General features: G+C 42.3%; 2 protein-coding genes across 3 annotated transcripts; both read right to left on the bottom strand.

Moving 5' to 3' along the window:
• Positions 1-3,674: 3,674 nt before the first annotated feature.
• Positions 3,675-7,668, bottom strand: LOC114267660 (uncharacterized). Of its 2 annotated transcripts, XM_082868006.1 has the most exons (7): positions 7,408-7,668; positions 6,389-6,680; positions 5,351-5,519; positions 5,216-5,261; positions 4,795-4,823; positions 4,097-4,295; positions 3,675-3,950 (listed from the first exon to the last, which is right to left on the bottom strand). In XM_082868006.1, the coding sequence occupies exons 2-6, from the start codon at positions 6,464-6,466 to the stop codon at positions 4,258-4,260; spliced, it is 360 nt and encodes a 119-aa protein (XP_082724132.1). In that variant the 5' UTR covers positions 6,467-6,680; positions 7,408-7,668; the 3' UTR covers positions 3,675-3,950; positions 4,097-4,257. The 2 variants fall into 2 exon arrangements, with proteins under 2 accessions (XP_082724132.1, XP_082724131.1); XM_082868005.1 differs by lacking the exons at positions 3,675-3,950; positions 4,097-4,295 and having other exon boundaries at positions 4,346-4,823.
• A 40,394-nt stretch (positions 7,669-48,062) lies between these two features.
• LOC145791640 (protein MAINTENANCE OF MERISTEMS-like) lies at positions 48,063-54,373 on the bottom strand. The gene is made up of 5 exons (XM_082872027.1): positions 54,112-54,373; positions 53,716-53,877; positions 53,066-53,629; positions 52,881-52,979; positions 48,063-48,068 (listed from the first exon to the last, which is right to left on the bottom strand). Exons 1-5 carry the CDS (start codon positions 54,349-54,351, stop codon positions 48,063-48,065), a joined length of 1,071 nt encoding a protein of 356 aa, XP_082728153.1. The 5' UTR covers positions 54,352-54,373.
• Between the last annotated feature and the right edge of the window lie 11,498 nt (positions 54,374-65,871).

Here is a 65,871-nt window from a genome sequence, read left to right as displayed (position 1 = left end):
ACCAGAGCTTTCCGATGGACTTATGCAATGGTCGGTCGAGCTCAACCAATTTGACATCTCCTACCGGTCTCGAACGGCGATTAAAGGGCAGGCTGTTGCCGATTTCATCCTGGAATTCACTAATCCCACTCCAACCACAGCTCCTCCGCCCCCGCCACCCCTTACCGAGCTAGAAGACCCCCACTCTTGGACCCTCAACGTCGACAGATCATCTCGCAAAGAAGACAATGAAGCTGGTCTCATCCTCACTGCTCCTGAGGGTGGTTATTTCAAATGTGCTCTCTGCTTCTTGTTCAACGCAAGCAATAATGAGGCTGAATATGAAGCATTGATCGCAGGTTTTCGCCTCGCCAGAGACATTGGTGTCAGCCACATCCAAGTGTTCAATGATTCCCAGCTCATTGTCGGACAAATCACGGTAGAATTTGATGCCAAGGAAGACACAATGCGGGCTTATAGGGCTATCGCACTCCCTCTCGCTCGCCTTTTCAATAATTTCCACATCAAACACATCCCTCGGACGGAAAACTCCAAAGCAGATGAAATGGCTCAGTTAGCTTCGGCAGACCAGTCAGACCTTAGCCACGGTGTCCGCCTCGAGTACCTGGCCCACCCTGCCATTTCCCCAACTCAGCAGCAAGTCTACTTCCTCCAAAATGAACCTATACAATGGGCGGCCGACATCTTTTTATTTCTGACAATGGGGGAACTGCCAGCCGACAAACAGCAGGCCGCCAAAGTCAGGGGCCGGTCGTCCAACAACATTCTTGTCAGCGACCTCTTATACAAACGCGATTTTTCACGTCCGTACCTGCAATGCCTCAATCCTGCTCAAGCAATCTACGTGATAAGGGAAGTCCATGAGGGTATCTATGGCAATCATTCGAGCGCCCGGGCCCTAGCCCACAAAATACTTCGCACTGGTTATTTCTGGCCTACTCTCAATCAAGATGCGATAGACTTCGTGCTTAAATATGATAAGTGTCAGTGTTTTGCCAATATCCCCCATGCTCCTCCTACATAATTGATCACACTTTGCAGGCCCTACCCATTCGCCAAATGGGAGATCGACCTAGTTGGCCCATTACCCACTGGCCGAGGCTAAACCAAATTCGCTATTGTCGCCATTGATTACTTCACTAAATGGATGGAGACAGAACCCCTTGCCATAATTACGGAGCGGAACACAACCAGATTCATCTGGCAGTCGATCGTATGCAGATTTAGCATCCCTCAAGCCATCATCTTCGACAACGGCAAATAATTCGACAATGTCAAGTTCAGGAAATTATGTGTAGAACTTCAAATCCAGCCATGTTTCTCTTCCCCAGGTCATCCCCAAGCCAATGGCCAAGTTGAGGTTACCAACCATTCTCTTCTCAAGATCATCAAAACTAAGTTAGAAGCTGCTAAGGGACTCTGAGCTGAGGAATTGCTGAATGTACTCTGGGCCTACCGCACTACCGCTCGAACCCCTACTGAGGAGACCCCCTTTCGCTTAACATACGGCGCTGAGGTGGTCATCCTAGCGGAAATCGGTCTACCAACCCCAAGAATTCTACATCCGAATCCAGAACTAACTGAGGAGCTGCGTTGGGCAGACCTAGACCTAATTGAAGAGCTCCGAGAGACCACTGCTGTCAAGCGGGCTTCATACCAACAGAGAATGAGAACACACTACAAACGTAAAGTCCGACCGAGGGAGTTCGCTGTGGGGGACCTTGTTCTGCGCGAAGCAACCCTTGCCACAAAAAATCCGACTGAGGGCAAACTGGCATCCAAGTGGGGAGGACCTTACATTTTTAAAGCCAAACATCGTCTGGGCATTTACCGACTTCAGGACATGGAAGGCTAAGACCTCCCACATCCGTGGAACGCCGAACACTTGAAGTGTTATTTTCAATAAATCCCCATTCTTGTATTGACCAGTTATTGTATTTTCTTTTTTGGCAATCTATACACTTGAATGTTCTTCTTCTTCTCTCATATGATGTAAATTTATGATCAAATGGGCTACACTTTACGCGACAACAATCTTATATCTCAATTATCTGTGTGGTACCTGAATAACGTCTTGATTGCAGCACTCAGTTACAAGCCTCAGCCAGACTGAGCATGAAGAGCTCAGCCAGACTGAGTCTCTTAAAGCCTTAGTCAGACTGAGCATGACAAGCCTCAGTCAAACTGAGCATGAAGAGCTCAGCCAGACTAAGTCACTTAAAGCCTCAGCCAGACTGAGCATGAAGAGCTCAGCCAGATTGAGTCTTTTAAAGCCTCACCCAGACTGAGCGTAAACAGCCTCAGCCAGACTGAGCATGAAAAGCTCAGCCAGACTGAGTTACTTGAAGAGACAGCCCGACCGAGTTAATCGTGGCTCAACCCGAACTGAGCACGAATGAAGCACTCGGCCAAGGCCATTCTTGCAACTTCATGATTGTGGCATAGTTGCCATACTTAGTCAAATTCCAAGTCCATGTTTTTACGCCTCTTAACACTCTTTACATTTTTTAACTTTCATTTCCCAACCCAACCTTTCATTTGTCAACACCCTTACAACGTGATTTAAAACTTCACTTTTTGGGACCCTTACAAGCCAGACTGACTCCCTTTTGGGTCGTGATTTGAAACTTCAAATTTTTTGACATTCTCACATTTTAAACTCCACTCTACATTGTGGTTTTCTTACAAGTCAGACTGTTTCCCTACTTCTCAATTTTCACTGCAATTTATACAAAAACCTTATTTGAATAACCATTCTCATTCTTCTCAAATTTGCAAAAATAAAGGCCACAGTGTGACAAACACAGCTCAGAATTTTATTTATTCACAAATTTATACATAAGTTTGCTGTTGAAATTACACTCTCAAAAAAAAAAAAAAAAAAAAAAAAAAAAAAACAACAACAACACTCAAAACACCAAGAAAAATTCCATTTATAAGCCAAGTGCCAAAATTTACATTTCATCAATCTTCCTCGCTCGAAGCAAGGTCTTCTTCGTTCACACCTTCGTCTAAGGGGGTCTGGGCCACATCGTCTTCCTCTATTCTAACATTGTTGAAGTCCAAGTCTGGGAATAGCTCTTCTGCTTTCACTACAAGAATTAACACTTTTGCCAACAAAAAAATTGGTCGCTAAAAGTCAATTTTTGGTCGGCAAAAGTTATCCGTGACCAATTTTTTTGGTCGCTACTTTGGTCGCCAATTGAGGGTCGGCAAAAGTAATTCGCGACCAAAATTGTGGTTGGTCGGCAAAAGTTGGATTTCGCGACTAAATTTTTTGTCGCTAAATATTTAATTACCGCGACTAATTTATTTTGTCGCCAAAATACTTTGGTCGCGAAAAGTGATATTTTCCCGACCAAAAGGTTTGGTTGCCAATTGTCACATTCAACGACCAAATTTTTTGGTCGCCAATTATCACATTTCGCGACCAAAAAATTTGGTCGCCATTTGTTACTTTTCGTGACCAAAACTTTTGGTCGGCAAAAGTGAGATTCCACGACCAAGAGCTGTTTTGGTCGGCAATAGATGTATTTTTTGCGACCAAAACTCTTGGTCGGCAGTTGTCATTTTTTGCGAAAAAAAATTATTTATTTGTCGCGACTAATAAATTGGTCGTCAAAGCAAGAAAACAATACACCTGTAATTCCTAATAATTCATTAAATCCATAATAAACCTATAATTTTAAAGTATCATTCAAATTAATTGAATCATTAACATTCGACACAATACATAATTCATTAACATTCGACACAATATTACTATTCTAAGTTTTCATTCACAAGTCACATCCATCTCGCATAACAATTTGAAACAATACATAATTCAGATTTACAGCATCAGGAAAATTGCTTAATCCACTAAGTTGCCTTGATAGCCAATCAAAAAGATCCTTGCGGCCTTCCGTGCCAAGCTTCGCATACATCAAAGCAGTAGTGATGTAAGGCACCTAATAAAGAAAAAGAATTGGAAAATTTATCAGAGAAGCATGATAAATATATAAAATTAATTAAAAAATAAACGAAATAGAGAAATTGGAACCCAATAGTCGAGGCAATGCTCTTTACGTATGTGAATGTATTATAAATTTCTCACCTTTATTGGTTTTTCAAAACAATAGTCGAGGCAAGTTTTCTGGTACAGTACAGAACTCTCTGTGTCCATTTGGACTACCAGATGAGGTTCTACTAGTTCTGATCGATTCCCCTCTCCACCTTGATCAACAAAAGAGAGATAATGCCGGGAGCTGTTTGGTCTCACACAACCTTTTTTAACTTCTCTGCAGAAATGATTCCTGTTAATGACAAAATCTATCAACAAAAGAGAGATAATGCAAGGAAAAATTGTAGAAAAAAGATAATGATAAAATCTATTATGTCCAATTTATTCCTGTTATTCATGGGAAAATTGAGGGAATAATCAATGATTCACCAAAAATAAAAACTAAAAAATAAAACTTAGCAGAAATGTCTAGGACAATAAACTTGGGTCTGGCCAATTCACAATCAATTTATATTCACCTCATCTATTTAACTTATGCTGCTATAGAATAGTTCTGAATTGAGGTTCTAATTTGAATGATCATAGAGATAACTTTCCATCATCATGTATAAAGCTATTTTATATATTTGAAACTTGAACCAAATTCCTATACAGCAAAAGGATTATAAGTATCAATTCAAAAAAAAAGTCATATATTGGTAAAAGATTTCCTTTCTCGTGTTATGCAGTTGCAGGAAACCCATAATTATATTTAATCTGAATTGGGTTCAAGGAGGCAAAAGCATCGTTACCTCTACTAACAGTGTCAACTTTTTGTGGTCTGCAATGAACAAAATTGAGGTTCAGGATTGATTCTTTTGGATGCAAATATCATATCATATTTAGATTCATATGAGAGAGAGAGAGAGAGAGAGAGAGAGAGAGAGAAAACAACCGAAAACAGAAGTGACACAATGTGTACATGCATAAAACTCCCTACCCACACATCAAAATTTGTACATTATTATCTTCATTTTGAGTTCATGAAGTGTAAATAAATATTTTGAAAGCACATTGGTAAGGGCATTCAATTTCAAAATAAAGGCCAAATTGATTAAATGGTGAGTTCCTTAATAATTGTAGTCACATAGCAGCATAGACAATTTTTTCAAAAATATCCTCCTTGTGTAATATTCTAGAAAGGAAGGTTTTTCAATTGACAGCCAACAATACCTGGGAAATGGCATATTATTGGGAAATTGTTGCCCCATGAATGCCCCTGAAACCATAGAATTGGACATGACAAAAATATAGAAGAAAATTTCAAGTGAATGGAAACAAAAACAGAAGCTGATGGTGTGATTTTACCAGGAGATGGAGACATTCCCAAAGAAGGTATCTGTGAAGGTGGTATAGATCCATAAGATGAAGCCTGAGGCTGCATCAAATGGGAGGAGTGGGTATCTGCAGTTTGCAATAAGGCTGTAGGAGCTGACAAATTTGGCAGTGCTCCTTGCACAAGCAACATAGAAGGCAACTACATCACAGGAAAACACATTTTTTTGAGATTAAAAAATGATAATAATAAATAAATAAATAAATAAATTTGGCAATTTATTGTCTAACTCTGCATGTCTCTCACGCTTTTCTAAAGGTTTGTGCATGTCTAGTTTTCATCATCCACCTAATTGTGCTTGTTCAACATATTGAGGAGTTTAGAAAGCAACTGGAACAAATATACAACCTGTTCTGGATAAAATCAACTGGAACAAAAATACAACCTGTTCTGGATAAATTAAGACATGCACACTATAGGCTTTTAATATAAGTTAGTATTCTACAAACACTGAAATTATCAATAGAAATATTTCAGCTCAGCCACATGCTTGCAACTGTGCACCTAATTACTATGTAAGCCCGAATTTATCAGGACTTCCATTGATATCATGCAAAATTTCAGCAGGCATCACACACAGCTTAATATGACTGAGAAAAGTGTAGGAAAGGAGTAAATGTAAGGGCACAGATCAACACTTACTGCACTCCACTACAGTTGGTTTAAACAAAGGTCCAGAAAGTAGTGCACACATATTGTGGCCCCTGATTGAAGAACACGTCAGCCATAATATTGAACCAAACAAAGGACTTTCAGAATTATGAATAGCCTTCGATGTGGAACTATAATTTCATTTGTTGAACCACAGGAACCAAAAATGAACTTATAGAATTAGAGCTGTAGCTGTTCATATGCAAATGGCACAGAAAGGTGAGGTGACAATTCAAGTATAGAAACAGAGAATGAGGTCTAGTATTGACTTTTGTATTAAATATTATGGAATCTCACAAAAATGAAAAGTTGTTGCACAGTATAAGACTAGAAGGTTTAGAGTTCAGATTGTATACTACCTGGAACCAATTGGGGTTCTCCGGGCTTTGCTGAGCAGCAAGAACTTCAACAAAACCTTCATTCTTGTAGCCACCCATGTTACTTGTGTATGCCCGTGAAAGGTGACGATTTAGAGATGCAGAATTGAATTGTGTAAGAACATAGATCTTTGATATGTTGCTGTTCAGGCAATTGCTGACTGGAATGTCAATCAGGTGATAATTTGCTCCTAAAGGAACAGCTGGTTTTCTCTTCTTTGTAAGAGGGTAAAGACGAGTCCCAACTCCACCTCCAAGTATAATTCCCAGAACACTGTGAAGAATACAAAACCACTTAATCATTCCCTTCCTCAAATCAACTCATTATAAAAATTAAAGTTTCTAAATACCCATAAGCATAAAATTCCACCATACAAGTTTAAAAAAGAAAGAGCAGAGCAACAAAACCCACATTGTCCAAGCATTTTTTACTAGGACATGAGGAACCCAAAGTCATGGATCCAATGCTACACATATTTCAACTAATTTTACATAAACATCCAACAATGTAGTCCTCTGCATCACAATGATTGACCATGAAATTTGAAGATTTTAAGGTCCATAGTGAGGTTACCTTATTTTATTTTGAGCAAATGTGCCAAATTAGTGCAAAATTCCCAGAAATAAATGCATTCAGTAACCAATGAAAAGCAAAACACATTTAATGGTCCTTAAGAGCAACTCCAACCATACTCTTCATTTTTTACTAGTTAAAATACAAAAAAAGTAATCTTTATTTTGTCTAATCCTTTTTTTTATCTACATACTTTATTTTACTAATTTACACCCACAAACTATTTAAAGAAACCTCCCAAAGCTTTTAAAATGTAGCTAGCCTTAAAAGGATTATGTTAAAATAGCTAGCCTTGATGCACAACCTATAACAGTCTAATCCAAAATTCATATATCCTTTCGTGCCATCTGTATATACTCAAATCAGTTAAAAACTCTAAAAAAAAAACAAACTCAACTGAAACTACTTAAATAGCTAGACAACTTACCGCAAGTGCCTTCGCTGAAACACCTTCTGTCAAAATCAAGGTACATTTATCAGAGCTCTTCCCTCCGACATCATTAGCATCTTCTAGTTTGGTAATCCCAGTTATCCTCTGCCTCTTTGTCCCATCAGTTTTCTTAAGATCCTTGCTCTGCTTAAAATTTGCCCATGACAAGAGACTTTCCACTATTCCAGACATGGTCACTGCAGGAGAATTGACCACAAAAGCATCAAAATTACGCTCACAAAAGGAGTAAACAGCTTTTCTTTTTTAAAATTTATAATAATAATAATAATAATAATAAAGATTCCAAAATAATAGAACAAACCTTTCTTCAGGAACTCCTGTGAAAGTTCACATTTTGACCCAAAACTGCTTTGGCAAATTGTCAAAGTCTATTTGGTTTGAGAATCAAAAGCTGGGTTGTCAATAAGAGCATTGACAAAAACCCATAGATGGTTCTTCACTGCGTGGGCTTTGAGATTAGCATTCTTATTCTTTTTATTAACAATACTCATTACATAGTTTGTAATCTGGTTGGTAACATAATCAACATGAGTCCCACCCTTAATTATCTTTCTGCTTATGACCAAATCAACATTTCTGCTTATGACCATAGGAAAACTCGTTCAATATTAGCTCTTCATATGAACAAGTCAAGCTAAGTTTAAAAAAATTATTAATCGCCTCAATAAACTTATACCATAGTGTTAAATTGGTAGGTGTAGACGCTTCATATTCAAATGGTAACCATAGTGTTAAATTGATGCCAATTTGGTAATGCTATAGCTTCATTGGACAAATCATGATTATATTAACATGAAAAGTCATGTCGTAACCTTTAAAAAAAGTGGTGGCCAAGGCATCGTAATGATCAACTACTTTGCCACCAAGTTATGCTATGTAGATAACACCACCAAAAAAACACCTTCAGATTATAGGAAACATTGGCAATTCTAGCCATGAGGTGGACACAAAAATGATTGATGTCTGTAATAACTGCACATCAAAAAAGCTGGTCACAAAAATCTTGACTAATAATTAGTAGGTACACACTTCCATCATAATTCACTGCATTCACAGAACCTTGTTGTTTAATAAGTAAGAAATTAGGGCTCTTCATCATACATGTTCATACCTTATGTTGGGGACATCTCACCTGATCAGTGATCATAGAGGTTTACATAAAATCACATGCAATATACCTAAAATTAGAATTAGTAAGCATCCCAGTACTTCAAATCTTGCTTCTAGAAAAATTAGAGAAACATCTTCATTTGACAGAAAAATGATAGATATTGAACTGCAACCAGTAATACATGTTGTACATATAATGAAACCACTCAAGTATATGAATATTTTAATTTAAATGTCAATGAATGGATCAAATATTGAAATACCCATTTAATGGTATCAAGTATCAACATTACATTTAATCTTCTAGAGCATGCAAGGGTTTCTCTACATTGAAAAAACTATTAACATACTATAATAAATTTCTAATGAACAGTGGGAAAGGAAGATAATGTCCAACTTTGCCTTCAATAATATATCATGATGACAATTGTTTGCTTTCACTCCAAACCAGCCTTGGAAAAAAATTCCAAGAGCACTTAACTTCATAACCTAGATGACATTTCATATAAAATACATTCCAAATTTCAACCATATAAACTCATCTCGGACATTAGTAAACCTATACATAGACCAAATGTAAAGCTTCTACTTCATACTATTCTCAGATGAAGATCAATACCATGGAGCTTCCCAGTGGGAAGAGCACAGCTCTCAACAGCTCCAAAAAGGCTATCCTCCCAATGCTAATCCTAATTCTTCTCACCACAATCCCTCTCTATCTATATAACAACTCACCCTTCATTACACAGTCAGTAGAGATTAAGATCAATAGCTCAGTCCCTCTCTTTCAGGAAAACAATTTGTCCCTGGCTTTGCATTCTCCCCAGAATCCAACCAATGATTCAACAAATGTTAAGTTGGATCAGAAGTGTCACATATTTAATGGAAACTGGGTTCCATATCCCAAGGAACCTTACTACACAAATGAGACTAAATATGTGATTGATGATTTACAAAACTGCATGAAGTTTGGGAAACCAGACACAGAATTTATGAAATGGAGGTGGAAACCAGATGAATGTGAGTTACCTCTCTTCAACAAAGTTCAGTTCTTGGAGCTTGTTAGAGGTAAGACTTTGGCCTTTGTTGGGGACTCAGTGCGAAGAAACCAAATGCAATCATTGACATGCCTCTTGGCTAGTGTAAGTGCTCAGTAACTCATTATAGCATTATGTATAGATAGATATACCAAGTAATATTTCAACTTCAAGTCTAACAACCACCCTGAGGGCATATTAATAAAATTGGAATAAGGTATGAAACAGATGAGTCATATTCAGTAAGTTCACATTATTATCAAAAATCACAGCAAGTATAACCCAAGCTTTATATTATATTAGTTATGCCCTAGAGCCCTACAACTAGCATAGTATGAGCAGCCAAAAGTTTAATGAAGAAATTACATGGCACACATGCATGCTAAACTTCAAAAAGTTTGATGTCTACCAATAACAGTAATTGAGACACCCTGCTGCTATTATGAATTACAAACAACCAACCATCGTTAAAGAGTTCAACCTACAAGAGAAGCATAATGACAGAAGAGCATTTGCCAGTAGAACTTGGTTAAAAAAGCATCATCAGCTCAAGGCACAATACCAGATGCAAAGACCTTACAGGCCATGGTTCGTGAAATACAGGCCCTATTTGGGATGTTGCTTTTTTGGCTTTTTTGACTAAAATGGACACACACACACACACACAAAATACAAACTAAAATAACCAATAAGACAAAATGTTACATCTTACCTATCAACCAATCATTTTTTTCTCTCACAACCATCTATTCAACTACAACTAAAATAGCCAAATCATCCCAAACACGACTTTTTTCCATCTCACAAAATAGCCAAAAAGCCAACTAAAATAACAAAATTCCCAAATGGGCCAACAGTGTATATTATGAACTAGAAATTCAATTAACAGAAACTCCATTGCTTTTGTTATAGTGGAAGCTGGATAATGCAAGTTACTGATAACGATCTAACATTAATTCGATAACTTGTGGCCTAATATTGGTGTTTAAAAAAAATACCATAATTACCACATGAGAAAGTGTAAAAACAAATATGCAGAAATTTTGGGCTCAACTCAAATAAATCACATTTGATGGACAAAGATCAAAGCAACTTGAAATTAGCACATGTTCTATCACTATGAAGCCAAAAAAACTACCACGGACTAGTCAAGAGCAAAGCAACTTCCCTCGCTCCCACCCTGCCCCCCACTGCTCCCAGTTCGTGCAACTAAGCAACAAACAAAGGATCTATAAGAGATGTAAAGCTCTTGCCACTCTCCCCATACTTCACCTCTATATAATTTTTATGCACAACATCAATAAAAACGCTTTTATAGGGGTGAAAGGATTAAAAACCGATATAATTAATCAAAGACTGATGCAGTTTGTCAAGGAAAATTTACAATTAGGAAAAAAACAATACTGCCTCACTTTTTGGTTCACACCAAGCAAGTTCTATAACTATTTACTAGTATAAATATTTAATATATAAAAGGCTTTATAGCGGGCCACTGATGATCCTTTTCACCATTCTGCCAGTTCAACCAGGCAATCCATATCAACAAGGATTGGTTCACAAAAAACAGTTCAGCAACAACAGCATGAGTTTCCAGAACACCGTTCCTCGCAAGCAATTGAATAACTAGTTAATTTATAAAGGTAAAATTCTCTATAGTTTAATAAGTTCCCAATTTGCACAAGAACGAAAATAAGGGTTTCTTGCAAAAAATTATAAACCAGTGTAAAAAAATAAGGATTTCAGTACACTAGTACGGAAAAACCTCAAAATAACCTTAAAAAGGGTTCGTTTCACATAAAAGGCATGAGAAGTCCCCTAACCTCATAACTATACAAGTTTTGCTCAATAATAACACCAGCAAACATAACTCGAAATCCTGAACAAGACCATCGATGAATTAAAGAAACCCTTATTTTCGTTCTTGTGCAAATTGGTTTTTCCTTGCACAGGTCCTGAACTGTAGAAATTAGTTTTTCCTTGTTGCTTTCGCTTTTGATTGCGAATCAATAAGTCCACATTACATCCATCACAACACTGGTTTGCTTTATGACCTCAATCCTCTCTTCTTCCATAGCCCCCAAATTATATATATAGAGAGAGAGAAACCGAGGGCAAAGGCTAGAGAGGGAGAGAGCAAGAAACAGAGAGAGAGAGACAGATAGACCGAGAGTGAGAGAGAACCTGTGAGGATGTGGCAGCGGCGGTGGCGGTGGCGGTCAGCGATGAGAGTGAGATTGGGTGAGGATCCCACAGAAATGAGGAGTCCATTAGATAGAGAGCGATGGCGATGTGCGACGGACGTGAGCAATGGTGGTGAGGGACTTCGGTGAGCTAGAGAGAGTGGGCACCGATTGAGAGAGAGAATGCAGAGAGAGGGAGAGGGCGGATCAACATATAGAGAGACATAGAGAGCGAGCTGGAGACAGAGGAGAGACGGGATTAGAAATGGCGACCAAATTTTTTAGAGAGAGTGGGAACAAAACGACGTCGTTTTATAAATGGCGACCAAATTTTTTATTTGTCGCAAAAAATTTTCATTTCCCCCTCCATGTTTCAAATTTCCCTCCCAAACTTTTCGCGACCAAATGACCAGATTGGTCGCAGAAAAGGTATCTTCGCCGACAAATTTTTTTAGTCGCCAAATCTCAATCAACGGCGACTAAAATATTAGTTGCTAAAAGTACTAATTTGGCGACTAAATTTTTTTGGTCGCCAAAATGTAACCTTCCGCGACCAAATTTGAAGTTGGTCGCCAAAAGCATACCAATTTCTGCGACTAACTCATTTTTGGTCGCCAAAATGTGACCTTTTGCGACCAACTCATTTTGGTCGCCAAAAATAATTATCATTCGCGACTAATTAATATTTTGGTCGGCAAAAGTGGTCGCAAAATGTGTAAATTCTTGTAGTGTTTGCGTTTGAACATCTTCCAGCCGCTGTCCCAGAACTCGGCCATCTCATGTTTGTAGAAGTCTGACCGTTGGAAGCTCTGGATCACTTCTTCTTCACTCCTGCTCCCAGCGGTCGCTCCCGACGGGCCAGCCCCCCCAGACCCCTCTCTTGCCAAGTTGCGGGAGATCGCGGCATCGATAGCCATCTGAAAGTCAGCAGACCCCTTGAACTGCTCTACTGCTGCGACGCATAAGTTGGGGTATGCTGCCCTTTCAGAGGCTGACTTGGTCTTTTCTTCCTCCAACTCCTTCTCCAGCCCCGCCTTCTCTACTGCTGCCTTGGCACGCTCGTCTGCCAGGTCCCGCTCCAACTTAGCGATCTTCAGGTCAGCTTCTTCTTTTTCTTTGACCTACTGAGTGCGCAGATCTTCATTGCTGGTCATGGCCTCTTCAAACCGATCGTTGGCGACAGTGTAGGCTTTTTGGGCATCTTCCAACTTCTTTTGCTCGCCAACTAGTTAGAACTCGAGCGACACCACCTTGCGGCGTTCCGCCTCCAGCTCTAACGTGGTCGCAAGCAGCTCAGCATGGCTCGATCGGTTGAATAGCCATGTACCATCACCAACACTTCTATCTTCTTGGCCTTCTGGGCCTCTTCCAGCCCCCTCGCGTACACACTCCGCGCAGTTTTCTTCCATCCGGCAGTTTCTCTCCTTAAACTTTCAAGTTGGGCCTTCGCCTCCTCTAACTTTACCTTCAGTGGCCCCACTTCACCCTTGGCAGTGCAGTCTTTCTCAGTAGGGCTCCTGCTAAGGCAGTTGTCTCCATCTGAGCACAGAACAACCCCTTTAGCAATTCGACCTCAGTAAAACTGGCCATCGAACGTACTGCCGCCTCCTCTACCATGCCCAAGAGCCGGTCGGCAGCAGTCCTGGCTGGGCCTCTTTCTTCCTCTAGTCGCCTTGAAACTGCTAGAGTGTGGTAGATAGCAGATTTCAATTTGACCCCCTCTCCCTCTCCTTGGGGGGCAGCCTCTCCCTCTGGCTGCTACTCTGCCCTCTCTTCGACCCAGTCACCTTATCTTCAACTTGTTTTTCAAGGACAGTCGCCCCACTCATCATCTCTTTTGACGCTTCCTCCAACCCCACTTCGGGGGCCTCGTCCACCGTCACCTCCTTCCTCCTCTTCAAAGCGAGCTCCTCCTCACTCTCCTTCACCCTCTTCTTCTTCTTTTTCAACAACGCCTCCATCTCCTTCTTATTCCTCTCCTTCAGAGGATCCACTGGGGGCGGTCGTGACTCAAAGCCGCCCAGATCCTTCTCCCCTAACGGCTTCGGGCGCCGTCGGATTCGCCCCCTCGTGATCGGCTTTGGAGCAGGCCCCAGTTGTGTCTCCTTATACTTGTTCGCTCGGGTGAACAATCTGCTTTCCTCCTCCTCCTCCGCCTTCTGTTGCGCCTTTAGCTCCTCCCTTACTAGGTCCTTCCCCAACGGTTGTGGCCCCAAGTTCAGGGCAAACAACGTTGAAGGCAGGACCAGCTCGTCCCACCTCACCCCCTTCTCTTCCCTCCATTCCCTCACCCTCTTCACTCGGTCTTCAGCCGCCCCGTCTAACTTCGGCTCAACTGATTTGGTGGGGACCTTCCCCGTTGTTCGCATCCCGGCCCTATCGTTCGCCGTTACAAAGAACCATCTTGGTCTCCACTCCTTTACCGACGATGGCAGACCCGCCACCAGACCTCGCCCCGCCACTACTTACAGCGTCACCCAGATCTCCTGCTAACTGGAGGCCTTGTAGCAGGAGAAGAACTCCTCTACCATCATTGTTGTCCCTCTGGTCGCCTACGGCCAGGCACTCGCGCAAGCCATCACTATTTTCTAGGCGTTCGGCATCAGTTGCCCTGGCGCCTCTTCTAGCTTGTTTAGCACATCCACCAGTACTTGGGGGAGAGGTAGCCTCAAACCCCCTCACAACGCCTCCTCATACAAGCTAAATTCGCCCGGCTGCACATATGATGCCCTTTCCTTGGTTGTGGGCAATCTTAGCCCTATCTCCGAGGGAATTTGATACTTCTTCCTTATTCCCTCCAACTCCTCATCTGTCAGTATGGATTTGTCCGGTTTGGTGTGCCAATGGTCCGGCTCCACCTGGCTAATGGGTCTCGCAACCGAGATTATTGTCTTAGAGAGAGCCCGCACAGCTTAACTTGCTCCCTCCCCCTCCCTACGCTCCGTACGATACTGCTCCGCCAAATCTATCGCATCGTCGTCACCCAATGGATCAACCCTTGTGGTTGTTGCTTCTTCTTGGGCCATCTCTCTCGTGTGTCTGCGAATAGCTTCAGATACTGGTGCGAGAAAGTTCACAAAGTGTTGTAGGGGTGTATCACTGGCAACGAATGAGTTTAGTTTTGGGATGTTTTGATTTTTTGCAAAAAGATAGGTAAAACGTATAATACCAAAATCCCAAGATTTGCCTATATCCCAAGGGTCACAATTAAATTTCGCTAGTTTGAAAATTTTCAAAAATCTGCCAAAACTGCCTTTTCAACACCCTATATTGACCTATCATTTCATTTCTTGCCTAACGCCTAACCTTCCCTACTACGAGATTCTGTCACGTGTACGACCACGATCCACTGCCCCTTTCCCCTTCCTTATCTTTTCCACTTCACTTCAATACGTGCCCCGCCGCTTCTCAAGCCCCGCGCCATACCAACCACCCTTCGCGATTGGCCCTCCTCATGGTCGATCCCTCCACTAGGCCACCCTTCATGGTCGGCCCCAACACTCGGTCACCTGCGGGTCGGCCTTCCTCATAGTCAGCCCCACTACTCGGCCACCCTTCACGATCGGCCCTCCTCACGGTCGGTCCCTCCACTCGGCCACCCTTTGCGGTCGGCCCTCCTCAAGGTCGGTCCCTCTACTCAGCCACCCTTCGCAGTCGGCCCTCCTCACGGTCGGTCCCTCCACTCAGCCACACTTCGCGGTCGGCCCTCCTCACGATCGGTCCCTTCACTCAACCACCCTTCGCGATCGGCCCTCCTTATGGTCGATCACCCCTTTCGGTCGGCCTTCACCCTGCCGGTCTCTCATAACCCTCATTTTCTTCATTATTCCCTTCGTTGGACTAAAGCTGCACGTGGAAATGGGGGACTACTGACATGGGTAGGCCCATAAAGATTATAGCCCACCATTTAGGGCCCAATACGTAACTCAAATACTAAAGCCCAGCATTGCTGAAGCCCAGCATTGCTGAAGCCCCACGTAGTAATAAGAACCAACGACATCAAGACACATGGCAAGAGAAGGGCAAGCCACATAAGCAGACAAAGATCTGCAAAGTTATTACCACTGCACATCGCTATTAATGAAGCCCCTTACAGCATTTATTGCGATAACACCTCTCCGTCGGAACGGAATGACTTCACCATGAACAAGGTAAGCTACAACATACACTTTCGGCCAGGGTGACAGGTCGGAAGGGACAACGAAATGATTACCAGAGGATATAAGCAGACGTCGAAAAAAAGAAGAAGGTTAAGCTTTCTATCTCTAATCTATCTCTACATACCACCTCTCTTTCTAACTGGCTCGTCGGAGGATTCGCTGGAGGACTCCCCGTTCCCCGTTGAACTCTTGTGCAGGTTCTCCTATGGGCTTGGTCACTCTGACACCGGTTTGGGAAGCATATATCAGTCCGACCCATTTCCATCAGGAACCCGCAGTATCATCAATCTCTATGACCAAACCAACGAGAAAATGTTGAAAATTGGTAAAAATATCTTACAATTATATTTATAATGATATGATATTATATATATTAATTTTTAATTTATTATATATCTAATAATATAAAATCTTACTCTTTTATCACATTATTAAGAATAGATTTGTGAATTAAAAATGTGGGTATGTAACATTATTCAACTAAACCCACACCACTCACCACATGCAACTACTCACAATAGCCACCATAAACACAATTGTACCAAAACATTACCATCATTAACCAACACCACCTGCCTCAACTCCTCATCGGGTTACTCACCGTAGCCAATCCGCCTCTTCCATCCCCACACTCAAAGTGCTTTTCAAAATCCAAATCTATCCCATATAATCTCTGAAATGCATCCCCTCTGTAACAGCACCACAAACCACTTTGCTTCAATTTTGAAAAAACTCCAAAAATCCAAGCTTCATTTAAAGAGAAAATTTTATTTTCACTCCTATACTTTGTCTTGATTTTCAATGACACTCCTAGACATTTAATAATTTTAATTTAACTCCCAAAATTTTTGAAATCTTATCAATTTTACCCCACCATCACATTTGAAACAAAAAAAAAAGGTTAAAAGATTATATTTTGGCCCCAAATTTCAAATCATAGATGCAAACTCATCCTCTTACTACAACAAAATTGAATTTTTACGGTTTGCAATGCATGTCGTAAAAACTCTTTCACGTCATGCACACAAATGCCGTTATATGACATGCCGTGAAAAATTGAGCGTCATTTACGCAGTACAGGTAAAGTTGTAAAAAGTAATAAATTAAATATTAATGACATACTTTGTATATCGTATATAATTTTTTACAACATTTTCGTCATGCCATAAATCATCATACTTTCTATGGCATAATTTTGCATGTTGTAGAATGTTATTTTTAATATATTTATGACATACTTTGTATGCTGCATATAATATTTTACAGCATTTTCTTTCATGTCATAAATTATCACTTTTCACGACATAATTTTGTATGCCGTAAAAGGTAATTTTTAATATATTTATGACATATTTTGTATGCCGTATATAATCTTTTACAATATTTTTTTGCATGTCATAAATCATTACACTTTTCATGGCATAATTTTATATGCCATAAAAGGTTATTTTTAATATATAATATATATACAAGAATATAACATTGCCTAATAGTATGCAGACAGTAGCTTATAAAATGCAACTTGTGAACAAACCAAATAGAAGTATCAACTATGAAGTAAGCAAAAAAAAATCTAATATCTATACACCAAACAACCTACAAACTAACTTTTATCCTCAACTTCTATCATATCAAGCTTATAATAACATCAAATATATAAACTAAGAAAAGTATCCAAATCATAAGATTCACTAATCTCTAACAGGCGACTTTAAAAATCCAAAAAGCATAGCTACAAATCATAAATCAATTAGTTTAATATTTAGTCCAAAAGAATGAATTGACTGGGTCATGCAATTGTACTTTTTATTGCATCTTGAAGATCACACATGTCACGAGTAGAACTAAATAACGGCACGTTGGCTGTTATGCGATTCACCCATACTTTCCAACATATAGGTCCAAAGGTCACATGTTGCACATTTGACTTGGGATCCCTTGATGCAATTTGGCCTTCTGTAACCACCAAGTTTGTCCCCTCCCAATGCAACAACTTGCATTTGATATTCTCTAAGCTCGACACACCGTTACTTTGATCCTACAAAAATTAAGAGCATATAAGCATACTGCATAATATTCATCCCATTTACCAAATATTAGTTCAACAAAGGAAATGAAAGTGTCAAAAAGCTTCAAGGAGAACTCACCTATATATGTCATCAATGTCAAAAAAGAAAATTTCATCTACATGAATCCAGTATTACTGTAATTCTTGTAATCTTATAATTGCATAAGCCAAGCAACAACAATTTCCCAACTCGAGTCAGTCAATGGCACAAAACATCAAATTAGACACACACACACACACACACACACAAAAACCTTAGGATAATCTTGATCGTGCTCCAAGTTTAATATTCACGAATGTTGACATTCCATCAGCATTCGTCATGCCTTCATAGTTACACTATATTTTAGTGTTATTATGACTTTTATTTTCAACACTGTATTAAAATGTGCCAGAATTAAAGTCCTCATCTATTTTTCTTATAATTTTTTTTCCAATCAAATTTAATCCATAGAAAAATTTGAAGTCTTGTTGGGTTTGTACTTTTTACTCTAAAAATAAATTTATCCAAAAGTTGTTAGGGATAGGACCCAACAATTTCTAGACCCCTGATCTCCCTATTGCTCAGACCCAAGAACCATAAGGGTTGTGGTAAAACTGAGGCTTGGTAAATGAGTCCACTTCCAATCCCAAGTGAAAAATAAGGTCAAATGATACCATAAAACTAAAGAACAGTACTCTGTTTTGCCCTTGTACTCTGTTTTTCAGTGCTCTACTATAGCGATCCCGGTTTCTCGTCCTTTGCTTGTTGTATTCCGGACTTAGGTTCCATGGAGTTGGTGGTTGTATATCTTGTTGTTATCCTTTAATTTCGTGTGTTTGAGTTTTAGGATGTATTGGGCGTGTTTCAAATAGGTTGGTTAATCCATGGACTCATTCCTTTTTGCCCAGAATTTTGGTGGTCCGCTCGAGCGGGTCCTTTTGCACTCGAGCGTAGTTTGTTTTTGTTGTTGGTCCGCTCGAGCAGGTTCCTTTGCGCTCGAGCGGAATTTACACACTTCCAGTATCTATGCCTCTGCAAGACTTTTGCAGACGTGTTTTTCACGCTTGAGCGGGTTTTCTTACGCTCGAGCGGGTAGCGCTCGAGCGGACTTTTTGCGCTCGAGCGGAGTGTTCAGTTTCTATGAAAATACTGGGAGAGAAGAATCTACGCTCGAGTGAACTGGTTTTCGCGCTTGAGCGGATGTATTTTATTCCTATGTCTTGGCGCTCGAGTGGGTCTTCTTGAGCTCGAGCGGGTCATACGTATATCAGATATCAACTGGGTCTTTTTAGATCACTTTTCAACTTCTTCTCTCTCTCTTACTTTTTTGAAAAGCCATTTTTGAGAGCTTCTCTCACTACTTTCTTCCTTCTCTCTTAGGATTGATCTAGTATGAGTGATTTTCTACCCTTAGGCCTTTGTAAAAAGTGTGTTGATCGTTGAGGGCTACATTTTGATCCGAGAATCTGGGGATTTGGAGCATTTTCGAGTTCTTCATCATTTCTTTTGGGTTTCGTCTCTTGAGGTAGGGATTCTTACTCATCTCTATGATCTTTAACCTAAATGTAGAGCTTTTGTATAAATGTTTTGGTTTGGAAAGTTAGGGTTTGTAATGTATTATATTGAAAAAGAGGAGTTTTGTCTTTTTGACTCATATATAGATATATATATATATATATATATATATATATTTGGGGTCATAAAAAGAGATTATTGATGTTGTTGGCAATATTTGGACCTTTGGGTCAATATTGAGTTTAAAGGGAAAAATGCCATATTTGGGTATATTTGAGTCATTAGTGTAATTAATGACATTTGTTATGAAATTGAGTTGGGTATAATGAAATTTGATCATTAAGAGATAGAACGGTGGAGTTGGATTTAAAAATCGCTCACTTTTGAAAATGTCAATTATATATCTGTTGAGGCATTTATTATCCATTTAGAAATAACTGCTTTGGGCTATCGGTGGAGGATAGTCTTGGTTGTTGTAGACATTGCATGATGATTAGGTGAATTGAAACTAATCAAGTTGTGTATTTCAATACATGGGTGCCGAATCCTGCGGATGAAATTTTTGTAAAATGGCCATTTGAATGTAATTATACATGGGTGTCGAATCCCGCGGACGCAATTTCCTTAAAATGGAAATCCGAATATATTGATACATGAGTGCCGAGTCCCACGGATGAAATATCCGTAAAATGGCCATAAGAGAATAAAAATACATGGGTGCCGAATCCCGCAGACGCAATTTCTGTAAAATGACAAGTTGTAGTATTGTTGGCATGAGATGTAGCCTCATTTCAGTTATTTGGCCAGGTTCTGAGCCATGTTTATAAGTTGAGTTTTGTTAAGTTGAACATTTATCAAGTGCTAATGTTTTAGTTATGGCTCATATTATGTTTATCATATCTCTACTAGGGACATCATTTTCAGGTACAGGTAGCATGCCACCTCCAAAGACGTAGCTTAAGAGGCTTAGTGGCTGGGACATCTTTTGTGATTTCATTTTTGTATTACATGTATATCAAGCCAAGAGCTTCTTTTGTGTAGAGTTAGCACTCTCCTTTTGTAACCAAGTATTGACTTGGAAAGTTGTAACCCTATAGGGCATTTACTTTTGTTGTCAACATGTAATACATTTTGTAAGAATACTCTGATGGTTATAATATGAGAACTCTTTTACTTATCATGCATGTATGCTATGATGGGTTTATTTTTGAGGGCGTTACAACTTGGTATCAAAGCGTATCGGGTTCGAATACTTTGGGTACGTGGGAAGTGGTTAGTACCACAATGAGTTCGTCTCGCTTGATAGAGACTTAGATGTAGTGTTATATGCTTATGTGATAACATGATTATGTGACTATATGAGTATGGGATTTAGTTTCTAGGATGTTGATTGGATCCTTGGATTTCTGTGAGTCTTGTTGGAAAAGCACTTGATCAATGCTGTTTCTAACCGGAACTCTAGTAACGCCTCGGGACTATCATTATCCGGAAATGAAATTCGTAAGTGCTTATGTGATTATGTGCTTACGTGGAGTGAATTACAGTTGTCCATGCATTAGGACGCGAGTGTTTTAGCTTCGGCACATTTATGAATGTGCTAATGTTTTTCGTTATCTTTATTAGGATGTCAGGACAAGGATGTGGTGGTAGGCGAGGCAAGCCTAGGAGGCAAGAAATGCCTATATCGGATGATATTTCGACGTAGGAGGAAGGGTTTGGTCAGGCCAATGTGGCCGAGCCAGCAAGTCAGCAAGCTATGGGTGCCTTAGCCCGTGGGATAGCCGATGCTTTGAGGGAATCTATGGGCATTCTCAGAGCTGAGGTTCCAGTTCAGGCCTAGGTTCAGGCCCCGATTGTTGATGCAGGGCCTTCCTTTCAAAAGAGGGAGTTCTTCCGGTCTAATCCGAATGAGTTTGTTGGGGATCCAAAGGAGCCACTCAAGGCTGATGAGTGGTTAAGCAGATGACCAAGACATTTGAGATGGTTGGCATCGAGGATGGGGTATTAAAGGTGACCTTGGCATCTTTCCAGCTTAAGGGGGATGCGGGTCAATGGTGGAAGTTCACGAGGGGCCGCATTGGTGGCACTTAGGAGGCTTTTGTTGATGCTTTCCAGGAGAAGTAGTTAGCCCCAACTATCAGGGAAAAGTTGAGGGACCAATTTTGTCAGCTTAAGGAGCTAGGCTTGTCAGTGGCCGAGTTTGAGGCTGCCTTTACCAGTTTGTCCAGGTTCGCACCTGAGCTCGTGGCGTCGGAGGAACGCCATTGTATTGAGTTCAAGGGGAAGTTGAGGCATGGCCTCAAGATAAGGGTTGGAGGATCCATGATCCGAGAGTATGGGCGTCTTGTGGATGCCGCGACCTATATGGAGTCTGTGATGGAGGAGGAGGAGAGGATGAGGGGCTCCAAGAGGAGTCAGGAAGGCCATGGAGATGGTAGAAGGCAGAAGGGTTCTAACCCTCAGCAGTCCCAGAGTGCTTTAGCAAGATCTACCTTTCCAATGCCGAGTTCAGGATCTGGGAGAGGTAGCCAGGGGGACTTTACCTATTTCAAATGTGGTCAAATGGGCCACAAGTCTCTAACTTGCCCGCAGAGGGGAGGAGGTCAAGGAGCAGCTTCATCTTCACCTCGACCTCAGGGCCAGAGTCAGGGCAGAGACTGATCATCCTCTTGTTATCAGTGTGGTCAGGCAGGACACCTGAAGAGGTTCTGCCCACAGTTGGGTGGTACACCCAGTGCGTCTGGTTTGAGACAGACGCAGAGTTCGCAGCCAGCACAGTCTGTTCAGGCCTCGAGGGCCAATCATGGGGCTTCATCGTCTTAGTCTGTGTATCAGTCCTTTGCTCCGAGAGGTGAGCAGGTTGATCAGGGGCCTACAGGGCCGTATATGCTGTTACCGCGCAGGATCTTGTACCGACTCCATCTGTTGTGAGAGGTACCTTTTTGTTTTGTAACTCGGTTGCCAATGTGTTGATTGATACGGGTGCATCTCATTTCTTTATATCTGCTGTATTCACATCTATTTTGGGATTCGAGTTAGCATATTTAGCATCTCTTATTTGTGTTATATCGCCTGTTGGGGGCGAATTGATTTTGAAACACAGATGTAGAGGTTGTGACATAGAGGTCGCCGACCGCCGACTTCCATTTCCTTTTGTAGTTATGTCTATGTCGGGTTTTGATGTTATTTTGGGTATGGATTGGTTATCATCATACCGGGCAGTTATTGATTGTTACCGCCAGAAGGTCACAGTTTGTACCGTGAGCGGGGAGTGTTTCCATTTCTTGGGGGATTGGGTTGGTAGTGTGTTGCCATCAGTGTGATTGGGTTGGTAGTGTGTTGCCATTAGTGTATGATCCACGAGGGCGGAGTGAGCTTAACGATCTTCTCGCTAGCCTTATGAGTAGTGAGTGTGATGAGACCGGGGTTGAGTTACCAAGAGTGGTTTGCGAGTATTCGAATGTTTTTCCCGAGGATCTTGTTAGTTTGCCACCACATCAAGAGATAGAGTTCTCTATTGATTTAGTACCGAGCATAGCGCCGATTTCTATGGCACCTTACCGTTTTGCCCCAGCCGAGTTGAGTGAGTTGAAGGTTTAACTCCAGGAGTTGCTAGATAAGGGTTTTGTTTGCCCTAGTGTTTCACCGTGGGGAGCACCGGCCCTCTTTGCTAAAATGAAAGATGGTGCCTTGAGACTTTGTATCGACTACCGGAAGTTGAATCGGGTTACGGTTAAAAATAAGTACCCTATGCCCCGTATAGATGACTTGTTTGACCAGTTAAAAGGGTCCCGTTGTTTCTCCAAGATAGACTTAAGATCGGGCTACCATCAGTTGAGGGTCAGGGAGGAGGATATTCTGAAAACAGCATTTCGTACGCGGTATGACCACTATGAGTTTCTAGTGATGCCTTTCGAGCTCACCAATGCACTGGCAGTGTTTATGGATTTGATGAACCGGATATTCCGGGAATTCTTAGATCGCTTTGTAGTCATTTTCGTGGATGACATTCTGATTTATTTGCCTTCAAAGGAGGAGCACGAGGAACACTTGAGAGTGGTGCTCGAGTTGCTTAGAGCCCATAGGCTGTATGCCAAATTTAGGAAGTGTGAATTCTAGTTAGGAGAGGTCAAGTTCTTAGGCCATGTGATTTTCAAGAAAGGGGTGTCTGTTGATACATCCAAGATTGAGGCAGTGTAAGATTGGGCACAGCCTAAGAGTGTTTTTGAGATCCGCAGTTTTCTGCGATTAGCTGGGTATTATCACCAGTTTGTGAAAGATTTCTCTAGACTAGCTTCGCAGTTGGCTAGATTGACGCAGAAAGAAGTTAAATTTGTATGGAGTGAGACTTGAAAAGTCGTTCCAAGAGTTGAAAGTTAGATTGACCACCGCTCCGGTCTTGATTATTCCTGAGAGAGGTTTGGGTTATGCAGTTTATTGTGATGCCTCACGAGAGGGTTTGGGTTGTGTCTTGATGCAAGAGGGGAAAGTGGTAGCCTACGGCTCACGTCAGTTGAAGATTCATGAGAGGAATTACCCTACTCACGACCTAGAACTAGCAGTAGTAATTTTTGCTTTGAAGATTTGGAGGCACTACCTGTATGGTGAGAAATTCGAGGTGTTCTCGGATCATAAAAGTTTGAAGTACCTGTTTACACAGAGGGACTTGAATTTGAGGTAGAGGAGGTGGATAGAGTTCATTAAGGACTATGACTTTGAGTTGTACTATCACCCGGGAAAGGCCAATGTTATGGCCGATGCCCTTAGTAGGAAATCCATTAGTGATGTTGCTTGTATAGCCATCCGGGAGTGGGAGATGTTAGGTGCACTTGGCGAGTTCGATTTGCTTCTGGGCGAATCCATTGAGGCTGCGGCCTTGTTTTCTGTTGTCGCACAGCCTACACTTGTGACTCGAGTGTTAGAGGCACAGAGAAATGACCTTGAGATAGAATCCCTCTAAGAGAAGATCTCCAGTGGGAAGGCTGAGAAGGGTTTGACTGTGTATCCCGACCTGAGTGTGAGATACCGTGACCGTCTGTTTGTACCAGAGTCCTGCCGAGAAGAAGTACTCCGAGAGTTTCACCATTCACGCCTTGTGGTACATCCGGGAGGCACCAAGATGTATCGTGATCTAGGTCGTCAGTTTTGGTGACGGGGTATGAAGAAGGATGTGGCAGTTTTCGTGTCTAAGTGCCTTACTTATCAGCAAGTGAAGGCCGAGCATCAGAGACCAACGGGTTTGTTGCAACCCTTGCCTATTGCCGAGTAGAAGTGGGAGAATGTTACTATGGACTTCGTTGTAGGTCTTCTGAGGACTCAGCGGGGAAGTGATGCTATTTGGGTGGTTGTAGACCGGTTGACTAAGTCAGTGCACTTTATTCCTATGCGAGTGAGAGATTCGGTAGATCATCTTGCCGATCTATATATTCGGGACATAGTGATGTTGCACAGAGTCCCAGTGTCGATCGTCTCTAATAGAGAACCTCGTTTTACTGCTAGGTTGGGGCAGAGTTTGCAGAGTGCCTTGGGCACTAAACTGACCTTTAGTACAGCTTACCATCCTCAGACTGACGGACAGTCCGAGCGTACTATTCAGATCCTTAAGGATATGCTTTGGGATTGTGTCATTGACTTTAGTGGGACGTGGGAGAGGCACTTGCCCTTGGTGGAATTTGCCTACAACAACAGCTTTCAGTCTAGTATCGGTATGGCGCCATTCGAGGCCTTGTATGGCCGACCGTGTAGGTCTTCGGTTTGTTGGGCCGAGGTGGGTGATGCACCTTTGTTGGGCCCGGAGTTGGTGAGGGAAATGACGGAGAAAGTTGAGCTTATCCGTAAGAGGCTTGTTACAGCCTAGAGTCGCCAAAAGAGTTATGCCGACCGTAGGAGGAGGCCTTTGGCATTTGAGACGGGTGATCATGTTTTCTTGAAAATATCACCTAGGTGGGGTTTGATAAGGTTTGGGAAGAGTGGGAAGTTGTCCCCTTGATTTATCGGTCCCTTTGAGATCCTTGAGAGAATTGGGGAGGTTGCTTACTGTTTAGCTTTCCTGCCGCAGTTGTTCGGAGTGCATAACGTATTTCATGTTAGTATGCTTCGAAAGTACAAGCCGGATCCATCGCACGTGTTGGATTGGACTGACTTAGAGGTAGATGAGAATGCCTCGTATGAGGAGAGACCGGTACGGGTCTTGGATAGGCGAGATCAAGTCTTGCGAGGCAAGACCATTCCCTTGGTAAAGGTTTTGTTAAAACATCACGGAGTGGAGGAAGCCACTTGGAAACGTGAGGCGGATGTCCGTGAGAAATATCTGGACTTGTTTGTAAATGTTTAACCATGTATTGGGATTTTGTAATATTAATGAACTTTAAGAGCATTAAATATGTCTTAAGTTGTAAAACATTGTGAATGTTTTGATTTATGGAAATATTGTGGAACTTGCATTGTAATGGGAGTTTATTTTAGGGCAAATTACATATACACCCCTCCAGGTTTGGTTAAATTACAGATACCCCCTTGAGGTTTCGGAAATTACATCCCGCCCCCTGAGGTTTGTATTTTCATAACAATTTACCCCCTGAGGTTTATATTTCATAACAAATTACCCCCTAATTTCTTATGCAAATATAGCATTCAGGGGGAATTCGTAATTTCTCAAACCTCAGGGGGGTATCTGTAATTTTGTCAAACCTGGAGGGGTGTATATGTAATTTGCCCTTTATTTTAACATTGCATATGTTAACTCTGTTGTAGAAAATATAATTTTGGCATTGAATTTGTTTTGTGATGCATGTTGATAATGCATGTTGGAGATTATGTTGGAAGTTTGCCTCTTGAATAGAGATGGGATGACCGGTAATGGGTCAAGTTGTTGAATTTTACATTGTAATAATGTTGGTAATTGAGAAAACATGCTTTTGAAAAACTTGTACTTAATTTCGGGGATGAAATTCTTTAAGGGGGGGAGGTTATAGTGATCCCGGTTTCTCTTCCTTTGATTGTTGTATTCCGAACTTAGGTTCCGTGGAGTTGGTGGTTGTATATCTTGTTGTTATCCTTTAATTCCTTGTGTTTGAGTTTTAGGTTGTATTGGGCATGTTTCGAACAGGTTGGTTGAGCCTTGGACTCATTCCTTGTTGACCAGAATTTTGGTGGTCCGCTCGAGCGGGTCCTTTTGCGCTCGAGCATAGTTTGTTTTTGTTGTTGGTCCGCTCGAGCGGGTTCCTTTGCGCTCGAGCGGAATTTACACACTTCCAGTATCTGTGCCTCTGCAATACTTCTGCAGACGTGTTTTTCACGCTCGAGCGGGTAGCGCTCGAGCGGGCTTTTTGCGCTCGAGCGGAGTGTTCAGTTTCTGTGAAAATACTGGGAGAGGAGAATCTACGCTCGAGCGGACTGGTTTTCGCGCTCGAGCGGATGTATTTTATTCCTGTGTGTTGGCGCTTGAGCGGGTCCAATTTTTGTGCTTGACGCTCGAGCGTCAAGCACAAAAATTGGACCCGCTCTCGAGCGTCCTATTCTCCGCTCGAGCGGATCATACGTATATCAGATATCAGCTGGGTCTTTTTAGATCACTTTTCAACTTCCTCTCTCTCTCTTACTTTTCTGAAAAGCCATTTTTGAGAACATCTCTCACTACTTTCTTCCTTCTCTCTTAGGATTGATCTAGTAGGAGTGATTTTCTACCCTTGGGCCTTTGTAAAAAGTGTGTTGATCGTTGATGGCTACATTTTGATTCGAGAATCTTGGGATTTGGAGCATTTTCGAGTTCTTTATCATTTCTTTTGGGTTTCGTTTCTTGAGGTAGGGATTCCTACTCATCTCTATGATCTTTAACCTAAATGTAGAGCTTTTGCATAAATGGTTTGGTTTGGGAAGTTTGGGTTTGTAATGTATTATATTGAAAAAGAGGGGTTTTGTCTTTTTGACTCATATATAGAGATTATTGATGTTGTTGGTAATGTTTGGACCTTTGAGTCAACATTGAGTTTAAAAGGAAAAATGCCATATTTGGGTATATTTGGGTCATTAGTGTAATTAATGACATTTGTTATAAAATTGAGTTGGGTATAATGAAATTTGATCATTAAGAGATAGAACGGTGGAGTTGGATTTATAAATCGCTCACTTTTGAAAATGTCAATTATATATCTGTTGAGGCATTTATTATCGGTTTAGAAATAACTGCTTTGGGCTATTGGTGGAGTATAGTCTTGATTGTTGTAGACATTGCATGATGATTAGGTGAATTGAAACTAATCAAGTTGTGTATTTGAATACATGGGTGCCGAATCCCGCAGATGAAATTTCCGTAAAATGGCCATTTGAATGTAATTATACATGGGTGCCGAATCCCGCGGACGCAATTTCCGTAAAATGGCAATCCGAATATATCAATACATGGGTGCCGAGTCCCACGGATGAAATATCTGTAAAATGGCCATAAGAGAATGAAAATACATGGGTGCCGAATCCCGCGGATGCAATTTTCGTAAAATGGCAAGTTGTAGTATTGTTGGCATGAGATGTAGCCTCATTTCAGTTATTTGGCTAGGTTCTGAGCCATGTTTATAAGTTGAGTTTTGTTAAGTTGAACATTTATCAAGTGCTAATGCTTTAGTTATGGCTCATATTATGTTTAGCATATTTCTACTGGGCGTTGGCTCACCCTATATGGGACATCATTTTCAGGTACAGGTAACATGCCACCTCCAAGGACGTAACTTGAGAGGCTTAGTGGCTGGGACATCTTTTGTGATTACATTTTTGTATTACATGTATATCAAGCCAAGGGCTTCTTTTGTGTAGAGTTAGTACTCTCCTTTTGTAACCAAGTGTTGACTTGGAAAGTTGTAAGCTTATAGGGCATTTACTTTTGTTGTCAACATGTAATACATTTTGTAAGAATACTCTGATGGTTATAATATGAGAACTCTTTTACTTATCGTGGATGTATGCTATGATGGGTTTATTTTTGAGGGCGTTACATCTACAACCTTTTTTCACCTTAACTTTTGCAGTGGAAGCAATGGTTAAAATTTATGTTCCTCACCATTAATACAAAGTTTGTCCAAATCAATCAATGCATAACTAATAACGGCCCAAAACAATCTCTAAAATCTCATTAATTGGTTCTCAAAGATGCCAATAATGTATAACTAATTGCCATATCATAACAATTGAGACTTCTAAAAAGAGTATAACTTACCATATCTAAACCAGTTGGAAGGTTTGCAATTGAAGAACCAGGACATTTGGATATTTTCATAGCTTCAATGTTTTCAGTAACATAACCAACTTCATTCACCTAAAAAAAACTATGAAAACACTTCACTAAGCATATAGCTACCACAGAATTCCAACAATTAAAGACACAAGGAGTAGATAAAAATGTTCTGAAAACACTATTTTCACTCACCGAAGTTTGAAGGTTGTCAGGAGGAGTAGATTGGAGTAGATGAGAGCTTTTTTTGGGGGGATTGGTACCCTACACTCAAAGACAAACATGCTTGTATAAAGCTTTCATCAGAATGATTATGTGCAGCTTTATGCTTGTATAAAAGCAACAATTGCTGAGAATTTAGTGTACTTTGTACACCCTGGATATATAGGAGTTTCAACATCTTCAAATGATTTTGTTAGTTCTCTCTCTCTCTACTTTCACTTGTAGACCCTGCAAAATCATCATCTTTTACATGCACGTCTCTGAACATCTTATATGTATCTGAAATTTCAACATCTTCCTGACGGGACGATGCACTTAGTTGTTCCCCGTGCAAGAACCAAGAAGTATATTTAGGATCCATTTCTTTCATGACCAAGTGCTCGTACACATTATCGCAAAATTGGTGAGATAGATTTCAACAATTTCTACAAGGGTAAATTGTCATATTTACTAGAAATTTATAAATATCTAAGGACATATAGAATTTTTTTTATTATTATTTATAATTAAAATATAATTTGGTAAAAAAAATATTTATTTATAAGATTATGACTTTTTGAGAGTGAAAATAATATTTTTAAAAAAGTTTTTATAGTAGGAGTTTTCACAGCATATTAATGCACGTCGTATAAAGTTATGATACATTATAACGTACAATGCATAAATATTTCACAGCATATTTTTGCAAACCGTGATAGTATATGTTTTTCACAGCATATTTTTGTATGTCATAAATATATGAATCAACGACATACATAATATATATGTCGTTCTTTACAAAGCATTAATGACTTGTCAAAAATAAATGCCATAGAATACACTAATTACGACATGCATTTGATGCATGCCATAAACGCAAAGCCATAAATAGTAACTTTTGTTGTAGTGTGTCGTATCCAAACTCACCATCTCTCTCTTCTCTACACCTCTACAATTCTGGTGGCCACCACTGCTGGTGGCTAGCCCTCCTCCACTGCAACCCCTCCTTCAAAACCCCTAATTGGGCAAGTTTTCTTTCACAAAATGACCCATAATTAGCAAGTTTTCCTAAGGTGTATCTCAATGGAATTATGTTTTCATGGGACACTTTTTTTTTTATTTAAAATTTATTTTATATTTGGTTTTATTTTAATGATTTTTTATTTATTTATGTCATCTATATGTGATGAGTGAATATTTTATATCCATCTTTTTAGGTAAAAAGTGTAATGTGATTCCCATAAATAATTTTTATTTTTTTTTTAGAAAGTGTAATGTGATGTCTGGTTCTAATTCCAATAATTTTGTGGACATGTTTAATGTTATTCTAAATACCATTTTGGCAGTGAAAAAAAAAAAAAAAAAAAAAAAAAAAAAAAAAAAACCACCTCTGTTTTTGAATTCTTTTTGTCTTTAGTTTTTCCTTTTCAAAATTATGTCAAAAGTTTTTACTTTTTTGGTCTGTCTTTTCTAGACAAATCTAAAAAGTATATTTCTTTTGAAAATTTGTAAAAAAAATTCATTAAAAACAAATATAAGCCAAAAAAGATAATTTATTTTGACTTATTTTTTGTCTTTTTTAAATTATTTTTGAATTTTTTTAAAAAAAATTATAATTTTCTGGTTCGTCTTATTGTTCTGAATTTGGAAATTTAAAACTTTTTAACAAATTTTAAAAAAAATTTACTAAAAACAAAACAAAACAAAACAAAACAAAACAAAAGGCACTTCCCAAAACACCCATCTTTCATGTTATTCCAACATATCTCATACACTATCCTCATATTTGTTGCATAATTTAATATTTTAAAAGATAGAACTCTCATAATTAAATTTTCAGTTAATTTTTTTATCGCCCTATGCTCTATTTCTTTCTTTCTTTCTTTGGTCTATATTCAATTCTTTGTATTTGATAGTGATTTATGGGGATGCTACAATATGCACTCTCAAAATGGTACATATAATATGTTTTTATAACTTTTTTTGTTATTGAAAAATGTCTTAACAAAACTCTAAAGTGTCATAACAAAAATCATAAAGTATCACAATATTATCATCCATAATTTTAGGATGCACATCATAAATTCGTTATTCATTCATAACTTTACAACAAAATGTCATAACACACATTACAAATAATCATAACATTTATTATAAAAAATCACAACTTTTTACACTATTTTAAAGGGTGCACATTGTAAATTTCTAAAAATAGAAACCCACGCATTAAACATAAAGCTCAAACGGTGGAATGGTTACCATTAAATGAATTTATATCTACTCCTCATTGTTGCATGCCTTGTCTACTTGAGTTGGATTTGAAGAACTTCACCATTACCTGAATTTCTATCTGTTCTTGATTGTTGTAGGCCTTGTCCACTTAGCTAAATTTGATGAACATCACCATTTTTTTTAATTATTTTATTTATTTATTTATTTATTTTGTGATAATCAAAAAAGAAGGAAACATTATTGATAAACCAAGAGAATATTATATCACTAAAGAAAAGGAATGAGTGAAAAAAGTATCATAACAAAACAAATAAATCCCAACTAAGTTGGCATCGATAAATTCGCCCAATCATATATTAGCACACCATCAATAGTTGGTGAGTAACCAACCACAAACACAGAAACGAACCACACCCAAATAATAGCTTAAAAAACCAAAAACAACAGAAACAGAAAAAAAGAAAATTACAGAGAAAAAATTTTCTCCCCTCCACAGATCTCTGCCCAAACAGACAAACGCGAGCAAACAGCAGCAAACAGACCAGCATCAAACATCAGCAGCAGCAGCAGCCACCCTCAAACGGATCTCTGCCCAAACAGACCAACAGCAAATAGCAGAGGCAACAGCCATCCTCAATAGATCACCTCTGCTCACAACTCCACCTCAGACCAACACCTAACAGGTACTCCTTGAATTTCTATCTTGTTTACTTGTGTTGGATTTGAAGAACTGTTTAATCTCTGGCCAAACATCTATTCCTTTGTTGGTCTTCAACCACCAATTTATCACGCGAATCGTGTGAACTATCATGAGACTCGCCATCACACAGCACCACACTATGGCTCCAACTATAATTGTATGAGTAAGCGGTTCCCTTTCCTTTTTTGGTGTGACAACTACGATCGAAAATGCATAAGTAAAAGCAATTGATGTAATTGTCACCCACATGATCATGACCAGAAGCCACATGAAAAACTTTTTCTTGAACGGCCATCCAGTTATGAGCAATAAGATTGTACTCACAGATAAAACGAATCCTGTTGTGTTAGCACGAATGAAATACGGATATGTATTTGGATAGTTGTTGGCTTTTTGGCTTTTCGAAGGGTATTTTTGTGAATGTGAGCGTGCCAGCAAGGATCAATCAGTCCTTACATAAATTGTGATTGCCAACCAATTATCAGACGATTGTGTTTTAGTTCTTTTCAGCCTCAATGAAGAGGACTTTTACTGGTGGCTTGACTTAGGAGAAATTAAGAGAAATAACAGTGATATGAAGAACATTTGAAGTATTTCATAAAAATGAACACTTACAATGGTCCGAACTCAGCCTCGGAGAGGTTTACAACAGCAATCTACTTGAATCTACTTGAAGCTACTCCTATGAATCGAAGTGCAGTGCAGGTATTTAAAGTGCAGGTATTTAAAGAACAGGTATTTAAAGACTGGAAATGTAAAAGACTGGAAAAGAAAATATATGAAGTAAATGACTGATTTGTATGATCTGAGTCCGTCAACTTTTTCTGGGGGTTGCCCTGCTATTTATACTCGTCAGTGATGACCTTCGAACTGCACTTCGAACCGTCGAACTGCTCCTCCATGATCGCTGATCATGCTTCCTTACAAGTAGCTCCATTACACCATTACTGGCAGTTGAGCTTCTCTCTTGTACTTGAATTCGAATATGAGTAACCGTTGAAGACACGTCATCTTGCATCCCGTTATTGATCTAGTGTTACTCAGATCATGTGAGGACCAATATTTATTGCCACGTGTACGATCAGGATTAAAGGCTCGAATAACCTTCCTTTATTACCCTTACTCTGCCACGTGTCGAACTGTAACTGGCTTTTACAAAATATGTAGCCAACATTACCCCCCGCACTAATATACCCAATACTTGGCGATATTAGTGGATTGCAATTTTCCCGCGCTTCTAGAACGTGTATGGAGTCCATATTCTGGAAACACAACCGTCATCCATTTGGAGATCATCTGCATTAACTCGTCGAACATCCCAATACCTAAGTATTAGAATAGGCTATGGCTACATCAACTTCCCTTTCTATTGATCAAGCATATGAAGAGCCTTTGAGTGATGTTGTTCCCCCTCGAAAGAACCTCCACGCATTCATTAGCCACCTTTACCCGCCCTTCTATATTCAGGTAATGGAGGCTTTTTACAGATTATAAACCTTTGGACTATGAACACATTGCCTTTAATCCCTTGGTTTACAAACTTACAGATACAAAGAGTTCTTCCCCTAAGCTCCCTTTGTATTCTGACCGAACTACCCTCGAGCCTTTGCTTCGACAAGTTGCAAATATGGATCTAGGAAACTCTTCTTCACAGACCTCTGCATGGGATGAAACGGTGACCTCTTCATCCTCTGGGGCTTCTGGCTGGACAAGCTGGTCAACTCCTGAGACTTATGATTTAAGGGAGCGAATCAATCACCATTTTGTTGAGTTTACTGACCCCTTGGAGTTTCCCTCCTATGCTCGAAGCTCAGTGGTCTACCCTTACGTGCCCATTGACCTTCGACGTAGCTTGGAGGAGAATCTGCTTGTGGCTTGGTATACTTCTTCCATGCCTACGAAGATAATGCACCCTGCCCAGTGTCCAGAAGAAGCACAAGGGTACACCCCTTCATTTTTAGCCAAAAAGGCGAAGATTTGTTCTTCTGATTGGCTTGACTACATTAATGTCTTTGTTCCTTCTGCTCCCGTGCCATCTCCCATAATAGAAGCATCCACACCTTCTTCTGCATCTGCATCTTCTGAGATAGAAACACCTGCTCCTTCCCCTTTGTCTTCTGAAGCAGAACCATCTTCTCCTTCTCCTTCTCCCATCCTTTCCTGGACAGAGAAACTAAGACTTGCCCTTCCAATGGACAAAGTCTTTCCACCTTACCAACCTCCGTCACCCCCTTCTCCAGCCGAGCGAAAGCAAGCTCAACTTTTGCTCGCGGCTTTCTCCCATCTGCCCTTCAATGTTCTTGAGGACGACATTCCTCTTAAGAACTTTCAATGGGCTTGTGATATCTTGACTAGAGGTCATGTTCTCAACCCTATTGCCCAGGCAGAGCTTCATTTGTTTTTGGACCAACTCGCAGTGCTCCTCTACTGGCATCGAAATTCTAAGATCACCATCCAAAATCTGGATCAACTTTTATCTCTTCGAATTCATGCCCAATATGAAGCAGAGAATTTTATCGAAGAGTTCGATGACTTCAGGAATAAAGATTCTGCGCACTGGGATGATTTGGTTATAGATGAATTGGAACAAAAATCGAGGGAAGAGGCTTTCGAAGCAAAGGCTGAAGAACTCTATTATGAAGTGAGAGCTCATCAGCTTATGCAATCAACTTTAGAAGAGATAGAAGAAATAATAAAGAAAGAACAGAAATTTATTGACCATTGCTGGACAAAATTTCATGACCTTGTTATTTATTCTATTCCTTATTTTTATGAGCTTGAATTTGTACCCAGATAGAGTTACTTAATGTAATCATCTTGGCTTTAATATAAACAAAGTCTTTCTGTACTTAACACTGTTTGACTCTGTTTCCTTTCATCTCTAAAAGCTAACTCATAACTTCGAATTGAACAATCTCATCCTTCGAATCAACTGTTTAATGAAGTACTAAAAGAACCAATCATGTCTTTTTCCAATTCATGGAGTAAAATTGACAATTCTGGCAGATATTATTTTAGTACTTCGATTTCAATGACTTTTACTTTTTCAACACTAACTGTAACCAATATATGGTCATGGTTGATATAGCCAATCAATTTTAAACTGATCTCTTTTGGCTTCGAAGGGCAACCTATGGCAATTCCCTCTTGCTCATACAGAAACCAATGACTGGTCTTGGATGTTTCGAACAGTGCCCCTCTTCCTTAAAGAGTCCTAGGGTTTGCTTCAAATGTTGTCATTTTGACTGATAACCTTCAAACGGGTCTTTGGATTTTTGAAGTAGACCAATACTTTGAGCATTCAGGCATTTTTAAGCATGTAGTATGCTCTGAACAGCGTTTCTCATACTCAGAGAATGCTTGGGTTTGCTCCGAAGGTTGTTACTTTGATTTATAACCCCTAAACAGACCCATAATCAAGCAATTCAGCACCTTTAAGCATATACTAGGCTTCGAAGCTGACTTATGTATTTCGAAGCCGTTGATATTTGATTTTTTTTTTTTTTTTTTTTTTTTTTTTGACGGCAAGATCTTGTTTTCGAAGCCAAATATTTCATTTCGAAACTGGCCCCAATCCCCGGAATAAGCTCTTCCCTCCAAAACTATCAATTTGGAAGAAATTCCTCGCATTCGTACTTTTAGTACTTAACGACTTACGGGGTATAATTTCGGACACAAAGGTTTTAAAACCCTCTCGTTTTGTGTTCCGAAATCTCTTGCCTTTTACAAACCCTTCTCTCTACTGGTTCTTCTGATCTTCTTTGCTCTTCTTTTTCTTACTACCAATGGATCCCTCTTCTCTAAAAGTACTTGCTGGCGACCATATCAGCCCTACCATGGCTTTGAAATATTGTATCGATGAAGAAATCAGCAAGCTGACATCTGGCGAATCAAGTAACATCGATGGTCGTCTTTTCGTTCCTCGCCACAGCAACAAACAGGAGTACGTCCTAGGTCCTATCTTCCGGGAAGCTCCCGCTCAACTCCCAGCTCTGTACCCTCGTTTGGAGGACCATTTCCTTCTCTACGAAGGAAGGCTTGATTGGAGAAGTTGGAGGGTAAATCATCCTCACCGTTGCTGGCCGACATTGAGGACTGAATGGGAGGAATGGTATGACAGAGTGGTGCCTGCGAGGGAAGATGACCTGCAAGAGCTTTATATCCTCGATGCCCTTCGACTTTCCAGGTTCATTATTCCTGAAGACCCCTTTTTGATTCCTGCTGCCTTATGTTTTTGGAATATGGCTTTCAATTTCTTCCAGTTTCGGTGTGGTATGATGGCCCCCACCGTTCTTGATATTTGCCATCTCCTAGGGCTTTCACCCCATGGTTCTCCTTTTACTCCCAACTATCCAGACCTTCCTGTCAAATTTTCTCTTCCAGCCCTAAACTCTTCTTATAGTGACTTCGTAAAAGCTGAAAATAAGAGAGAAGGTCCTGTGCGGGACAGAGAATTCTTCTCCTTCATATTATACTAGTTATGCAAATTCCTCTTTTGCACCTCATCTCAGAGGATTATGCCTGAGTTTGCTCCACTTGCGAAGGCACTCGTCTTGAAGAAACATATCGCTCTTGCTCCTTATCTTCTAGGTCATGTCTACAGAGCCTGCTCCCAATTTTGCGAAAAACCCCTCGATGCTAACCAAGGAGGTCCCCTCTGGGTGCTCCAACTCTGGCTCTTTGCTTATTTCACTGACCTACATCCCAAGTGTTTAGGATTCCTTGTTCAGGATCCTAGTACTTACGGGGAAAAATATGCCAGGATTGCTCTTTACCCTGCTTCCTTTGCTTATTACTTTACCTTCTTTTACCAACTTCCTATCTCTCAATCTGCTTCCTTCTTTTGTCCTTTCGAAGCCAATAGAGGGCCAACCTGGCTACAATATTTTCTGGCTGATAAGGAATGTTCCACTTCTCCCCACAAAGATATGTGGGCCTCTATATTATTACCAAGGGAGCTGTTCATTGGCACTCTGAACCCTCGAGCCTATAAATGCATATCTGAGGTATACTGCCCTTCTCAATTTGCAAGGTAATTTGGGCTCTCTCAAGGGATACCTGTTCCTCTTTGCAGTCTTTCAAATGTCCATCTCACCGCCAGGGATTTGAGAATACCCAAATCCAAGCCAGAGGCAGCAGTACTCAGACTGCTGAAGGAATTGAGTGAATTCCAATTTATCCCCTTTCGCCCTTTTGGCTCAGTTTTAAAAAGGTTTAAGAACTGGTGGACAGCCAATATGGAAGTGCGCCTCTCTGCACACCCTCATGACTTGTTGGTGGGGTTGGGATTGCCTTCGAAGGATAAGTCAACAACAGCCCAGAACACTTCTCCCCCTCCTGAAGTTGTCACCACCACTCCTGCCACTTTACCCCTTCCGGCCAGGGTTACTAGAGCTGCTTCGAAGAAGGGTGAGTATCTTCAAGTTCTTCTCCTCCCCTTTTATTTCAGAATCTTTTGTTGGTTTCCTTATACTCATGCTTTTGGTGTAGGGTCTCCACAAGGAGAGTCCCCCAAGAGAGCCGAGACTTTAGCTATTCTCAAGAAGAAACAACAACAAAAAACAAAAAGGAGACTAGTCCTTCCTCCTGAAGTACCTGAATCTCTTGAAGAAGAAAGAGAGGTTGAGCTAGAGGAGGAAGTGCCCTTACAAAGAACAAAGAGACGAAAGGTAGCTGTATCTTCATCTGATGCCATTGAAAGTCCTGTTAGCGAGGCAATCATTATAATAGCGGAGAAAGAACTTATCTCTGGAGAGTCTGAACCTCGATCTGAAGAAGGGGAGGTTGGAAAAGAATTGGTTGTATCTCTGCCGAGGGAGAAGAGAAAGAGAATGACTATTCCTGTCACTGACCATGTTGAGGACTCTACTCATAAAGCAGCTGCCAAGGCAGTCGAACAAGAACATTCCAAGGCAATCGTTGTATTTGAGAGGGCCAAGAAAAGATGGCAAGAGCAAATGCTAAGAGAGGAAACTGCTACTGCCGATGCAACACAAGGGGAAATGGTAAGAAGGCAGCAGACTGCTGGACATTACTCTCTCCACAGTTCTCCCATCAGTACTAGCGCCTCTGGAACAAGTAATTTCTTTCATACCTCTGCTATTCTTTACTTTTGTCAGCTTGTGGTATTGAAGTTTAACATTGTTCTGCATTTCCTCCTTTTGCAGCGACAACTACTGCACTCACCTTTCCAATGAGGCCTTCCTCAATTTCGGTTGAGGTTGATCAAATGCAGAGTGTCAGGGTTGTTCGAATCGCACTACCATTTCCAAAGCCTATATTTGGCGTACCTTCTTTAAGTCCCAGTATTCCTGCCTCTCTCTTTCTTGGATTAAAACCATACCTCCCTTTTTTGGCTCGTGACCTACCTCAGTCTACTTTTCCTTCGAGCCTTGTTCCAACTGCTACTCTATTCCCAATGGCAGTTGTTTCTCCCACAAAAGATACTGGTAGCCCTTCAATTCGGGGTTCATCACCAATGCCCACTTCCAGCCCTTCTTCTCTTGATTTGCTGGTGGCCAAGACCATAGAGGCTGCCAAAGATGCTCCATCCGTTTCTCCCATCCCTATGCAGCCCCTTGCGTCTTCCACCACAACACTCTCTATGCCCTTCATGTCAAGGGATGAGGTAGACATTTTTGAGGGAAGACTAGCTAGTCTCTTTGACATACCTTCTACCTCTCCCACCTCTACTGCTGAAGCTGAGCCATTAGCCTTGGCTGACTCCCTATTGGAAATCTTCGAGAGTTCTCCTTCCTCCAGCAACAAGCCTTTTGTACCTTCAATAGATTTGGACACATGCTTGCAACTGTTGACTTCCTTTTCAAGGATCCCCTTCGAGGCTCTACAAAGGCCTATCATCAGGAATGGGTTCCTTCAATGCTGTAACATTGCTGAACAGTCTGCAATGAGTGTCTCAAGTCATCTATCTCAGGCTGCAGCTACTATTGATTTTTATCTCAACATTTGCCATGCTGCTAAGGCTGCGGATGATAAGCTGGATAAGGACCAGAGTTTTGTTTCTCAAGTGCATACTGAAGTATCAACTCTGAAGGAACAACACTCTTCTGCCTCCCACTTTCGAGTCCAACTTCTGGAGAAAAAAGCTCAGCTCGAAGAGGAGTTAGCCGCAATAAACCAAGCCTTGGTTTGAACTGATAAGAAACTGCACATCACCAATCAAGGGCTGGCTAATCGAAAAGAAGACATGGCTGTGGCTATCCAATTATTTCCTTCCCTTAGCAATAGAAAAGCTATTATACAAAAACAATTAAAGCATTGTAATGATTTTTGGGCCAATTTGTGGCACAATGTACTTGATTCTTTATGAAAGCACAATATTTGGTATATCATTTGAGCAAGCTTGTGTTTTTGCATATGATGCTTGCATATGATGTTTACTCTATCCCTTGTGTTTCCCAAATGGTTGGAAAATAAGGTTTTAAATATCTGCCAGTAATCTTTTTGGGATGTACATAACCATTCAAATTTCTTAAATGGTATGCTCCAAAAGCAGAACCCTATGAATTTGGTATGGTCCCTCCCAATTAGGTGACCATTTGCCAAACTTATGGCTTTTAATCCCAATTGGGAGTATTGTCTTCCATACCAAATCACCTTCATCAAAGCCAATGTGTTTGACTTTCTTATTATAATTCATGGCTGCTTTCTTCTTTTGGAAAAGAATGCTATTTAATGCCAAAATTCTGGCTTCATCTATGCCTTCTAATTCTAAACACATACTTTGATGGTATTGTTCAGGATTGAATTGATCTTGACATCTTACTCTCAAAGATTTAACATTAATCTCTACTGGTAAGACTGCATCATGTCCATACACCAAGGCATAGGGAGTGACTCCTGTGCTTGACCTCGGTGAGGTTCTATATGCCCACAGAACATCCAATAACAGGTTATGCCAATCCCTGGGATTGTCATCCACAACCTTTTGTATTCCTTTTTTCAAAGACTTGTTGGATGACTCAGCTTGACCATTAGCTTGTGCATAATAGGGTGTGGAATTAACAAGGCTAATTCCAAATTCTGCCACAAAAGCCTTCACCATCTTCCCATCAAACACAGTTCCATTATCAACTGTTATGGTTTGCGGGATGCCAAATCTATGGATCAAATCTTTAATAAAACCAATAACTTCTGTTTGGTCTACAGCCTTGTATGGCTTAGCTTCGACCCATTTAGTGAAGTAGTTAGTGGCCACTAGAATGAAACAATGATGCTTCGAAGAAGGTGGGTGTATTTTTCCCATCATATCCATGGCCCACCCTCTAAATGGCCAAGGCTTCACTACTGCATGTAGGTCAATTATGGGCACGTGACTTATTGTGCCATGCTTTTGACATGCCTGACACCCCTTTGCATATTCTATGCAGTCTTTAAGGATGGTTGGCCAATAATAGGAATGCCTTCGAAGCAACCATCTCATTTTAACACCAGGTTGATGAGCACCACAGATGCCTTCATGAACCTCAGCCATGGCTGTTAATGCTTCTTTCGGGCCCAGACATTCTAACAATAAGCCATCTCCCCCTTTTTTGTAGAGAGCATTACCATATATCATATATTGCACAGACTGCAATTTAACTTTTCTACTGGCCTTCGAAGATGGACCAGCCAAGTACTGCATTATTGGATGCCTCCAATCTTGTTCTTGTAAGTCATTATGATTGACTTCCAAGATCACATTCCTTTTATTCAAAGGTTGAATTAATTTCTGATATGTTGTTTGGCTTATGTCCCGTTGGGTATTATCCCTTCTCTTGAAGTTCGAAGCCTTTTGAGCCACATCATTGGCTCTGTTGTTCAAGAATCTTGGAACATGGGTTACATTTGCTATTTGAAACTGAGAAAGCAAATGTAATGCAACAACATAATATGGCAGGATACTTATGCTTTGACACTTGAAAATTCCTTTCACTTGGTTAACCACCAATTGAGAATCTCCAAATATGTCAACTGCATGTACTTGTAATCCAATAAGAATTTCTAATCCCGCAATTAAGGCTTCATATTCAGCCTGGTTATTGGAACAGGTAGCTTCATCTACTCTAAAACCATGGGTAGTTTCTGTTCCCTGTGGAGACTTGATTACAATACCAATTCCAATTAACCCATTTGCTTTCGACCCATCGAACCACATTTGCCATGGCTCAACACTGGTCATACCAAGTTCCATTATCTCCTGGCTCTCTGTTTGAGATGGATGATCTGCCAAGAAATTGGCTAAAACCTGCCCTTTTACTGCCCTTTGAGGGACATATTCTAGATGAAATTCTGATAAGGCAAGTATCCATTTGCCAATTCTTCCCCTCAACATTGGTCTAGATAACATATATTTAACCAAATCTGTGGTTGCAATTACCAAGACAGTTGTAGGCAAAAGATAATATCTTAATTTTATTGCAGCAAAATACAAAGCAAGACACAGCTTTTCAACAGCTGAATATTTACATTCACAAGAATTTAAAAACCTACTAAGGTAATAAATAGCTTGCTCCTTGCCTTCTTCATTGTCTTGGGCTAAGAAAGCTCCCAATGAATCCTCTGCTGCAGCTATGTACAACTTCAAGGGCTTGTTCCCCTTTGGTGGCATCAGCACTGGAGGATTAGCCAAGTAGGCCTTGATACCTTCGAAAGCAATTTGATGCTCTGCTGTCCACACAAATTCCTCTTCATCTTTCAGCCTTAACAAGGAAGAAAATACTTTAGTTTTCCCTGCAGTGTTAGAAATGAACCTTCGAAGAAAGTTAACCTGCCCAAGGAACCTTTGTAATTCTTTCTTACTTGACGGGGGTTTGGCTTCAATGATTGCTTTGGCTTTATTCTGATCAATCTGTATTCCTTTCTTGTGAACAACATAGCCCAAGAAATTTCCAGATGATACACCAAAAGCACATTTAAGAGGATTGAGCTTTAACTTGAACTTCCTCATCCTTTCAAAAGCTGCTTCTAAGTGAAACAGGTGTTCTTCCATGGATTGGGATTTAACCACAATGTCATCAATATAACATTCCAGATATCCTCCAATAAGATCATGAAAGATAGTGTTCATGGCTCTTTGGTATGTAGCTCCAGCATTCTTTAGACCAAATGGCATTTTAACCCATTCAAAGGTGCCAATATTCCCAGGACATCTGAATGCTGTCTTGTGGATATCTTCCTCTGCAATGCAGATTTGGTTGTAGCCGGAATGCCCATCCATCATTGACAAGACTTGGTGACCTGCTGAACTGTCCACCAGCAAGTCCACTATAGGCATACGGTACTCATCTTTGGGAGTTGCCAGATTTAAATTTCTGAAATGGATACATACCCTCATTTTGCCATTCTTCTTGACTACAAGCACAATATTAGATAGCCACTCAACATACCTGGCTGTTCTAATAAAACCTGCCTTGAGGAGTCTAAGGATCTCTTCCTTGACCTTCTGAATTACTTCTAGACTCATCCTCCTTGGTTTCTGCTTGTAAGGCTTGAAATTAGGCTTCATGGGGAGCCTATGTTCCACTAATGACCTATCCAATCCTGGTAGTTCATTATAAGACCATGCAAAGCAATCTTTGTATTTTTTCAGAACAACCAATAGCTGGTTTCTGTCCAGAGCATTTAAACAAGCACTTACATAAGTGGGCTGTTGTACAGAACCTTCCCCTAGATTTACTTCTTCTAAAGGGTCTTGTGCATGAGAACTCCCTCTGGTTTCTTCCACCTTTGAAGTGATCTTCAAGCTTGGTTCTGCCCCTAGGTTCTTTAATTCAATATCTCTGCCTTCCTCCTCATAGACAAAATCTGTCCACAAGGCTTCTTCTTCCTGTATCTCCTGGACTTTTGTTTCAATGTCCAAGGCACAGTACTTACCAAGAGTCAAGACTCTAGCCTGTTGCTTCTGCTGTTTGCAGCCAATTATTATGGCCTCTCTCTCTTGCTCCTGAACTTTCTGGACTATTGCTTTTATGTCCAATGCTGAAAATTTAATCAAAGCCAAGGACTTGGCTTCTTGTGGTTCCTCTCTTTGCCTATAACCAGGCATCATTGTCATCTCTAAGGACAACCTCTTCATCAGCACTTTTTTGGACTAAGTGCTTCAGGTGTGTCACCTCCTCATCAGCCGTCACTTCGGCTGAACTGTCATCTTTCATCAGTATACTGAGAGGTGTCACTCCCTCAATATACAACTTAGCCTCCGCAAAGTCTGCACAGGCTATGAAGGGTTGAGGATCTGCATCAATTTCCTCTGTCTCTCCATTGTCTAAAGCCATCATGATTTTCTGATGTAAAGAAGAAGGCACACATTTGTCAGTGTGGATCCAATCCCTTCCAAGCAAAGCATTGTATTTAGCATTACTGTCGATTACGAAGAATGCTGTCATACAATCCCTGGTTCCCACACTTAAATTAATGGGTAGAATCCCCTAAGCAATTTGCTTATCTCCAGCAAAACCAGCAATGGTTGTGCTGGTTGGTATTAACCTGGGATTCTTTTTTCCTAGTTTCTTCAAAGAAGATTTCGGGAGTAGGTTTACTGCTGCCCCATTGTCTATCAGGACTCGGTTCAGCTGTATCCCATCAAAGAAAGCCTTGATGTACAAAGGCCTGACGTGCTGCGTCATCGAATCTGAGGGGTACTCAAATGGATACGATAGATTGATGCTTACCACTTCCTCACTTTCGTATTCATCTTCCATCGGGGTAACCATTTTGAAATTATCTTGCACCATGCTTGCTTGCGAGTCTTCACTAGAGATCTGAACTAGATCAGCTTCCTGCCCTTCTTGATTTTCATCTCCAGCTTGGAATTCCTGTGGTAGTATGTGTACCATGTTCACTGATACTGGGGGAAACGAGCCAAACTGGATGGCTGGCTGTACTTGCTCCCCCTCTTGGTTACTTTGGTTGACTTCCTCAGAAACATCCTGCATGATGCATTCTGGTATTTCATTGCTAACTGATCCCTTCGAAGGATCTTTCTCAACTGGCTCTTCAGTAAGAAACGTTTGTGTAGACACCCCATTTTTGACCGTCCTCAAGACTTGGACGTCACCGTTTGAACACTCGGTGATTATCCATGTTTGTGTTCGTTTGGAGTTCCCGGAGGTCTCGGCTCGCGCGCCCCGCCTCAGGATCCCCGAACTCGACCGTTTAGTGTCTGGTTTTGCACCAAACACTTGCATCTTGCCTTTGAGAGGCAGGGTGGGGCTTGTAGACCATCCCCACCCATCACCGGCAGTGGCTAGATGCCACCGGCTGGTTTTTGCTGCCACCGGCAATTTAGTTTGCCGGTCGGCACTATTTGTTGCCGGTCAGCACTTTTTTGTGCCGGTCGGCACTTTGTTTGGCCAAGATGGAATTTTTTGCCGGCCGATTGCTGTTCATCTGCTTTTGTAGATATTTTAGGACAGCTGTATAACTTTTGCTCCCCTCCATACACGTGTATGGAGGGATCTCCCTCTTGCAAAGCTTGTCTTGTAAGCTTTACAAGAGGCTTATAGAGAGGAACTCTCTCTAAGGCAAGGGAGAGGCTTTAGACATTTTTGAGGGAGGAAAATACAGAGGAGAGCTCTGGTTTTCTAGGGTTAGGGTTAGATACACTCACCTATCTCTCTTTCCCTCTCATTTTGCACACTAGGTGTTTTGTGTCTCACTATTGCACACAAACACCTAGTGTTTCACCTTCCTCTAGGAGCTGAGGTTCTAAAGAGTGTGTTTTGAAGTTTTGGTCTTGGATTCAAGCTCAAGGAGGCCATTGGAGCATCTTTGTTGAAGAAGGCATCAAGGGTGAGAAACTAGTCCATTTTTCCCCCTTTTTTGCATCAATTTTATACCTATCTTAGAACTGTTTTTGTGATTATTGTATAACATAAAAAAGTTCTATTTTTAAGCCCTCTTTATTGTTTATTAAGAGTGTTTTGTTGTTTGAGGGGTGTTGACCACCCTTAGGCCTCAAAAGGCCTCATTTTGAGCCATTTTGTGCTAGCTCCGGGATTTTGGTGTTGAGGTCTCTTCACCACTGAAATCTTGAGGGATTTCAGTGGTGAAGATGATGCTTTGAAGTCCCAAGAAGGAGAGGGCCACCCCCTCTCCTTGTTGTCCTTGAAAAGGGCATATTTTGGCCTCTTAAGGAAGCCAATGCTTGAGTGTGTGTTGAGCATATTTGGTTTGTTTTTCATGCTTATATATCCATGATATAACATGATTTCAAGTTGGTTTTGGAACTCCATGCATGTTTAGCATAGTTGCCATGTAATGCCTTGTTTATGCCTTAACATGTTCTAGGTTGTTAGCCTTTGTTGGAGCATGTTTTAGGCTTGTATTTGTGAAGTTTATGTGCTTATTTTGCCATGTTCTAGGTCTGTCCATAAGTATTTGGGTTGATTTTAGCATGCATTATATAGCTCCTTTGTATTTGGGCTTGTTGGCCTTGAGTATGTGCATGTGTAGCATGCCATCTTTGCATTGTTTTGGTGATTTGGGATCATTCTAGATGCTATTTCAGTCCCATTTCCATGCTTGTTTGATTGCCTTGCATGTCTCATTAATGCTTTGAAAGCATGTGTTGCAATGCTCCATGTTTTGGCCATGGTGTATGCCTTTGTATTTGGGCCATTTAGATGCCATCTAAGGAGTCTTTTGGCCTTGTTTTAACATGCTAAAAATCTGTTTTTAGTTGTTTAATGCATGCCATGTTTGGTCATGATAAGTGTAGTTCAATGCATTATTGATTTGCCTTGAACACTTGGACTACTCTTTGCATGTTTTGGCTTGATTTATAACTTGATTTGGCATCATTTTATAACATAATTTTAGGGCTCATGTTGCATGCTAATTAGTCCATGATCCCTCCTTTCAAGTGTGCTTGAATGTTGTTTGATTTATGCTTAAGTGTTGGTCCTTATGTGCATGTGTGTGTGCATGCCATTTAGCCCTCACCTTTTAGCACAATGGCTACTGTTTTAGGCCTATTTTAGAGCTGCCTAATTCATGTATAAGTCCATCTTGCCATCCATTTGCATTGCCATATGTATGCTTGCATGATTGCATAAATGCCTTGCCATGTCATGTCGCATTCCTAGCTTGTATGCCTAGGTTGCATTGCATTTTGCATGCATGCCTTGTTCCTTGAATTGGTGATAGGAATTGGGCCTAATTTGTTTGATTGGTTTGCATGCATTTGAAATCAAAGTTGCATACTTGGTTCCTTGGGCCATCATGCATGGAAATGCGTGATTGGTGGTCCGAGAACCGAGGCACATGTCCCTTTGAGTCATCACAATGATAAGAGACATGGTTGATGCATACATGCCTTGAAATATGCTGCCATGCCTTGTTTTGCCCTTTGTTGCTGTGAGTTGCAGGTTCTGCAGGAATACTCTGCCGACCGGCAGTGTAATGTGCCGACCGGCACAATTTTCTCTGCCGACAGACCCTATTTTGTGCCGATGGCCATACTACACTGCCGGTGGAAGTTTCATTCAGCCGGTGATGATCCCCTCTGTCCAAGGATGCAGTCCTGAGGCTTTGACAGCCTCCAGAGGAGGAAAGGAAGGAAAACAGAGGCAGCTTGCGCATGGTGGCACGCTTCCCAAGGCGTTTTCCTGCTTTAATTAACTAGTTAATTTGTTAATTAATTAATTTGTAATATTTAATTAGCTTGCGTAGTTAATTAATTTGTAATATTTATTTGGTCCCTCCGAGCGAGGGCAAATCTGTAATAAGTGTGTGTGGGTGGTGTGAATGTCTTCCAATCCCCACTTCTTTCTTCCCTTTTACTTACCTGCTTTGATGGTTAGTATTAGGGCACGTCTAATTTAGCATACCTTATGCTATGCATGTGTGCATCCATGCATTTGTATTGCATGCATTAGGCTCGGCACATCACGCTAATTGCATCAATGCTTCAATTCCAAACTGAATATGTGATAACTGTGCATTTTCACATGACATGTTTAGGATAGCCGAGCCTATTCTAGCAACATTTTGTATGCGATGCATTAGGCACTTCACATGGACTTGGATCATGCATGTGTGCTAACAAGTTCTTTGTTTTGGCACGGAGTACTATGTAAGTATTTCCGCTTTAGCATATCGCATGAGTGTGAATGTTGCCATAACAGCATGCTTAACATGTGGCTAGATGCTTATGTGTTAAACTGTTTTGAATGCCTGTGGGTGAAGGTTGGATTGTTTGAGTTGGAAAAACTCATTGAAATCCGTGTTTTAGCCTACTTGCGAGTAGCAAAATTTAAAGCATTTTCAAAACAAACGGATATGCAATGTTTCTTTCCAAATTAGGCAATCTAGTCTATACTTGTTTGCTGTGCGCATAACATAGTAATTCTAGGCTAATAATTGGAATAAGAACACATAACGTTTTCAAAATTGGATATCACGGTTAGTAGAGGCCGGTCTTCGGACCGGGCGAAAGGGGGTGCTCATAGCTGACCTTCCCCGATCGTACCCAAGCTACCGAGCCGAGACAACTCCGGTGATGACGGACATGTGGCCTTCGGCACCGAGTCAGGGTTTCCTAAATTTTCCCATTTTAAAAATATTTAGGTGGCGACTCTGTATCTGGCAAAGCAGTCCATGTTTGGCACTACTTTTTCAAAAATCTGTTTCTCAAAACGATTTGCCAGATTTGGACTCTTTGGTTCAGATTAAGAACCGTGACACAAATCGAGTCCGAACTGTAGCACGAGGTCCCACGTGGGCGCTGTTACAGTTTCTGGCGACTCTGCTGGGGATTTTAGAGAGCTTGACTCGAACTCGTGATATCCCATTTTGACTTCATTTATGTGTTTCTTTGCATTGCATGTGCATTGGTGCGCCTAGGAACACAGTGTTTGCCATCTGCCATTCCTGAACGGTTTGCCGGAGGCTTGTCTTGTCAAGGCATGTCCATAAGGCTGACCGGCTATGGGCTCTGACAGCATGGGAACACAAACCCCGGTTTTACCGGGGCACCCATTTTGACCATTCGACCTAGTGCATATTCGGAATCCGTAGTGACCATTCCAAAGTAGGACAGGTTGCTTACCCGATGCTAAGTTGTTTGAAACCGCTGTGTGCGCAGTGAAACCCTAGCTCCTGACAAAATAGGACAGGGAAACCCTACCCCAATATAGGGGTGTTTTCTTCTCTTTACTTGCTATGTGCTTCTAGAATGTATTTCTACAGGGAAGTACGTATCAGTTTGCAAGTTTGAGGATCAAACCTGAAGATACCAAGTATCAGTATCAGTTGTGAGAATCAGTTATCCGCGGGTATCGGTTCAGTTTTCGGGAACAGTAATTTCTGGGAACAGTGATCAGTAGAAGGGTACAGTTGTGTGGCTACACCCGTGTTTGATCAGTTTGGGCTGAAATGCTGTCTGTTTTTTCCTTTCAGTTCAGAGAGTGGCAGAGTTGATACAGAACAGCCAGTGTCTCCCCTTTGCTGAGGCAAGATTTATGGCGGTACAAAGTTCAGAAGAAATTGTGGTTATGACAGCCGCACCAGAGCAGGGAACCACTCCGCAGAGTGAGGCCAATATCAGTATGTCACACCCGCCCAGGATGCCCGTTGTGCACCCGGTTTGGGCTCCCCAGTTATACCAGGCTCGTGAGCCCACCACCTTCGAATTGATGGGGATGATAGGCGATCTCCAAAGGTCTGTGGCAGACCTCGCCTATGGAATGTCGGCTTCACCGCCAGCGGCGCCGTACGCCGGGAATTTTGTACCACAGGAGCCCCCGCTACTGGGGCGGATTGTGATAGAGCTCAGCCAGCCAGAGGTGGCTTCCGGCTATAGCCACGACACGCCAACACCAACCCAGACCCTCGATCAGGCTGAGGCTAGGGGAAAGGACAAGGCAAAGGTAGACGCCGACCCTATTGAGCAACTGCTGTGGGCAGTCGAGGCTTTGAAGGCCAGAGGGATGAACAAGCAACAAACATCTGCAATAGTGACCAAAGCTGTAGATGATGCTTTCCCCGCTCCGATCAAAGGCAGCTCAAGCCAGACAGAAAACCGGGATGGGCCCCGTCATGCCCAGACAATTCCAGTAGCTCCCAACCCTGCACCGGGAAAGGTTCAAAAAGCCAAGGCAGCGCCAGCTGATCCTTTCGCCAGCGCATCTGGCAAGAATCCTCAAACTGCAAAGTACCTGCCCCGAGGACGCAGGGTCTTTCACGACCTCCACATGCCTTTGTCTAGGGCATTGCTGATATTGGCAAAGAATGGGCATCTTAAGCCTTTGGAGTCCCGGCCACTCCCGAAGAATCTCCCCGCCACTCATGATGCTACCTTGTACTGCGCGTACCATCAACAGTCCGGTCACAGTACCGATGGATGTTCCCGCCTTCGTCATGAAGTGCAGGATTTGATTGATAACAAGGTTATCCTACCACCCACCTCAGGCAAGCCCGTCACCACTCAGTTGTTGGATTTCGAGGGCTCAGATACTGCGAGTATGTAAAGTGAACCGCCTGCGGGCAACATTTGGTACATTTTTGGATGAAGCGTCTGGCACGCATTTTTGAGCATCGGTGAGACCGAGTTTTGTAAATCCTGGCTTGGATGTCGAGTCAGTCTTTTGTTTTGAGTCTGTCTCTTTGTCTTGAGTCAGTCTTTTTTGCTTAAGGGTCTGTCTGGTTGTATCGAGTCAGTCCCCGTTGTATATAATACCAGGTGATTCTGGGGTTGTTGTCCCGAACACCATTTTGTTTTGTAATTATTATCTGTTTTTTTTTTGTTTTGAGTCTGTTTCTGCCGAGGGGCCAGTTGCACCAACAAATCCGAATGAAACAGCTGCTGCTATCTCAAACGTTATGCTTGCTTTCAGCATAAGTGCCAGAGAATTTGATCGGGCTGACAGTACATCTCGCCTGCTCTCCTGTGTGCCAAACTCATTGCATTAACCTAAGTTTTCCAAAAAACAAACTTTTTGAACACTGCGGTGATGAAAACGAAGAGGAAGGAATTCCTCGGGTTTTGTAAAATTTTGATCATTTTGAGAGAAAGAGAGGCGTGCTAAGCCTTTTTATGAATGAAATCATGCTTGTCGGCGTAAGTACTGAGAAGGACCCTGGCCTGATCCAGATTGGTTCCACACTGTCTTCGGCACGAGCGATTTGTCGCTTTCTTAAAAACTTTCAAAAGCAAATGTTTTACGCAGCCCTGCGAAGACCTGTGTGGAATCGCTCTTGAGATTGCGCAGCCTAGGATCGCTCTCAGCCTCAAGATTCAACCTATTTGTTTTCCGAATTTGAACCCGTTCAGAATGTTCAGAAAGTTCAACGGACAAACGCCATGGAGGCCCGTGTGGCCGGTTTCGAAACAGCCCTCGAGCAGGAGGCACCAAAGCCGAATCAGAAGGAGTAGACCTCGCCGGAAGAAGCTCGTAGAGTAACCCTGATGGATTCTTCTGCAAATCAGTGCAACAGCCGTTCTCCTAGACACAGAGAGGCTTCAATTTCAAAAAAACCATTTGGCATGGACTTGCTACACTTTTACCCTTTGAGAGGCTCGCTGGGCCGAAAACCCGGAAGGGCGACCCAGGCAAAAGTTAGAGCAAGAGAAAAATACAAAAAAAGAGAAAAATACAAAAAGAAAGATTAAAAAAGAAAAAAAGAAAAAAAAAGCAAGAAAAGAAAAAGAAACGAACAAAAGAAAATGAAAAGAAGCTCGCAAGGTCGAAAACCCGCATTGGGCGCCTTGGCAAAAGTGAGAGCCAAACAAAGTGAAGGTTAAAATACCCGAGTGGACCTTAGCCGGAACTACGTAAGGCTTGATTCCCATGTATGGGATACGTAGGCAACTTCATCATGAAGTCCAGCCCCCAACGCTTTCATAAGCGTCTCAGTCCATGCAATGGTTTCAATTTCACTTCAAAGTCCAGTGGCCAACACTCTTCAAGGTGACTGTGTCCATATATTTGTTGTAACCGTCTTCGTCATCTCTGTGTCCAAGAGCTCGACCACCGCCGATGAAGACTGTCTGCGGATTGCTGCGGCACCATCCCAAACAAGGGGCAACTTTCCGTTGCCACTAGCCGCCGTGAGCCGCCATTCAAACTAGGGGCAATTTTCCGTTGCCTCCCACCCTCCTTCAAACCAGGGACAATTTTCCATTGCCCCCGATCCGAGGTTGCGCATCTCGAAGGGTAAGTTTCATGCTTGTTAAGCATCAGCTGTTTGAAAAATAGTTTTTGAAAATTTTTACTGAGGTTGACTATTTTCTCGAAAACTATCTCATTTTCCAAAACTGGACCATTGTCTTGGACCCAAAAAGGAAAATTTTCAGTGCTTGCTGCCTGACTTGCATGCTTTTCAAATCAAAAATCGAACAAGTACGTTAATCCAACTCTCGTTTTGATCAAAACCGTTTTAGTAGAAGGCAAAAACAAAAAATGGTTAAAATGATGAACTAGGGGCACAGTTGAGCCAGGCGTTCTGTCTTTCCCCCGCCATCGACGTACTTGCCAGAAGAGCACTCTGCCTGCCGGAAGAATAGCTGTGAGCTAACGGCATCGGGCATGAACCCACACCTTGCTATTTATCCATCAATCACCCCGGGGAGGGATGAAAAATGAGAGAATGAAGAATAGAGAGGTGTAAGTTGAGAGAAAAGTGAGGAAAAGGGTTTTGAGAGAAAATCCGAGCTTGAGAGCCGAGTGATGTGAGAATCACAAATCAGAAAGGGTGGGAAACAATACCCAGAGAAACTGGCTCCTCGTGGTCCGAGGTCTCCCATCTTCATTCACGCGTCTGTGTGTCATGTTTCTTTGATTTGACGGTCTCGTCTTTTGTTTTGAGTCTCTCCCGAGCGTGTCTCGTGGTGTTTAGGTCGTGTACCTCTTCGTTTGAGTCCGCCCCGCTGTGTTCAGTTGTAGGCTCGATATCCCGGTTTGAAAAACCCTCATTCGATTTCAAAAATCGCTTATGCTCAGAATGCTGTGCCATTCTCTACATTTGAACGCATTTCGACTCCAACCGGTTCCATCTTTGAGGTCCGTCCTGTCAGATTGGGCTGCTTGTTTGAGAATTTGCCGTGTGCAGAATGAATCGAATGCTGTGTTATGGGCTGTGTGCAGATTAATCCCCAACAGAGTAAGGGCTGTGTGTCCAGAATCAGGCAGTGGGTTGCTTGGGTTATCTTACTATTGGCTGTTTAGTTATCTGATTATTACAGTGCAAGTGTTCAATTTTCAGATAACCAATCATTTCATTTACATTGAGGTGTAACATGATGAGATGCGATGCAATGGATGAAATGTGTAAATGTAAACACTTTTTTAGATAAAAAGTCTGTTTCATTTACTTAGCTTTTCAAATGTACAAGTTTTGGAAGCAAAAATCTGCCTGCGGCAGTACATGGTAATCTATCTACCAACCGAAAAGAAAAGTACAAAGAAAGAAAGAAAAGGTAGCAAAAATCTGCATCTATGTCCAGCGACTCCAAGGGCCGTCAGTCCGTCCTAGTCCTCTTCCTGGACGAAGGTCCAGGGGCATCATCAGCGTCGTCGTCAGAGCCCGAGCTAGAATCGCCTCCGGTCTCCTCCTCCGATGACCCTGCCTCCGCCTCTGACTCCTCGTCGTCATCATCGTCCGGGGCTGGAGCTCGCGAGCTGCTCCCGACGTGAGTACGCCCACCCCTAGTGCGGGGAAATATCCTGCCCTCCTCGTCTCTCCCCCGAGCAGGGACAGCAGGTCTAGCTGGAGCACCTCCTGCCATGGGAATCTGGAAAGGAGGCTGAAAAAGTGCACAAAAGTGAAATGCATCAGTATACTGTAGACAGTTTATCAGTGCAGAATGCAATGTTGAATGCAGTGTATGAATGCCGTGAGCAGTTTATCAGTGCAGAATGCAGTGTGTGAATACAGTGTATGAATGCCGTGAGCAGTTTATCAGTACAGAGTACAGTGCAGAATGCAGTGTATGCAGTGTATCAGATGCTGCGAGATCAGTATGTCGGGTGTTGTGCCGTGCATCAAATTATGCGAAGCAGTGTATGAATGGTTTGAGGCCAGTGTCAGAAGGACATACCGATATGCTGTAGACGGCTAGAAGGTCAAATGTCCGCTGGAGCATCCCCATCATCGAGGCATTCATCGCCAACGACTGACGGGTGTACTCAGAAGAAGCCTGCAAAGGTATCAGATGCATTAGTATTCTGTGGAATATCAAGTAAACTGAAATGAAATAACTGTACGAAGTGCAGTGATACATACCGGCGGAAGGTCGGGGATGTCAGTGAACTCATGCCCAGCCGGTGGAGGGGCGAAGGGGATCTGATAGGTCGCCCCACCCTGCCCCTGGAAAGTCAGCACAGCGGGTAGGGCAGGCCACCCAGCTCCTCGTCCACCCCGCACTCCGCCCCTGCCACGGACTCGGGCCCTCCTCGAAGATCCGGCCCCTACTCCTGCTCCGGCCCCAGCCGCCGATGCTACAGGCCTGGCCCCCTCTGCTCGACGGCCGCTCAAAGGTCGCATCAGGTACGTCCGCACGTACTCCTGATAGTCGCCGGTGCCTCGGAAGCCGGCCTCCTCCCAGCCGATGGAGTAATCATCCAGCTGCTCAGGGGTCAGCCCCTCGGTCTCCCTCATCTCTGCAGGAGGGTGAGCCGGGACTATCTGCTCAGGTAACCCGCGGGTCTGGCGTAGAAAACGCTCCCCCAGGTACCAAGCCCGACAAACCGGGCCCTCAAGCAGAATCCGGAAACGCGAGGTCTCCTCAGCACCAGGGAACCGACCCCGCATCGCCGACGGCAGCGAAGCCCATGGCCGCCATGTGATCTGAAAGTGACACACAGTTTGTTATCTACTGTTATTGAAATATACAGCTGGAAAGCGAAGCTAAATGAACTGAAAGTAAGGCATACCTCCGCGGGGGTGATGGTGTCGAAATATCGGCGGAAGAAGCCGAACGTCTCCCGTGGTCGCCGGGTGCATCTCCCGTCAAAGCGAATCGAGAACGGGACAGCCGGAGGAGGCTCCGCAACTGGTACGGATGCAAGCCTAGGAAAGTAGGCGTAAACCCACAACTGCAAAACAGATGTCAGTATGACCGACAGAATAAAGCAGAAATGGCAGAGCCGTGTGTTATGCAGTGTATTGTGTGCAGTGTACAGTGTGAACAGTGTACAGTCAGTGTAAAGCAGAATGTATGTGTGTGCCGTGTGTACAGTATACAGCAAGTATAGACCAGACCACAGTGTGTGCAGTGTACTGAGTACAGAAAGTACTAGATAGAAATGAAAAGTGGAGAAGAAATGTACCTCCCAAGCCCGCCAGTAACCTCCGAGCAGCTGGCCGCTGCCGCGAGAAGCCGAGCTCATATAGCCGTACGGGGTGGCCAGAGCAGCGCCGCCCCAGTCGTAGTGCAAGATGTCTCGGACGTCCACCAGTGCGCTGAGAAGGCAGAGAGGCACGGTGTTCGCCCGGTCGGCGAAGATAGTAGTCCCGAACAGGAACATGAGGAAGCCGCGGGCATACCTCTCCACGTCCTCCTCGGTCATCTGCACCTCCTCCCCCAATGCGGGCTGGACCCTGAACTGTGCCTCGAACCAGGAATATCGGATGAAGCCTGGACGAGCTAGCGGTGGCGCCTCCCCCAGTAGATGGACCTGAGCGGCGGTCCACTCATCCATGTCAGTGTCGAAGGGGATCGGATCACCCCCTACCCCGATGCCTGTGAGCATCGAGAAGTCATAAGGGGTCATCGTCATATCCCCCGCAGCAGAAAAGTGGAACGAATCAGTGGTGTCCCACCATCTCTCCGCCAGAGCGGCAAGGAGAGGTCTGCATGTGGAGAGCCTAGAGAGCCCTCGGCAGAAGGTGCCGAAGCCCGCTCGGTCCACGATGCGCTGGACCGCATCAGGGAGCTCGTCATACCACTCCCGCGCACCAGTATTCCCATACCCGCGAATGGTATGGGAACCCTCCTGCAAACAGAAAACAACAATTGCAGGACAACATTCAAAATGCAGTTTTGAAAAGATAGATATGGCATGTATGCAAGTTTGACAGATTCAGACAAATACTGGGTACCGGTGTGCTTACAGTGAAATACAGTGTGTGCCGTGTGTTTGGGTGATTCAGGGCTAGTGCAGTGTGTGTGCATGTGTCAGTCTCAAGCAGATATCAGTTGTATGTATGTTTACAGTCAACTACGGTCTACGGCATATAAGATTTCAGCAATTAAAGAATACAACTAACTATGGCAGTTTTTGTATCCCACATTGCAGAAAGTAAAGCAGAAGATGAAGAGTTACCTCGGGAGTGCCGAATGAAAGGTGGGAGGTAGGCTCGCGTAGTAGTAGCTCAGGGGCCGCGTACCTCTCAAAGCTCCGGAACTGACGCAGGCCGTCTGGGGGCAGAACGTGGATCGCCGGCCGGTAGGTCGCCGGGTCGAACGGGCGCTCGCTCAGTGGTAAGAGCTCGACCCCGGGATCCATCTCGTGGTCCGGGGGAGTCCCGACACGTGGAATGTCGTCCGCCATGTAGAGAATGGTACGAGAATGGCCGGAAAAGGAAAACCGAGCCGGAATACGAAGAGTCAACTGAAAAGTCAACTCCCGAGAGGGTCGGAAATGGCCGGGAAGGCCGGAATGTGAAAAGGCACGGAAATGAAGAGGAAAGTGAGGGGAACGAACCCCGAAAAGGCAAGAACGCCAAATGAGGCACCGAAACGAGAATATGATCAGTGGAAAATGTCCGAAACGCGAAGAGGATCGCGAATCCGACAACGAAACGAGCGTAGAACGCGAAGAAACGGGCGAAAAATGAGAAAGAAATGCTCTAGAGAGAGAGGGCAAGAATTTTTGGCGGTGGAAAAGTGAAGAATAGGGTTTTCAAGCCCTATTTTATAACACTCGAGGTGGAAAGACAAAACTGCCCCGCACCAGCAACTGTTTGCCGGTCGGCAATGTTTTGTGCCGGCCGGCACTTTTTTGTGCCGATGGAATTGTTTTTGTGCCGAAGGCCAGCCGGTGGCCTCCCCTTTCGGCCGGTGGGGTTCCCACAGCCTTGTTTAGGCCATTTGATCTGTTTTGGGTCTTTATAGCTCAAGAAAGTGCAAGAAAGTGCATCTCCGACATTCAACCGGCCTCCGTTCTGACCGCGGGCCGTATCTCAAGTGCGTGGCACTCGAATTCATGCAAGGTGTATCCTTTTTGTATCCTTTTGAATTCAAAAGTTTCCCCATGTGTGTTGCGCGAGTTCATCACACTACTTCTGTGCATTGCATCGCGCTGTCATGCGCCACACATTTGCATTGTTATGCACATGTTACATGCGTTGCAACACGCACCCCTTTGCATTGTCGTGCACATTTCTCATGCATCATTGCATTTCCATTCCATGCATTGTCATGCATTCCAGAATACGTGCGTTGTTGCGCATTTAAGCCCATTTACACTCCGTGTGGCATGCATGTCACACTTGGCATCGCACTGTTTTGTGCATTTCAAACTTCGCGCTGTTCTGCGCATTGCACTGTTTTGTGCATTTCAAACCTCGCGCTGTTCTGAGCATTGCACTGTTTTGTGCATTTCAGTTTCGCGCTGTTTTGCGCATCTCATTGCATTTTGCATGCATTCCATCGCACTGTCCTGTGCACTCGCGTTGCCTAACGCATTGCGCTATTTTGCGCATCATACCGTCGTGCAATACGTCCGGTCTGGCGAGACCTTAAACACGCATGGTCTGGCGAGACCTTAAACACGTACGGTCTAGGAGACCTTAAATCCTTGGAAGGTGTAAGACCTTTAGTGTTCGCATTGTCGTACACTTCGAGAGCCGCGTGTTATCGCGCATTCCATGCAACATGCATTACTTGCATCATTTGCATTTCAAAAAAAAACAAAAACAAAAAAAAACGTGCATAGTCATGCATACATTTTGCATTCCGGTCTAGGAGACCTTAAATCCTCTGAAGGTGCAATTCCTTCGGTGTTTGTCGTGCCCGAACGACTTTTCGGTGGCCTGGTAAAGCCACCTGTCTGTGCTTGCGATGAGTTCCTAGAAGACCAACTGGGACGGTGGAAACTAGAGTTCGAATGGCTTATGCCTAGAACGCAAAGGTTCGGGAGTTCCGAGACTAAAGTCTGGTTTAAATACCCAGAGGTTTACCTTCGGCTTGAAATCTGTATGGAAGCCCCATAGGTTGAGGCGGCATGTCTACGCCTCAGTTCTGGATACTGAACCAACCTAGTATATCACCCTGTTGGTAAGATAGGGAAAGTTGCAATCATAGTCATTGCATCATAGTGCATTGTCATGCATTTGCATTGTAGTTTGCATGCATTCATTGCATCACCTTCCGCCTATGGCTTGCGCCTTTCCAGGTTGAGCTTGGTCCGGTATGTGTCCTTACATTTCATGTTAAAACACAGTTCTGTATGTGTATCGCGCCGATTCCACGTTGATATGTTGGTTGAGGGTTGCGGCACCTTTTCTGTGTTACACATGGCTCGTATGTATACATGCCTTTCCTAGGCAAGATTTGGTTTGGCTTGCGTGCCATATCCATTGTATCCATATCCATTCCATTGCATATTTGTAGATATTGCATTGTAGATTGCATGCATTCATTGCATCACCTTCCGCCTTTGGCTTGCGCCTTTCCAGGTTGAGCTTGGTCCGGTATGTGCCCTTACTTTTCATGTTAAAACACAGTTCTGTATGTGTATCGCGCCGATCCCACATTGATATGTTGGTTGAGGGTTGCGGCACCTTTTCTGTGTTACACATGGCTTGTATGTATGCATGCCTTTCCTAGGCAAGATTTGGTTTGGCTTGCGTGTCATATTCATCCATTACATTGTAGTGTAATTTTTGCATCCGGCATTAGGATCGTAGTCCTTTCTCCAGCGGGATGTCTCCCCACTTATGTCAATTCCACCCAATGCTTGTTCTTGCGTCTGTCTACAATACTCATAGTTCAGTTGACCGTTCTATGGTAGACAGACTTGTTACCTCCATCAATCTATTTGACATAGGTGTGGTTTCGAACCGCTCGTGATTGGATCACGATCCAAATGCTTTGCATGTAGCTTGCATTGTTTCAATTACATTGCATCTTCATTTGCATTGTTTATACATTGTTTTGTATATATTGCATATCATTTTGCATCCATTCTTGCATTGTCATGCATGTTGCTAACGATATTGTACCTGTTAAGTTTGTTTTCTTTTCAGGCACGATATTGTATGTACGGTTCATTTGAAGCTGGTGCAACCAGACGAGCCGCACAGGTATTGTATCTCCCGAGTGAGACGTATTGAGAATTCCATAATTCTCTTACATCCTTTCTGCATTGTAGTGTAGTTTGGTATGCTAGCTTAAAATTGTTGCATGTTTGCTTCGTTACAGCTTTCTTTGCATGATCATAAGTTATGCTCGGCTCCGTGCATTGTCTTGCATTTTGCCCCTGCCTTCGGGCGCATACCTTATTTTGTCTTGCATGTTTGTCTAAGTCTTCGGCCTTGTCAAAAATGGGTCGTCTCTGGGCTTTGACATTCACTCCCGTCATTGTTATGACTTTCGAGTTCTGTCAAAGAGGGGCAACTGTAGACACCCCATTTTTGACCGTCCTCAAGACTTGGACGTCACCGTTTGAACACTCGGTGATTATCCATGTTTGTGTTCGTTTGGAGTTCCCGGAGGTCTCGGCTCGCGCGCCCCGCCTCAGGATCCCCGAACTCGACCGTTTAGTGTCTGGTTTTGCACCAAACACTTGCATCTTGCCTTTGAGAGGCAGGGTGGGGCTTGTAGACCATCCCCACCCATCACCGGCAGTGGCTAGATGCCACCGGCTGGTTTTTGCTGCCACCGGCAATTTAGTTTGCCGGTCGGCACTATTTGTTGCCGGTCAGCACTTTTTTGTGCCGGTCGGCACTTTGTTTGGCCAAGATGGCATTTTTTGCCGGCCGATTGCTGTTCATCTGCTTTTGTAGATATTTTAGGACAGCTGTATAACTTTTGCTCCCCTCCATACACGTGTATGGAGGGATCTCCCTCTTGCAAAGCTTGTCTTGTAAGCTTTACAAGAGGCTTATAGAGAGGAACTCTCTCTAAGGCAAGGGAGAGGCTTTAGACATTTTTGAGGGAGGAAAATACAGAGGAGAGCTCTGGTTTTCTAGGGTTAGGGTTAGATACACTCACCTATCTCTCTTTCCCTCTCATTTTGCACACTAGGTGTTTTGTGTCTCACTATTGCACACAAACACCTAGTGTTTCACCTTCCTCTAGGAGCTGAGGTTCTAAAGAGTGTGTTTTGAAGTTTTGGTCTTGGATTCAAGCTCAAGGAGGCCATTGGAGCATCTTTGTTGAAGAAGGCATCAAGGGTGAGAAACTAGTCCATTTTTTCCCCTTTTTTGCATCAATTTTATACCTATCTTAGAACTGTTTTTGTGATTATTGTATAACATAAAAAAGTTCTATTTTTAAGCCCTCTTTATTGTTTATTAAGAGTGTTTTGTTGTTTGAGGGGTGTTGACCACCCTTAGGCCTCAAAAGGCCTCATTTTGAGCCATTTTGTGCTAGCTCCGGGATTTTGGTGTTGAGGTCTCTTCACCACTGAAATCTTGAGGGATTTCAGTGGTGAAGATGATGCTTTGAAGTCCCAAGAAGGAGAGGGCCACCCCCTCTCCTTGTTGTCCTTGAAAAGGGCATATTTTGGCCTCTTAAGGAAGCCTATGCTTGAGTGTGTGTTGAGCATATTTGGTTTGTTTTTCATGCTAATATATCCATGATATAACATGATTTCAAGTTGGTTTTGGAACTCCATGCATGTTTAGCATAGTTGCCATGTAATGCCTTGTTTATGCCTTAACATGTTCTAGGTTGTTAGCCTTTGTTGGAGCATGTTTTAGGCTTGTATTTGTGAATTTTATGTGCTTATTTTGCCATGTTCTAGGTCTATCCATAAGTATTTGGGTTGATTTTAGCATGCATTATATAGCTCCTTTGTATTTGGGCTTGTTGGCCTTGAGTATGTGCATGTGTAGCATGCCATCTTTGCATTGTTTTGGTGATTTGGGATCATTCTACATGCTATTTCAGTCCCATTTCCATGCTTGTTTGATTGCCTTGCATGTCTCTTTAATGCTTTGAAAACATGTGTTGCAATGCTCCATGTTTTGGCCATGGTGTATGCCTTTGTATTTGGGCCATTTAGATGCCATCTAAGGAGTCTTTTGGCCTTGTTTTAACATGCTAAAAATCTGTTTTTAGTTGTTTAATGCATGCCATGTTTGGTCATGATAAGTGTAGTTCAATGCATTATTGATTTGCCTTGAACACTTGGACTACTCTTTGCATGTTTTGGCTTGATTTATAACTTGATTTGGCATCATTTTATAACATAATTTTAGGGCTCATGTTGCATGCTAATTAGTCCATGATCCCTCCTTTCAAGTGTGCTTGAATGTTGTTTGATTTATGCTTAAGTGTTGGTCCTTATGTGCATGTGTGTGTGCATGCCATTTAGCCCTCACCTTTTAGCACAATGGCTACTGTTTTAGGCCTATTTTAGAGCTGCCTAATTCATGTATAAGTCCATCTTGCCATCCATTTGCATTGCCATATGTATGCTTGCATGATTGCATAAATGCCTTGCCATGTCATGTCGCATTCCTAGCTTGTATGCCTAGGTTGCATTGCATTTTGCATGCATGCCTTGTTCCTTGAATTGGTGATAGGAATTGGGCCTAATTTGTTTGATTGGTTTGCATGCATTTGAAATCAAAGTTGCATACTTGGTTCCTTGGGCCATCATGCATGGAAATGCGTGATTGGTGGTCCGAGAACCGAGACACATGTCCCTTTGAGTCATCACAATGATAAGAGACATGGTTGATGCATACATGCCTTGAAATATGCTGCCATGCCTTGTTTTGCCCTTTGTTGCTGTGAGTTGCAGGTTCTGCAGGAATACTCTGCCGACCGGCAGTGTAATGTGCCGACCGGCACAATTTTCTCTGCCGACAGACCCTATTTTGTGCCGATGGCCATACTACACTGCCGGTGGAAGTTTCATTCAGCCGGTGATGATCCCCTCTGTCCAAGGATGCAGTCCTGAGGCTTTGACAGCCTCCAGAGGAGGAAAGGAAGGAAAACAGAGGCAGCTTGCGCATGGTGGCACGCTTCCCGAGGCGTTTTCCTGCTTTAATTAACTAGTTAATTTGTTAATTAATTAATTTGTAATATTTAATTAGCTTGCGTAGTTAATTAATTTGTAATATTTATTTGGTCCCTCCGAGCGAGGGCAAATCTGTAATAAGTGTGTGTGGGTGGTGTGAATGTCTTCCAATCCCCACTTCTTTCTTCCCTTTTACTTACCTGCTTTGATGGTTAGTATTAGGGCACGTCTAATTTAGCATACCTTATGCTATGCATGTGTGCATCCATGCATTTGTATTGCATGCATTAGGCTCGGCACATCACGCTAATTGCATCAATGCTTCAATTCCAAACTGAATATGTGATAACTGTGCATTTTCACATGACATGTTTAGGATAGCCGAGCCTATTCTAGCAACATTTTGTATGCGATGCATTAGGCACTTCACATGGACTTGGATCATGCATGTGTGCTAACAAGTTCTTTGTTTTGGCACGGAGTACTATGTAAGTATTTCCGCTTTAGCATATCGCATGAGTGTGAATGTTGCCATAACAGCATGCTTAACATGTGGCTAGATGCTTATGTGTTAAACTGTTTTGAATGCCTGTGGGTGAAGGTTGGATTGTTTGAGTTGGAAAAACTCATTGAAATCCGTGTTTTAGCCTACTTGCGAGTAGCAAAATTTAAAGCATTTTCAAAACAAACGGATATGCAATGTTTCTTTCCAAATTAGGCAATCTAGTCTATACTTGTTTGCTGTGCGCATAACATAGTAATTCTAGGCTAATAATTGGAATAAGAACACATAACGTTTTCAAAATTGGATATCACGGTTAGTAGAGGCCGGTCTTCGGACCGGGCGAAAGGGGGTGCTCATAGCTGACCTTCCCCGATCGTACCCAAGCTCCCGAGCCGAGACAACTCCGGTGATGACGGACATGTGGCCTTCGGCACCGAGTCAGGGTTTCCTAAATTTTCCCATTTTAAAAATATTTAGGTGGCGACTCTGTATCTGGCAAAGCAGTCCATGTTTGGCACTACTTTTTCAAAAATCTGTTTCTCAAAACGATTTGCCAGATTTGGACTCTTTGGTTCAGATTAAGAACCGTGACACAAATCGAGTCCGAACTGTAGCACGAGGTCCCACGCGGGCGCTGTTACAGTTTGCTTAGCCATGAAGGCTTCGAACATCTCTTCCTCCACGACCTCTTTTTTCTGGCTTATGCTAATCTCTTCTTCGGTCTCGCTATCTGTCTCCATCAGAGCTTTCTCCAACCCTACCAAACTAGCCTTCTCTCTGGTTTTCAGTTCAGAATGAACCTTAGCCAATTGTTCTCGGCTGCAGACCACTTTGCTCTGTGGAACTGGCTTTGGAGCATAGTCTGACTTTGGGTTCTTCCTTCCTTCCGTTTTGACTGGTGAAGAATTTTCTCCACTTTCCTTCAGATCTTTCTGATACTGAGTATACCTGCGCTGAATTTTTCTTCTCTATGATCTTGAGATGACTGGGACCATGTCTGGTTCCCTTGTCTTCAGGTGTTTAAGCAGCACCCAGTTATTCGGAGCCACCATAGGAGGCCTGATCATCCTGCCTTGGTTTACAACATCTCCTCGAACAGGCAATTCTCTAGGTTTGTTTTGCATTACAAACCAGTCTGGGACTCCAGGTACCCATGAACTTGCTGATTCAGACGCTGAACTGCCCTTTTCCACCTTCGAAGCCATCTTCGAAACTGGCTGTGAAGGTAAGTGCTTGGTTTTGTCCTCATGTTTTGAATCTGATTCAGACCTTCGATAAGGGTGACCATTTTCTGTCCTGCGTGAAATTGGTTTAGGGAGCCAATCTCTGGCTCTGATTCCATGAACTGAACCTCTCTCCAGTTTTCTTTCAGAATGGCTACTCTCCATTCTATAATAGTTATATGGCCTGGATTCATGTAAGAGCTTCTTGCCTTTGTCATGCATTCTGTTCACCACAGGCTCAACCACTGGTGGTCTCTGCCTATCACTAGCTGGATACGGCCTTTTGTTGTAAGCATTGGTTGACTTAGGACGTCTCTGAACATCCCTATAGTATTGCTTCCCATCAGTTGGGAGCCCCTTCAACCACTTGTAACTGAGTCTGCACCTGGGGCACATTCTCTGCATCACCGCTGCTTCTAAAGAATCATCATCCAGTGATTCTTCATCAGAATGTTCCTTCTGGTGCGAGAAACCTTGTTCAATAACTGGTAGGCTTCTTGCATTCTTCTTGATGTTGGTTTGATTAGCAACATGCATCTGCACATTGACTTCCTCCAATTCTGTCAAGGACAAGTTCTGAAAGTCTGATGTAATGACATTGGCTGCTGCCTCTCCAACTTCTGGAAAGGGATCACTGTCAATTCCCATGGCTTTTTCTGTTTTAGCTGAGAACTTCAAACTTCCTTTTCGAATATGTTCTTGGATCTTGTCTCGAAAAACAATGCAGTTTTTAGTCGAGTGAGACCAAGAATTATGCCATTTACAGTATACTTTTCCTTTCAATTCATCTGGAGATGGTAGTTTTACTCCTTTAGGTAACTTAAGGAAATTAGCTACGAGCAAATGATCAAAGATGTCATCTGCTTTTGTTAAATCGAAAGAGTATTTTCTGTGAAAGTCTTTCTTTTTAAACTGCTGGTCTATAGTTGTATCCTTATGAATTAATGCTTCACAGATTACAGGTTCTTTACCTACAATCTCTGCTGCATCTATTTCATAATTAGGATCTCTATAATATGTCTTATATGATGCATTATTTCGATCTTGTTCCTCTTCTAATAATGCTTCATATCGAGACACCTTATAGGTTAGTTCGACCAAATCTCTGAATTCAGTTGAATCAAACTTCTTTCGAAGCCTGAATTCTAAACCATTTTGAGCCAATCTGACGAATTCTGGCTCTGGCAGGATGACTTTACATTTATTTCGAGCCCTTTTAAATCTGGCAATAAACTGAGTAGCCTTTTCTTCAGGCCTTTGACTCAATCTAGCCAAGTCTACCATAGATACTTCTGGCTCTGATTGGAAGAATTGGGCATGAAACGCCTCTTCCATCTGTTGCCAATTTTGAATGGAGCAAGGTGTAAGGTTGATGTACCATACAAATGCTCCCCCTGTTAGGGAATTTGGAAATAATCTCAGTTTCATATAGTCATGGTTAGTAAATTCACCGCATTGAGCAGCAAACCTAGCAATATGTTCTATCGTTGATTGATTTCCAGTCCCATAAAAAAGGGTAAAATCTGGTATCCTGAATCCCCTTGGGTACTCATGTACCCTATCCACCCATTCTGGGTATGGTTTTCTGTATATAGGAGTCTGGACCCCCCGAGCCATTGGTCCACATATCTCCCTAACAATATCAGCAATCTGGTCTCTAGGGACCATATTTTGTGCCTGCTGAACCACTACTGGAGGGGCAAACACAGGATTTGGTGGACAAATTTGTGCTTGTGGTCCTCTTGGTCCATAAGGTGGTAAATTTGGAGCTGGTTGCCCTTGCGATGCAGGTTGCTGTTGAGGGTATGGATAACCCCTTTGAGCATGACCTGCGAAAGGACCTGCAAAAGGTGCTGGAACAGGTGTTGTGTCTCTGCCATTTGTAAGAAAACCCTCCAACCCCCCGGGTGTAAATTCGAATAAGGGATTAGTGTACCCCCTTGTGCCAGGTATGGCTTCGAACATGGGATTTGTAACCATTCTTATGCCAGTTTCTTGTATTTGGCCAGATCCACCAACTTGTGTGGCTTCATTATTAAGTACTGAGGCATTTTGGCCTGCTATAGGCCTTGAAATGGGTTCATACCAAGACTGAGGTGATGGTCTTTCATGGTTCTGATTACTAGTTTGACCATTATACTGTCCATTAACTTGCATAGGCTGTTTTTCTCTAGCCAATCTTTGTTGGGGGACATTTACGACTTCCTCCGTGTGTCTTGTGTTTGTTGGTTGGTGGTTATTCATTCGATCCAAAAAGGATGTTGCCCACCTTTCCATTGTGTTCATTAATTGTTGTCCCATGGCATTTACTAAACCATCCCATGGATTTGCTGATTGAGTAAATGGCACAGTGGACGGTCCAATTCCTAGGTTTTGTCCAATAATATGAACGTATGGTTCTTGTCCAGAAGTACTGGTCTGTTCGACCATAGGTTCTGACAATATAGGAGTTTCCACAGGATGTGTTACCACATTATCCTCTGGATTTGGTATTTCTACCTCTCCTTCCACGCCTTCTTCCAAGCGTTCATTTTCTCCTTGTCGTCTTCTTCTAGCCATTTTTAATTAAGTCCCACCGGGCGTGCCAAAAATATATGTTGGCTTTTTGGCTTTTCGAAGGGTATTTTTGTGAATGTGAGCGTGCCAGCAAGGATCAATCAGTCCTTACAGAAATTGTGATTGCCAACCAATTATCAGACGATTGTGTTTTAGTTCTTTTCAGCCTCAATGAAGAGGACTTTTACTGGTGGCTTGACTTAGGAGAAATTAAGAGAAATAACAGTGATATGAAGAACATTTGAAGTATTTCATAAAAATGAATACTTACAATGGTCCGAACTCAGCCTCGGAGAGGTTTACAACAGCAATCTACTTGAATCTACTTGAAGCTACTCCTATGAATCGAAGTGCAGTGCAGGTATTTAAAGTGCAGGTATTTAAAGAACAGGTATTTAAAGACTGGAAATGTAAAAGACTGGAAAAGAAAATATATGAAGTAAATGACTGATTTGTATGATCTGAGTCCGTCCACTTTTTCTGGGGGTTGCCCTGCTATTTATACTCGTCAGTGATGACCTTCGAACTGCACTTCGAACCGTCGAACTGCTCCTCCATGATCGCTGATCATGCTTCCTTACAAGTAGCTCCATTACACCATTACTGGCA

Source organism: Camellia sinensis, chromosome 5, assembly GCF_055761805.1.
Source record: "Camellia sinensis isolate YWXY chromosome 5, ASM5576180v1, whole genome shotgun sequence".
In the NCBI taxonomy this organism is placed as follows: domain Eukaryota; kingdom Viridiplantae; phylum Streptophyta; class Magnoliopsida; order Ericales; family Theaceae; genus Camellia; species Camellia sinensis.
The sequence above is the reverse complement of the archived record's forward strand: the minus strand, read 5'-3'. Positions and strand labels throughout refer to the sequence as shown.

Excerpts from the sequence above, each read along its gene's own strand:
- LOC114267660 (XM_082868005.1), bottom strand. The coding sequence starts at position 6,466 with ATGGGTGGCTACAAGAATGAAGGTTTTGTTGAAGTTCTTGCTGCTCAG. Across the intron at positions 5,520-6,388 it reads AGAACCCCAATTGGTTCCAG|TTGCCTTCTATGTTGCTTGT; the intron begins GTAGTATACAAT and ends CCTGTGATGTAG. Across the intron at positions 4,824-5,215 it reads AATAATATGCCATTTCCCAG|ACCACAAAAAGTTGACACTG; the intron begins GTATTGTTGGCT and ends TGTTCATTGCAG.
- LOC145791640 (XM_082872027.1), bottom strand. The coding sequence starts at position 54,351 with ATGACCGAGGAGGACGTGGAGAGGTATGCCCGCGGCTTCCTCATGTTC. Across the intron at positions 53,878-54,111 it reads GTTACTGGCGGGCTTGGGAG|TTGTGGGTTTACGCCTACTT; the intron begins GTACATTTCTTC and ends TCTGTTTTGCAG. Across the intron at positions 52,980-53,065 it reads ACATCCCCGACCTTCCGCCG|GCTTCTTCTGAGTACACCCG; the intron begins GTATGTATCACT and ends ATACCTTTGCAG.